The 68,730-nt window shown below is 56.3% G+C and overlaps 3 protein-coding genes across 3 annotated transcripts; 1 reads left to right on the top strand and 2 right to left on the bottom strand.

The window, feature by feature from the left end:
- Positions 1–17,340: 17,340 nt before the first annotated feature.
- On the bottom strand, positions 17,341–21,014 carry LOC101553451 (cytochrome b-c1 complex subunit 9). Its single transcript, XM_004615535.2, has 2 exons — positions 20,813–21,014; positions 17,341–17,605 (listed from the first exon to the last, which is right to left on the bottom strand). The coding sequence occupies exons 1-2, from the start codon at positions 20,960–20,962 to the stop codon at positions 17,567–17,569; spliced, it is 189 nt and encodes a 62-aa protein (XP_004615592.1). The 5' UTR covers positions 20,963–21,014; the 3' UTR covers positions 17,341–17,566.
- Positions 21,015–21,294: 280 nt separating this feature from the next.
- Positions 21,295–54,608, top strand: ZMAT5 (zinc finger matrin-type 5). Its single transcript, XM_004615534.2, has 6 exons — positions 21,295–21,427; positions 40,897–41,033; positions 47,131–47,193; positions 49,062–49,142; positions 50,940–51,051; positions 53,911–54,608. Exons 2-6 carry the CDS (start codon positions 40,907–40,909, stop codon positions 54,038–54,040), a joined length of 513 nt encoding a protein of 170 aa, XP_004615591.1. The 5' UTR covers positions 21,295–21,427; positions 40,897–40,906; the 3' UTR covers positions 54,041–54,608.
- Positions 54,591–63,464, bottom strand: CABP7 (calcium binding protein 7). Its single transcript, XM_055147140.1, has 5 exons — positions 62,984–63,464; positions 56,684–56,827; positions 55,950–56,062; positions 55,652–55,805; positions 54,591–55,488 (listed from the first exon to the last, which is right to left on the bottom strand). The coding sequence occupies exons 1-5, from the start codon at positions 63,090–63,092 to the stop codon at positions 55,361–55,363; spliced, it is 648 nt and encodes a 215-aa protein (XP_055003115.1). The 5' UTR covers positions 63,093–63,464; the 3' UTR covers positions 54,591–55,360.
- Between the last annotated feature and the right edge of the window lie 5,266 nt (positions 63,465–68,730).

Here is a 68,730-nt window from a genome sequence, read left to right as displayed (position 1 = left end):
TTGTACACAGCTTTCCCACCGATATTAAACCCCCAAACCACTCCAATCGCAGACCCTGGGGTTTCAGGCAGCCCCTCCTCAAGCGGGAGGCTTTTCTGCTTCATCTCTGTCTGCCCTGGAGGGGGTGAGGGTGTGTGTGTGTGTGTGTGTGTAGGCAGGCTTTTCTGCTTCATCTGTCTGCCATGGAGGGTGTGTGTGTGTGTGTTTGTGTGTGTGTGTGTGTAGGTAGGCTTTTCTGCTTCAGCTCTGTCTGCCATGGAGGGGTGTGTGTGTGTGTGTGTGTGTGTGTGTGTTGGAGTTATAAAAACGGGCGCTCAGTTCTAGTTTCCCCAACTGGGCACATTGAGCATGTGTTTTTCTGCCGCATGAGCCCACCCTCAGCGTTCTTACTGCACCCGAAAGTGCTCAGCCAGCCCAAGTGGGTAATTACAGTTTTCTTCTCCCTAATGTGGTCTTCACAGAACAGCCTCGTAGGGAAGAGAACACAGCAGGATGAGGGCTGCCATTCCTGTGCATTCTGGAGCTGGTTGTTTCAGGGCCACACCCAGTGATGCTCAGGGGCTGCCACAGGCTCTGTACTCAGTGGTGCTGGGGTACCATGCAGTGCCAAGGATCAGAGCGAGACCTCCTGCATGCAGAGCCTGTGCTCAGCCCTTGAACTATCTCTCTGACCCAATTCTATTTTTTGTTGTTTTTGTTTTGTATTGGGGGACCATAACTTGCTCAGGGCTCTGTCCTGGCTCTGCACCCAGGGATCACTCCTGGCAGGGCTCAGCAGTGCCAGGGATCAAACCTGGATTGGCCACATGCAAAGCAAGTGCCCTACCCACTGTACTATCTCTTCAGGCCCCCAACTCTTCCCCCTTTTTGATCTCACAGTCAGATGTGACATAATCTGTTATGTCTGAGGACACAGGTCCTAACTCGGAATTCTGGGGCCCCAGGGTCATGACAAGTTTTGGAGATATCTCTATCTGGACTCTTCTATCTTTTGAGGAGGTAGGGGAGGACCTGGGATCACAGTAAACTGTGCTCAGGGCTTTCTCATAACTCTGCATTTAGGCATCACTCCTATCGAGACTCGGAACCATGTGGGGTGCCAGGGATGAAACCAGGGTCAGTTGTATGCGAGGCAAGTGCCGTGCATGGTGCTCTGTCTCTGACCCCATCTGGATTCTTGCCAATGGTTTTTTACTAGACATCATGACTTTGGTCCTCATAAGCAAGTTTTGTTTTGTTTTTTAATTATTAATTTTAAAAACCTTGGGGCTGGAGCGATAGCACAGTGGGTAGGGCGTTTGCTTTGCACGCAGCCAACTGGGGTTTGATTCCCAGCATCCCATATGGTTCCCCGAGCACCGCCAGGAGTGACCCCCGAGTACAGAACCAGGAGTAGCCTCTGAGCATCACCAGGTGTGGTAAAAAAAAAAAAAACAGGCCCCTCAGTGAGGGGGTGGGAGCTATGGGGCAGCATAGCTCTTGGGCCTGGTGATGTTGGGTCTCACAGAGGCGTTGGCTTCCCTCCTCTCCTCGAGCACTGACTCAAAGACCAACACCCCTTTTCCAGATGCCTGAGAATGAGGGTGGCTTATTTGGGCCTTGCTGTTCAGACCAAGGATTAGACTCTGGTGAGAGCCTTGTGGGCCTCGGTCAAGCCCTGACTTTATCTCTGAGTGAGGAGGTATCACCTCTGTGGGCTGCAATGGTCTGTGAACTGGGATGCTGGCAGGATGCAGGGCTGAGCACGCACCTTCCAAGTCCACGGTGGTGCAGTTTATGTGACCCCAAAGCCAAAAAAGAAAGAGAAGAAAATATCCAGATAAGGATATCTCTGGGCTGGAGGGATAGCACAGCGGGTAGGGCATTTGCCTTGCACGTGGCCGACCCTGGTTTGATTCCTCCGCCCAACTCAGAGAGCCCGGCAAGCTACCGAGAGTATCCCACCCGCACGGCCGAGCCCGGCAAGCTCCCCGTGGCATATTCAATATGCCAAAAACAGTAACAGCAAGTCTCACAATGGAGACGTTACTGGTGCCCGCTCGAGCAAATCGATGAGCAACGGGATGACAGTGATATGGTGATACAGTGAAGGATATCCCTATAACTCTTCAAGACCCTGGGACCCCAGAGTTTGGACATGTGTCCTCAAACATAACATTTTGGCCCCTCTCTGGGGGCCCCTGGAGGCAGATGACATGTACTTCCCACCCATTCTCCAGCCTTCTGCTCCCCATCTCTCAGCTCAACCTCTGGGCCCTCCTCCCAGAAGCCTGAGGACATGGGAGAGTCTTAGCACACAGGAGTGGGATGGAGAGAAGACAATGAGTGTTGGCCTAGTAAGGAGGTCAAGAGACCCCTGAGGGGTTGCCATGCTCAGCTACCCATGTGACAGAAAATGACCTCCCTGCAGCCTGAAAACAAAGTTAAGCCATAAGTGTGACAACATTAAGAGTGACCAAGAAACTGTCGAATCAGGATTCAAACCCAGGTGTGCCAGCTTCTGAAGGCCATGCTCTCCGGCTTTTCTGTCTCCCTATCACTTGTAAATTGACCAGAAGTCACAGTACTCTTCCTGTAGTTCTTCCTGTAGTGGAAAGGAGAACCTGGCACCTCCTTTATTCTAAACACCATACCTCTGTTGATCTAACCAATAGTTGTCATTCTGTAGGAAAGGAGCAGGGGAGGAGAGAGGAGAGTAGGGATTCAGGCCAAACACAGTTGTCCAGTCCAACTTTATCATAGTCTTCCCACCACCCCCTCCCTCCCCCTCCAAGAGAAGGGTAATCTCTTGGAGGACTCAGCACACAGGCAAAAGCTTAACAACTTGAGATAAGACATCAAATAACATCAACGCTCCAGGTGGGAAGTTGCCTCCCCCGTTGGAGGCCTGTCTGGGAGGAGGCCGAAGGCGGCTCGGCTCAGAGGAAGGAAGATGGAAGGACATGGTGAGGACTCCTTACGTGGTAAAAGGTGTGGCGACGCGATAAGGCTGCTTGAGAAGGACACGGGGAGCGAGGGCTACACGCAGTGAGAGACAGGCCGACTGTGAGACCCCCCGGGGACGCAGAGAGATTGCCTGGGACACAGTAAAGTGATGGGCCTCAGAAGGAGGGAAAGGCAGGCTGGAGCAGGGCTTGAAAGCAGCTGTGACAAGGGGGGGCGGGGAGTGGTGCTGCGGGATGATTCAGCTGTGCAGCCCCCCCGCCCCCACCCGCAGGCTCTCAGCCAGCGTTGCGTGGGTTGAATGTGCTCGCTGGGTGCTGGCTGAGGTGTGTGGACTGTGCAGGGAGCCCCGTTAGTCGACTCCCTGTTGCAAGATAACGAAACTGTCCCGAGCATAAGCCTGTGCCAAGCACGCACCAGCACCACCGCGCCTGTCTTCCCGCCACTCTGTGAGGTTTGGTCATTGTCCCCTTTTCCCGAGAAGAAACTGAGGCTCAGAGGGTCACCCCCAGCCTGATGGGGACTAGCAGAGTTTCGGGCTCAGGCATGACCCTAACCCAGGGGGGAGCACAGCTGCACCTACAGCCACCACCCCTATCCAGAGGCTTGTGAAAGGAGGTTGGAGGCGGCCGAGACCAGAGGGTTCCAGCTGCTGTTCTTGGCGGCGCAGTCCCCAGGGGGCAGGTTGGAATCCACTGGTCAGCAGCAGAGGTCATTAGCCCCTGCCTGCTGACTGGCACACACAGTGACTGTCTCTGAAAAGGTTGAAGGCCAGGGGCTGGAGTGATAGCACAGCGGGTAGGGCGTTTGCCTTGCACGCGGCCAACCCGGGTTCAAATCCCAGCATCCCATATGGTCCCCTGAGCACTGCCAGGGGTGATTCCTGAGTGCATGAGCCAGAAGTAACCCCTGTGCATTGCTAGGTGTGACCCAAAAAGCAAAAAAAAAAAAAAAAGAAAGAAAGAAAAGAAAAGGTTGAAGACCAGGCAGGAGGGAGAATTCAAGGAATGAGCTCATGCTTTGTGACACCAGCAAGAGCAGCCCGTAAGCAGTGCCCACGGGATGCAGCAGCCCCTCCGCCCCCATAAGAGACTGAAAACCACTGGTCTAGGCCCCCTGTGTCAGGAATGTAGGGGAGCGCGGTGGACGGTGCTTGAGCAGGGGCGCTGGGTGCAGGGGAGAGGGGTCTGGAATAGTCAGGGAAGGTTCTGTGCAGGTTTTTTAAGGTGGCAGGTGAGGAGCAGAGGCGGGCGGACGGCACCCCTGCATTCCTAGCCCAGCTCACGCTTCCTCTGCATTCCACCATTGCCTCATCCTGGATACCCTCGGGAGTCTGCTCTGGGCTGATCCAGTCTGTGTGTAAACCCAAGCACCGCAGACCAGGAGCCCCACTGCAAAGTGGGAAACGGGTCTCTGCCTCTTTGGTCCTGACATGGACTGGCACACAGGTGCAAAGTCTGCGGCAAAATGTCTTGAATTGGAACCTTTGGTCCTGTGCTGCCCTGGGCTAGAAACTGAACATTGAACCTCTCTGAGCCTCATTTTTCACCTGTAAAATGGGCCAGCAAGGGGCTGAAGCGATAGCACAGCAGGTAGGGCATTTGCCTGGCACGCGGCCGACCTGGGTTCGATTCCCAGCATCCCATATAGTCCCTTGAGCACCGCCAGGGGTAGTTCCTGAGTGCAGAGCCAGGAGTGACCCCTGTGCATCGCCAGGTGTGACCCAAAAAGCAAAAAAAAAAAAAGGGCCAGTGAGCAGGGTCCACCCGATGGGGCTCCAGTGTTGCTGGGTCTGGCTCAAAGCTCAATGTCCAGAGCAGGCCACTAATTTGACCTGTATGGGATTTCCCGTGGCACCAGGAGGTGCCCACCACCCTGGTCCAGTGTGTCTGTCCTTTGCGATGTGCCAGCAGCTGCCTGCCGCCGGGGGAATCTGTATTCCCCTCAGCCGCGCACGTTGCTCAGACATTTGAAATTCATTGATTTCTGTCCTTTCCTCAGAAGACTTCAAACTCATTTGTCGGAGTCCTTGTTCCTTGTTATTGGAGTACCGGCTGGTTAGGGATCGAATCTATTTCTTTTTAGGAACTTATATCATTTCCCCCACACCCCCCCTTCCCCCCGCACAGACCTTATCACAGAAGCAGTAACGGGCCTGGTGTGGCTCACACAAATAATCAAAGAGAAAAACTCCACCAATCATCCATCTTCAATAACCATCTTTAGGATTTTAGTTCCTGTCCTTCAGCATTATTATATTATATTATACTTATTTTGATTTGGGGGCCACGCCAAGCAGTGCTCAGGAACTGCTCTTGCCTTTGTGCTCAGGGGCCACTCCCCAGAGTGCTTGGGGGAGCCACACGGTGCTGGGGCTCAAACCCGGGTCCCTTGCGTGCACTGTAGGTATTCAGTCACTGAGATAGACCTCTGGCCCACCAGCACTATTTAATTTATTTATTATTGAGGGGGTCTATGCCTGGTGGTTCGGGGGGCTCCTTTAGGCTCTATGGTCAGGGGATATTCCTGGTGAAGATTAGGGGAGACACATGCAATGCCGGGGATCAAACTGGGGTAGATAAGCATCTTTAAGCCCTGTACTATCTCTCTAACCCCCTCCAGCATTATTTTAGAAAAAGAAATATACACATTGGTGTTCCACAAAAATGGACTTATGTGTTAGTATTGCCATTTTTTTTCAGTTAGTAAGACATTGCAAAGATTTTTCCATTTCTTTTGTTTATGCTTTTAAAGGGCCTAATCATGTTCTATTGTACCAAGCTTACGCCAGCTTCCCATAGCAATATATTTAGGTTTTTCTCATTATTGGCTATTAAACAATGTTGAGTAGCCTTCTGACAGAATGCCAGTCCACAGATTTTATTTTCTGAGTAGATTCTTGGAAGTAGAATTTCTGGGGCTGGAGAGAAGGTACAGAGATTAAGGTGTTTGCTTAGTACGTGGACAATCCAGTTCAATCCCCAGCACAAGTGCCCCAGACAATGAGGGTACCCCTGAGAAAACCACCAAGTATGGCCCAACCCTTCATTTGAATTTCTGGGTCAGACTTTGGGTTTTTTTTGTTGTTGTTGTTTGGGGCCACACCAGCTGTGCTCAGGGGCTACTCCTGGTTTGGTACCTGGAGGTAACACAGGTAGCAGAATGATTGAAATTCGACTATCAAATTGACCACCTCACCAGCAAAATTGAAGCATGACTATTTCTCATAGCTTTAGTGAAGTTTTTTCGGGGAGGAGTCACACTTGCCACTTCTCAAGAGCTACTCCCAGATGACGCTCAGGGATACACTTGGGCATCACTCCCAGCAACGCTCGGGATCACGTGATGCTGGAATCAGTGCAGCTGCATCCAAGGCACGTGCCTTAATTGCTGTATCATCTTCCCAGTCCTTAGAAGGTTTTTTTTTTTTTTTTTTTTTTTTTGCTTTTTTGGCATCACACCCGGCAATGCACAGGGGTTACTCCTGGCTCATGCACTCAGGAATTACCCCTGGTGGTGCTCAGGGGACCATATGGGTTGCTGGGAATCCAACCCGAGTCGGCAGTGTGCAAGGCAAACGCCCTACCCACTGTGCTATCGCCCCAGCCCCCCTAGACCTTTTTTTAACCCCTGCAAGTTTAGGAGCTGGAGAGCCAGCTCGACCTTCTGAGAACATGCCGAGGCCTGGCTTCCGTCCCTGCTCCACTTCACTCTCAGGCACCACCAGGAGCAATCGCCAAGCTCTGAACCTGAGAAACCACCGAGTCCTACCAGGTGTGTGGCCCCAAAACAAAACAAAGGACAAAATTCCTGTGAGTTTAACAACAGAAAAACACATCTAAGTATTTTTTTTTTTAGCTTTTTGGGTCACACTCAGGGATGCACAGCTTTTTGGGTCACTCCGGGCTCTACACTCAGGAATTACTCCTGGTGGTGCTCAGGGGACCATATGGAGTGCTGGAATCGAACCCGGGTTGGCAGCATGCAAGGCAAACACACTACCCCCTGTGCTATAGCTCCAGCCCCATATCTAGGTACTTCTATTTTTAGTTTATTCCATTCTTACAGAGATTTCTGCTGCTAGAACCTGAACCTAAGAAAAATGTAAAGAGGAGGAGAGGGGGTGTGACGGAAACAGATGGACCCCCAAGTATCCCTGCCAGGTAGGGAGGCTCTGGGCATGGACAGCCAACTCTCGGGTCGGCCAGAGAACAGGCCCACCCACGGCCACGCCCTCCCAAGACTTAGCCAGGGAAACAGGCCCAGGACTGGCTTCATCCTGCCCAGGACAGCCTTGGACCATCCTTGACAGAACTGGGGATGATCATAAAGGACCAGCTGGAAGCTGTGTCTGCCTCGGTATCCCAACTCCTCCTTCCGTTCTCCCCAAGCACCTGCCTTACTAAATCTGCACACTCACCCCCAAACCAGAGTCAGCCTCCCCAGGCGACTGAATCTATGACCAGCAGCAGCATCCTTGCTTCTGCTGGTACACATCTAGAATATTCCAAGGACTACAACTTTTTTGGAGCAGCCAGGACCGAACTTGGGCTTTCATCCCAGAATGTGTGGGATGTTCTGTGGCACCAGGAGGTGCCACAGGACAGTTTGAAGTCTTCTGACAAAAGGATAGAAATCAATGAATTTCAAATGTCTGAACAACACTCTCGGCTGAGGGGCATACAGATTCCCCCGGTGAGAGGCAGCTGCTGGCATGTCGCAAAGGACAGACACACTGGACCAGGGTGGTGGCACCTTCTGGTGCCACACGACATCCCAGAACTGAGTATTTTTCAGTCTTGGCAAGTCACGCTGGAGTGTTGAGGCTCCAGGAGAGCTCCTGACTGGAGTGATTAACAGGCAGAGGCCCTAAGTCTTACTCCCCTTGATACTCTTCCAAGATAACAACCTTGGGGCTGGAGCGATAACACAGTGTGTGGGGCGTTTGCCTTGCACTCGACCGACCTGGGTTCAATTCCCAGCATTCCACATGGTCCCCTGAGCACCACCAGGAGTAATTCCTGAGTGCAGAGCCAGGAGTTACCCCTGTGTACCGCTGGGTGTGACCCCCCCCAAAAAAAAAGAAAACAACCTCTCTGGGGCCTGAGAGATAATACAGTGGGTAAGGCACTTGTCTTACACTGGACCAACCTGGGTTTGATACTCAACATTCCATATGGTCTCCCAGCTCCACCAGGAGTGAACACTTATCCCTGAGCACGGAGTCAGGAGTAAGGCCTGAGCACAGTCCGGTGTGACCCCAAAACAAGTACCACAACATCTTCAGAAAGAGCAAGAATCATTTCTGCCCTCATACAACCTTATGGTGGGTATTTGACAGATGAAGAAACAGATTCAAATGAGTCAGAGAGAGAAGGACAGACATAGAATGACTGCACTCATTTGTGGAATATAAAGTAAAGAATATAAGGGAGACTAACACCCAAGGATAGTAGAGATAAGGGCCAGGAGGATCGCTTCATGGCTGGGAAGCTGGCCTCACATGCGGGGCGGGGAGGGGGAAAGGCAGCTGGGATAAAGAAGGGACCACTATGTAAATGATGGTTGGAGGGCACGCTCAGGATGAGAGATGTGTGCTGAAAGTAGACTACAAACCAAACGTGATGGCCACTTAGTACCTGTACTGTAAACCATGACAACCAAAAGGAGAGAGAAAGAGGAAATGTGCCTGCCACAGAGGTCGCGGGGCATGGGGTGGGATGGTGGGAGGGATACTGAGAACATTGGTGGTGGAGAATGGGCACTGGTGGAGGCATGGGTACTTGATTATTGTATGACTGAAACATAATCACAAAAGTTTATGTCTGTAACTGTATCTCACGGTAACTCATTAAATAAACTGTAGCACTGTCGTCTAGTTCATCTTTTTGCTCGAGTGGGCACCAGTAACGTCTCCATTGTGAGACTTGTTACTGTTTTTGGCATATTGAATACACCATGGGTAGCTGTGCCATGCGGGCGGGTTACTCTCGGTAGGGACAGAGGAATTGAATCCAGGTCAGCTGCATGCAAGGCAAATGCCCTACCCACTGTGCTAAATAAATAAATAAAAATAAAAATAATTTTTTAAAAAAGAAAAGAAACTGATTCAAGTAACTTGTAACCTCTGTTTATCACAGTGGTGGGGCTGAAATTCTTTTTTCTTTTTTTTTTGGCTTTATGGGTCACACCCGGTGATGCTCAGGGGTTACTCCTGGCTCATGCACTCAGGAATTACTCCTGGCTGTGCTCATGGGACCATATGGGATGCTGGGAATCGAACTCAGGTTGGCCACGTGTAAGGCAAACGCTCTACCCACTGTGCTATCACTCCAGCTTGGATTGATAGGCTGAGATTCTAACCCAGATTGGTCCATTCTAAAATCTGGGGCTAAGGATGTGACTCAGTGGTAATGTTGCATCATGCATGGGGACCTGGGTTCCATCTCCAGTACCACAAAAACTAAATGAGATAAATTAAATCAAAGCTCTTTGTATTTCCCTAGAGCTATTCAATAGGAAGAAGAATACCTCTTGGTCCAAGTGACAGTACAGTGAGTAAGGCAATTACCTTACACGTTGTTTTTTTTTTCTTTTTGGGTCACACCCAGCGATGCTCAGGGGTTACTCCTGGCTTTGCACTCAGGAATTACTCCTGGCAGTGCTTGGGGGACCATATGGGATGCCGGGGATCGAACCCGGGTCAGCCGCGTGCAAGGCAAACGCCCTACCCGCTGTGCTATTGCTCCGGCCCCTACCTTGCACGTTGTTGACCTGGGTTTGATCCCAAGCACCCCATATGGTCCCCTAAATCCCATCAGCATAGGCCAGGAATAAGCCCTGGACACTGCTGGGTGTGGCCCCTCCCCTAAAAGCAAATATTTATTTAATAGCTATCATCACACTTCCCTCCAAAACTATGGTTCCCAGGGCCAGAACGATAGTACAGCAGGTAGGGTGTTTGCCTTGCACCCAGGTTCAATCCCTGGCACCCCATATGGTTCCCCAAGCATTACCAAGAGAAATTCCTCAGTGCAGAACCAGAAATAACCTCGAAGCATCACCTAGTATGGAAAAAAATTAAAATAAGAAATCTATGGCTCCGATCCCAGAGTACTGCCAGCTCTGTTACCAAGAAAGCCTGTTGCTAATCTTTTCATCATTGTTGATCTGATTTGGTGTTTATTGCTAAAACATGCTAAAACTTCATGTTGGGGCCATTTGTATTTCTTCTCTTAATTGCCTATTGATGCCATTGGCTATAACTTTTGTTGAGCTATCATCTCCCTATTGAATCAGAAGACTGTATCATATATTAGTGAGGAAGCAATATATCACATATATTGCTGTCTTGAGTGGATATTTTCTCCCAGCTGAAATATGGGGTATTTTTTGCTTTCATTTTATTTATTTACTTACAAAGTTGTTCATTATGATTTTTTACAGACATATGGAATACATAATATTCCAACACCAATCCCACCACCATTCCACCTTTCCACCACCATTATTTCCAGTTTTCCCAACCACCCTTTAAGCCGGCCCATATAATTTGTTTTATTAATTTGCTAAAAGAATGATCAATAATTTGTTTTATTAATTTGCTAAAAGAATGATCAAAGACTGTTTCCTTAGAAGAAAGTGAAGATTATTGTATCTCACCGTGGAGCTATTAAGTCCTTGTACAAGAGATTTCTAGGATGTTTTGAAACATGGTTTTAAGTGACTGCATAATATTTCATCTTAATTGTAATTCCTGTTTTGGATTTTACCGATTTTAATTTTTCCTCAGTTATAAATAACACCTTAATTAATTATCTGTTTTGTTTTGGAGCCACATTCAACTGTGCTCAAGGCTTATTCTTGGCTCAGGAGTTACTCCTAGAAATGCTCAGGGGACCATATGCAGTGTTAGAGATAGAACCTTGGTTAGCTGCATGCAAGGCAAGGCCAGTGCCTTACCCCTGTACTATCTCTCTGGTCCCCAATGAATCTTTGGGTGGGGGAAGGTAATGCACATTTTATTTTATTTTGTTTTGTTTTTTGCAGAGGTGGGAACTGAATACAGGTCTTATGAATCAAATCCCTGGCTCTTATGCAACATGTCTGTTTGTTTCGGGGCCACATCCAGAAAGTGCTCAGGGATTACTCCTGGCTCTGTACTCAGGGATCATTCCTGGCAGTGCTCAGAGGACTATACAAGGTGCTGGGAATTGAATCTGGGTCAGCTGCGTGCAATGTAAGTGCCTCACCTGCTGTGCTATCTCACCAGCTCCTCATGCACATTTTTAAAGGAAAATTGGTCAGATGTGGGACTTGATGGGCCAAATGAAACATGGTATATTAATACATATGTTCAAACTACCCAATAGGAAGATGGTGCCACTTCACATTCTCTTGCCATAGAACATGAATGCAGTTTGCTAGGTCCTCAACAAGCTTAGATAATATCAGTTTATCTTTTTCATTTAATTTTGGGCCTCCCAGGCAGAGGCTTCAGAGCCTTAGGGGACATTCTGGTGATTTTTTGGGCCACCTGGCCTGAGGTGAAGGCCAGGGTCCAAGGCTGCAGTATGCTGGGGATTGCTGAGGCCACTCCAGGAATGCACTGACCTGGGTTCAATTCCTGCCACCCCACCTGGTCCTCTGAGCTCAGGGAGTGATCCCTAAGCTCAGGGCTGGCTATAAGCCCTAAGGGGTGCACCCAGGAATGCTTGGGGAGCCATGTGGTGTCGGGCGAGTCCAGTACGTTGATTCTATCTCCCAGCTCCTCTTCGATTTGGTTTAGTTTTTTTTTTTTTTTTTTGGGGGGGGGTCACGCTTAGAGATGGACAGGAGTTACTCCTGGCTCTGCACTCAGGAATTACTCCTGGCGGTGCTTGGGGGACCCTATGGGATGCTGGGAATCAAACCCAGGTCGGCTGTGAGAAAAGCAAATGCCCTACCCGCTGTGCTTTCGCTCCAGCCCCTTGGTTTGGTTTTGAGGCCACACCTGGTTGTTCTCAGAAGCTTCTCCTTGAGGGTTTCTCCTGGCTGCGCTCAGAGGACCATGTGGTACCAGGGATCAGACCCAAGCCTCCAGCCTGCAAAGCCTGTGCACAGCCCGCTGATCACTCCTTTGGCCTCATAATACCAGGCTTTAGCTGTGGGATTTGGTAGGTATATTCATTTTCTAGGGCTGCCATGAGATTATTGCAAACTGATGACAACAGTTCAGCGGCTATAAGCAGAATAGAAATCTGTTCTCTCAACATTCTGGATACCAAAGCTCGAAAATCAATGTTAGCAGGGCCACACTGCAAGCATTTTTTGTTTTTGAGCTTTGCTGGGTCAGTGACAGCATAATTCCAGTCTCTGTCTTTGTCTTCCTCTGGTCTCCTCCTCGAGTCTTCACACGACCTTCCCTTCTCTGGCAGGCTTTTAGAGTGCAGGTTGCCCACTTGGCTGAGTTGTGCAGGGGGTCTCACACTTGAGGGCTCTACTACATTCACAAGCCCTTCTTTTTTTTTTCTTTTTGGGTCACACCTGGCGATGCTCAGGGGTTACTCCTGGTTCTGCACTCAGGAATTATCCCTGGCGGTGTTCGGGGGACCATATGGGATGCTGGGATGCAGGTCAGCCGCGTGCAAGGCAAACGCCCTACCCGCTGTGCTATCACTCCAGCCCCTCACAAGCCCTTCTTAAAAGTACAACAGTTCTAGGACAGAAGAGATCGGACGGGGTGAAGGTGCTGACCTTGCATGCCGCTGATCTTGGTTCAATCCCCAGTACTGCAATGTTCTCAGGGTATCACCAGTTGTAATCATGGGGCCCAGGTACTGTGGCAGAGAGTGGCCAAGTACTCCTTGGCACCATAGGCTCTGAGCAGCTCCGCTTCTTCTGGCCAAAAATTGCTGGTAGGACCCCTGAGCCCCTAAAAGGAAAAACTGTATACCACTATGGGATGACTTTATCTGGGGGATGGGGGGGGCCCTCCCAAGCAGTGCTCAGGAGGTGCGAGTGCCCCACCAATGATTTTTCAGCCAACCAGGCCATGGCAGAGGTTCAACATCAGGGCCCAAGGATGCTCAGGCCCTGCAGTGCCAGGGGTCATTGGGGCCATTCCCATAGTACTGTGGGTCACCGGGCCAGTCCCGCAATGCAGAGGTCCCAGGTCACTTCCACAGTGCCAAAGGTCACTGGGTCACTCCTACAATGTCAGGGGTCACCAGGTCAATCCTACAGTGCTAGAAGCCCCCCAGAACTGCACCAAATAAGCTCAGGGGTCACATGGTGCCAGGAATTGTACCCGTATCAAGCGTGTGCTCCAACCACTGTACTATCTCTCACCCAGTGATGACTTCCTCTTCATTCAATCAGTTTCTGTTTGCTTGTTTGCTTGTAGGCCACACCAGTGGTGCTCAGGAATCACTCCTGGAAGTCTCAGGGGACAGTATGGGGTGCCAAGGATCAAATCCTGATCAAATGTATGCAAGTCAAGTGCCCTACTTGCTGCACTATTGTTGCGATATCAATTTAACTAATTTCATCTGCAAAGACCCTCTATCCAGGGAAGGTCATGTTTTAAAGTTCCTGAGGACATGAATTGGGGAAAGGACAATCTTCAATCCCGCACAACAGATCAGGCAGGGTTCTAGTTCTCATGGTCTCATGGTCAGCTCTTCACACACACACACACACACACACACACACACATACACACACATTCTCCCCAGAAATGCTGATAGATAATGGGGTGTCTTTACCGTAGACTGGCTGGTGGGGACTTTCTGGCAGTCTGGGCTGAGGAGACTGTGCCTCTCTTGGCAGGGGATCAGCTCATGTGACACTACTCCCATCATCCGGACTGTGGGCCATCAGTCACTCTGGGGGACTGTTTCCTGCCTTGTCACTTTTCACCAGCAAATTGTCCTATGAAATGGCCGCCTTCAAGTCCATGATGTTGCCTTTGTCTAAAATCATCCTTTAAAGTCTTGAGAACATGGGACCAAGAGATGGCATTATAGGGGTAACCTTGCCTTGCACACAGCAGACCCGAGTGTGTTCCCTGGCACCCCATATGGTCCCCTGAGCACCATCAGAAGTGATTCCTGAGCACAGAGCCAAGCAGAACCCCTTAGCATCATTAGATATAGCCCAAACATCAAAAAAGTTTTTAAAATGTTTTTAAAAGAACTGGAGCAATAGTACAGCGGGTAGGGCATTTGCCTTGCACACGGCCGACCCGGGTTCAATTCCTGGTATCCCATTTGGTCCCCCATACACTTCCAGGAGTAATTTCTGAGTGCAGAGCCAGGAGTAACCTCTGAGTATCACTGGGTGTGATTCAAAAAAGCAAAAACAAACAAAAAAATTTTTTAAAAGAAAGAATGGTTAGGAGCCAGAGTGATAGTACAGTAGGTAGGGCACTTTCCTTGCACATGGCTGACCCGTGTTCAATTCCAGGCATCCCATGTGGTCCCCTGAGCACTGCCAGAAGTGATTCCTGAATACAGAGCAGGAGTAAGGCCGGAGCACTGCCAGGTATGCCTTGTATACAGTCAACCTGTGTTCGACTCTCAGCATCCTATATGGTCCCCTGAGCACTGCCAGGAATAATTCCTGAGTGCAGAGCCAGGAGTAACTTCTGAGCATCGCTGGATGTAATCCAAAAGCAATAATAATAATAATAATAATAATAATAATAAAGAAGTCTTAGTCTCTCCTTTGCTTCCGGCCTTGATTCATGACCAGAGCTCCATGGCCTTCTGCAGATCATCGTTTCGCTGGGCTCTGGCTTCAGGAAGCTCTGGCTTGGGAAGGACACAGCCAGCCCCTGCTTGGTCTCTCCCACCTCCACGGGGGCCTCCTGATGGTCTATTCCCCTACCAGCTGTGCGGGTGATCCAGCTCTGGCTGAATCAGGATGTCGGGCGCGGCAGGAAGGTACTGATGTATCCCTTCTCTTCCAGGCCAATCACAGAGCCACCACTTTTCCCAACTCAGCACTTCCCGCTACGTCTTCTGCTGCCCCTGGCCTCGCCTCCCGGGTCCCACTCCTCCAACAAGCCCTAGGCCACCAGCTGCAGGAATTTAGCAGCAGTCTCCACACTATTTTTCTCTTTGTCTCTGGGTCACATCTTATGGCCCTTGGAGGCTCCTTCCGGTGCAGTGCTTGGGGGTTGCTCCTGGCAGTGCTGGGGGACTCTGCGGGCTAAGGATTGAACCCAGCACTTTGGCATGCACAGCATGTGCTCCAGCCCTTTGAGCTCTCGCCCAGGACCCCTCCCAGCTTTTCTTTTCCATTCCTGCCTGCCTCGGATGGAATTGAATAGCTTCACAGCTCCCAGCATGATGATTTATAACAGAGCTTTTTGCTTTCTTAATTTTCCAGTAGCTATTCACTATGATTCTGTCTAAGACTAGGTTATTTATTGTGGCTCACCAAGTTCTTTTTTTTTTTTTCTTTTTGGGTCACACCCAGCGATGCACAGGGGTTACTCCTGGCTCGCTCAGGAATTACTCCCTGGCGGTGCTCGGGGGACCATATGGGATGCTGGGAATCGAACCCGGATCGGCCGAGTGCAAGGCAAACGCCCTACCTGCTGTGCTATCACTCCAGCCCCTGTGACTCACCAAGTTCTAAGTGACCTGATTTTACCCTTTACCTATCAGCTATCTGGGCTTTTTTTTTTTTTTTTAAGGTTCTGGGGCCATGGCTGGGCTCAAGGCTTATGTCTGGTTTTGTGCTCAGGTGTTACTCCTGGTGCTGCTCAGGGGACCATAGGTGGTGCTGGAGATCAAACCCAGGTTGGCTGTGCACAAGGCGAGCTCCTCAGGGGACTACATACTACATAGTGTCCGAGATTGAACCTGGGCCAGCTGCATACAAGGCAAGTGCCTTATCCCCTGTACTATCTCCCCAATCTTCATCCAGACTTTCTGTTTGCTCAAATACACCAGATTCTCTTCACTTAGTGCTATTCTCTTTGGTTTTGTTGTTGTAGCCTTGGGCCACACCCAGTGGTGCTCAGGGCTCACTCCTAACTCTGCACTTAGGGATCACTTCTGGAAGGCTTGGGGGTAGGGGGGTTGGCATATGGAACACTGGGGAATGAACCTAAGTGGGCTGTGTGCAAAGCAAGCAACTTACGTGTTGTATGTACTACCTCTCCGGCCCCAGTGCTATTCATTTGGGAGTGGGGGGGTCGGGGTTGGGGGTTGGACAGGGCAGTTCTAGGGATTAAACCCAGTCTTGCCTCTACTTTTAAACCTGCTTTCTCTGCTTTGCCTCCAACATCTAGTGTCAGTGATTCATCCTTAACACCTGCAAATCCCAGCTCAAATGTTAACCTTTTAGAGACCTCCCACGGCCACCCTGCCACTCCTGGTTATTCTGCTTGCACTGGGTCAAACTCGTTTGTGTGTGCTCATTCAGGCGTTCATGCTGTGTTATTATTTACCATGTACCAACCACCTGGCAATGCCTCGCATGGTGGCACCAGTTTTTGTTTTGGGGGCCATCCCCAGCAGTGCTCAGGGACTCTTCCTGGCTGTGCTCAGGAAGGACCCCTGGTGGAATATTATGTGATACCGAGGATTGAACAGGGACTGGCTTCATGCAAATACCTTCACCCCAGCACTATCCTTCCAGCCTTCCAGTGGCTACCTAACATTTATTGAATGACCCGAGTATGTTCCTTGAATCCCACTCTATAGGCTTCTGGCAGCATCTTCTGGCTCTCTGGGCTCGTCTACCAGCAGTGTATCCACAGGTCAGAATGTTAACTGTGGGGGCTGGAGCCATAGTACAGCTGGTAGGGCTTACTCTTGCCTCTGAGCTCAGGGATCACTGCTGGCGGGGTCTGAGGGACCATATGACATGCCTGGGATTGAACCCGGGTTAGTCACATCCAAGACAAATGCTCTACCTGCTGTATTACGAGACCAAAGTGATAGTCCAGCGGGGAGGGTGTTTGCCTTGCACATGGCCGACCCAGGTTCGATCCCAGGCATCCCATATGGTCCCACAACCACCGCCAGGAATAGTTTCATAGTGCAGAGCCTGGAGTAACCCCTGCACATCTCTGGGTGTGACCCAAAAAAGCACACACACGTACCCCAAATTACATATATGTGTGCATATCTATTACTTAATGGAAGTTAATGGCAAAATCAAAATAATAACAGAACTTACAAGTGCTTGCAGAGTCCTCTGCGATGGATGGACTTTCAATTACCTCATGGCAAGGCCAGAGATGGCACCTGCCTGGCATGCAGCTGAGCCGTTACATTCCCTGAACCACCTGGACCCCTAAGCACAGAGCCGAGAATAGTCGCTGATCACCACAGGGTGTAGCTCAAACACCACATGCCCTCCCATCCCAACTCAATCCCTCACACCACACAGAAGCCAGACTCAGGTTAGAAATTACATTTATTGGTCAATGACTACACAGATTTCAAACACTAGCAGAAGTTCAAGAGTCTGTCAGGTGAAGCCATTTCTTGCCAACAGTTAAAAGGTGGTCCGTGAGGAGTTAACTCAAGCAGCATCTTCAAGCTGAGTCTCTGGCTCTGAGCAAACAGCTGGTGGGTGGGCCTGGTCCTTCTGCTCCGTGTGGATGGAGACCTCTGAGGAGACCCTAGTTCTCATACTTGTGCTTGATGTGTTTCCACAGTTTCTGCATGTTAAAGACAAGAGGCAGACTTTCAGTTTTTCCTCTCACATTTTACTCCTACCACTGCCCCGGTCTTCAGAACAAGTGTGAGGTGAACGCGTACCATATCCTGACCGTTGTGACGAGCAGAGCGGAAACGGCACTCTGCTTGACACACAAGCTTGCCAACATCTGTGGGATGCTTGGGCCTGCTCTATCGCCCTGGGAAGGAAGTGGGAGGGGGTGATGTGGGATACAAGCTCAGGAGACCCTGTGCTCCAGACCTTTGGGCCTTTTCCCCAGACCTGGGAATGACTGTATTTTTAAAGGAAATGGGGTGGGCTGGAGTGGTCGTACACTGGGTAGACCATTTGCTTTACATGTGGTGGACCCGGATTCAATCCCTCGCATCACGTATGGTGTCCTGAGCAATGCCAAGAATGAACTGCCCCAAAGCACGCATTCCTTCCTGCTTCCCCACCGCTGGGGCTCAAACCCCGAGCCTCACACATGAAGGCGTACACGCCATTGCTGGGTCATTTATAGCGCCAGCACAAAGCATGTGACTGATTATTAAGGAGTAGAACCTGGCCAACTTCTCCACTCTATCACTCAGGTATTATTCCTGGGGTCACAAGGGCATAGTCTCCACATCAAACCCCAGAGTCCTTTTTTTTTTTTTTTAATTTCCACAGATTGCTGATTCTTGGGTAGCAATGAGCTGGATTCTCATTCTGGAAAGCTTACAAAATGGGTTGTCGATGCTAAAGTGATTAGTAACTTTCCTAGGCAAGGGAATGGCTGTAGGAATTGCTTGCAGGAGGCCAAACAATGGCAACACCATCTTCATAAGGTATAATCGCCCTGGCCACAGACAGCAGAACATCAGCAAACAGAGGTGACAGGGCGACAGAGTGAGACAACCTTGGCCTTGTTGTAAAAACCAGGAGACGGGGACAGAGAGAACAGAGCACTTACTCCTCAGCACCACAAATGGTTCAATCCCCAGCACTCACATGGTCTCCTAAGCTCCCAGGAGTGATCTCTGAACCCAGAGCCTGGAGTAAGCACAAAGTACTACAAGAGGAACCCCCTGCCTGCACCCCAAAGTTAAGTGAACCAGGGTTATCAGTATGAGATCTTCCTCAGTACACACCAGTTGAAAGCTAGAAAGGGGACAGAGAGGGCTAGAGAGCACAGCAGGGCAGGGTGTTTGCCTTGCATGTGGCTGACCTGGATTTAGGTGGTCCCCTGAGCCTGCCAGGAGTGATCCCTGAGTGCAGAGCCAGGAGGAAACCCTGCGCACTACCAGGTATGGTCCAAAAAACAAAACAAAAGCAAGCAAGCAAGGGTATAAAGCGTAGCTCGACGAGCTATCACACACGCTTGGAGACAGAAGGCCCAGGTCCAACCCCCCTGGCACTGTATGGTCGCCAGTATTGTCAGGAGTAGCCCCAAGCATAGAGGAGTGTGGTCCTAAAACCAAAATAAATGAATCTATAAAGCATGCCCAGTGCCTAGTGTACAATGAGTCTGAAAGGTGTTGTTCCTTCCCTGCACGCTTCCATTTTCTCCTAAAATATGAAATGGAGGAAGGAAGGAAGGGAAAGGGAAGGAAAAACAGACATGATCTAGGATGTTGGTTAAGGTGTGGAGGATTCATTCTTTATTTTTTTTTTTTTTTGTCTTTGGGTCACACCTGGTGATGCTCAGGGGTTACTCCTTGTGCCGTACCCAGGAATTACTTCTGATTGTGCTTGGGAACCATATGGGATGCCAGGAACAGAACCGAGGTCGGCCATGGCAAAGAAAACACCCTACCAGGACTGGAGCAATAGCACAGCGGGTAGGGCATTTGCCTTGCACGCAGCCGACCTGGGTTCGATTCCCAGCATCCCATATGGTTCCCTGAGCACTGCCAGGAGTAATTCCTGACTGCAGGGCCAGGAATAACCCCTGTGCATCGCCAGGTGTGACCCAAAAAGCAAAAAAAAAAAAAAAAAAAAAAAAAAAAAAAAAAGAAAAGAAAAGAAAAGAAAACACCCTACCCACTGTACTATTGCACCAGTCCCTCGTTCTTTTTGTAAGACACTGACCTTGCATGTCCCTGACCCAGGTTTGATCTCTGGCATCCCATATGGTCCCCCAGCCCGACCTGGAGTGATCCTTAAGTGCAAAGCCAGGAGTAAGCCCCAAGCACAACTGGATATAGCCTACCCCTCCCCCATAAAAAAATGCTACCGATGTCCTTTTTCCACTCCCTTGCTTGGGGGTTTACTTTTGGCTCTGTGCTCAGGGATCATTCCTGAAGGGCTCAGGGACATAGGAATGCCGGGATCAAACCAGGAACGGCCACGTGCAAGACAAGCGTCCTACCCATTGTCTTACTGTTCCGCCCCCAATGTCATTTTTTGAGTTTTATTACCTACCAGGCACTGTGGCATCTTGCTTGTACCTCATATAGTCCTCACACTCAGTCTGAGGTACTTATAATTATTTCATAATTACACAGATTCAAAGTGAAGCTCAGCGACTGGAAGAAACTTGCCTAACTGAATGGCAATTATTAAGTGACAGACCCCAATACACCCGTTAAGGGTTGCGTGCTCTCACCGTCCCCACTCCTACCATTACTAATCTCAAGCTCCCTGCTTGAGGGGCCGCCGTGTGAAAAGCCAGGCCACCAGGTCAAAGAAAATGTCCTTATCACCACAATCGCCCTCTCAAATCTGCCCTTGAAAACCTCAGAAGAGATCCGGAGCGGCAGAACAGAGGTAAGCCGCTTGCTTTGCACGTGGCCAATCCAGGCTCGATCCCCGGGGCCCAGACGGTCCTCTAAGCCCCGCCAGAAGTAAGCCCTGGACACTGCCAGGTATGACCCCAAAGCTCCCAAGAAAACCTCAAAAGAGGCGAGGACAGGTTCCACCCCTGGAGCCTGGCACTAGCGAGTCCTGAGTTTTCATTAAAAACTTTCGGGTTTCTGCAAATGCACAAGCGGGCGAGTGGGTGGGCGTCGGCAATGCAATGCTGCCAGGCCCGCCAAGTGCAATCAACTGACCTCATCCAACAGTTTCGGGTCCACCCTATGCCGCGGGCACGGGCAGCAGTACACAGATAGGGGCCCCCAGGGTCTGCCCCTTCCCCACAGAGGGGGAACGCGTCCCGCCCCGCCTCCACCGCCTCTGTCACCCCTCAGGAGGGCCCAAGGTCAGGGACAGCCCAGGCCCTCACCCCCTGGTTGATCTGCTCGTAGATCGCGTCCGCGCCTTGATCGAAGGCGCGTTCGAAGAACAGGGCGCCCACGGCGATGGTGAGGGCGAAGGTGGAGGTCCTGCGGAACAGCGCCGAGTACAACTTCGCGGTGATCGCCGAACCCGCCATGATTCTCCGCCGCCGGGCTCGCTCCTCCCGACAGCGCCGGGCCGGACCTTGCACCCCCCAGGGGCCGCGGCGAGCAGCGCATTGTGGGATTTGTAGTTCTTGTAACATCACGCTCACCGCTCGCTGTTTTGCCCCGCAGAAAAAACCTGATGACTCAAATCGGCGGAGGGGGGATGAAATTCTCATATGAGATAGGTCAGGGCGGCCCAAACAATATGCTAAGACGGATCGCCCAGTTTTTAAGCCTCTACAAATCCGGGCTGATTGACTACGTGGAACTACAACACCCAGAAGCCCTTGCGCTTCACTCCCCCCTCCCTCTTCCCCGCGCGCCGCGCTTTGCTTCCCAAAGGCTTCTGGGAAGGGCGGCGGACACGGGCCGGGAAGGACTACAGATCCCAGCCAGCAGCGCGCCACGCAAGGGCAAGAGGAGGAGCTCGGAGCGGTCCGGCCCGGCGGCACCAGGTACCTTCTTTGGCGGGACCCGGAGCAAGCGACCTGGTCCCTTTTCCCCGTCCCCTGCCCTGCAGGACTCTCCCGGCGCGCCGCACCGTCCGCGTTAGCGAGACCGTGAGCCCGGTGCCCTCGCGGCTCTGCGGTGCTTTCTCAGCCCCAGGTCCGGCTTCTCTGGAGTTGGTGCCGGAAGTGGAGTCTGGGGGTGCAGACTCCCTCAGCCTGACCTCGGGCGAGGAACGGTAATTAGCAGGGGTCATGCAGAGCACTGAGCCAGGAAACAGCCTCCGAGCACCGGCCAGGAAGGAGCAAGGATTTGGCAGCACCAGGGCTCTTCGTCAAATGTTTCCTGAGCCCCTCTCCTGAACTTTGTGCTGGGCACCCGGCGGGGCACCAGGCTTGGGGCACCCTGAGTGTGTGTAGATGGGGAGATGCAGTCGGGACAGTGTGGGAGGCGCCTGAGGGCGCTGCCTTAGCTGTTCTCTAGGGGGCCCGGGGTGAGGTTTAGCCGAGACCCCCGTGAATACTGGTGGGTCAGGCCTTGAGGCTCTGCACTCTGGGGGTGTTGGGAGGAAAGCAGAGCGGAGATGCGGGCTCAGCTCAGCTCCTATCTGTCTTGAAAGCCTGAGGGAGGATGTCTTATTTTTTTGTTAATTGTAGTAGGAAGGGTTTTAACTAGGGTGTAAACAGTCTAATTTATGTTTTAATATTCTGGCTGCTCCCTGGAGAGGAAAGGGAAACAGGGAAGCTACTGTGTGTCTGCAGAGGCAGAATCGTCGTCTGCAGAGGAGGAATAATAGTCGTTTAGATTAAAGGTATGGATCAGAGGGGCTGGAGCAATAGCACAGCAGGTAGGGCATTTGCCTTGCACGCGGCCAACCCGGGTTCGATTCCCAGCATCCCATATGGTCCCCTGAGCACCGCCAGGAGTAACCCCTGTGCATCTCCGGGTGTGACCCAAAAAGCAAAAATAAATAAATAAATAAAAGGTATGGATCAAAGAACCAGAGAGATGTTAAGTGAGTATTGCGCTTGCCTTGCACGCTGCAGACCCAGGTTTCATCCCCGCATCCCACATGATCCTCCAAATCCTGTCAGGAGTAAGCCCTGAGCACTACCAGGTGTGGCCCCAAGACAAAACAAAAGTAAAGAAAGGGTGTGGATTAGCAGAGTGATCAGATTTGGGATGTATTTGGGAAGGAAGGACACTTTTTTGACAGGTACGTGTCTGTTGTGCGTTAAAGAGGAACCTAGGATGACATCTGAGTTTTGTTTTCTGGTTTTCTTTCTTTTGCAGTAGCCAGGATCCAAATCAGGTCCTTGGGGCTGGAGCTATAGCACAGCGGGTAGGGCGTTTGCCTTACACACCGCCGACCCGGGTTCGATTCCCAGCATCCCAAATGGTCCCCTGAGTGCATGAGCCAGGAGTGATTCCTGAGTGCATGAGCCAGGAGTAACCCCTGTGCATTGCCAGGTGTGACCCAAAAAGAAAAAAAAACCCAAATCAGGTCCTTACAGTGTGCAAGGCAAATGTTCCGCTGCTGAGTGCCATCCCTTTGTCCTGACATCTAAGTTTTGTTCTGTTGGTTTGGTTTGAGCTTATGAGCACCTTTTCATGAGTGCAAGAACTCAATTTTGACAGGGGAGGGTTTTTTTTTTTCAGTGAGTTTGATATACTTGACAGATTCAACAATTTAAATCAGTAAAACCATTCGCCAAAGTTTTTCATGAATGCTACTTGTGAGAAATCTCAACTCACTTGACTTAATTTTTGTCTAGATGATTGTATATACTTTTGTTTCTGGGCCACACCCAGTGGTGCTAAGGGTTACTGCTTCTGAACTCAGAGATCACCCCTGGTGGTACTTGGGCACCATCTATGCCACCAGGAATGGCTGCACACAAAATAACCACCTTAATGGCTGTACTGTCTCTTCAGTCCTAAATGATTTCATTTTTACTAATTTTTGTGATGTAAGGATAGCTTTAAGTTTAAATCAGCAAAGAATTTTTTTTTTCCTTATGGAACCGAGGTCCTCATGCATATCACTCCTGAGCCACATCCCCAGCCCCTGTTACAGTGATCTTAACCTCAACTATTTGACCATGTTAAATTTGCGCTCCTCCTTAGACATCAAGCAGTGTTCCAAGGCAAATGGCCACTAGGAGTTGGAGTTGAAGTGTCTAAGCCAGGGACTAAAAACCTTTGGGATCGGGGGAGAGAGAGGGAGTTCAGTGGAGTGGAGTGCATGCTTTGCATGCAGGAGCCTCAGTTCCATACCCAATACCGCAAACCCGTCCCCAGCACCACTGGGTCTGGCACCAGAACAAACATCTTTGGGATAGGTGAGGCATGGAGAACCAGGAACTGGTTTCCACTACTGCCTCATTAAAAGCAACAGTAATGCCATGTTAGGAGGCAAGGAAAAAAGTACAATTGCTCCCCATAGGTGCTGCTTATCCTTCCTGCAGTTATTTGCTCAATAATTTCCAAGTGTCGGGGCTGGAGCGATAGCACAGCGGGTAGGGCATTTGCCTTGCACACGGCCAGCCCAGGTTCGATTCCCAGCATCCCATATGGTCCCCCGAGCACCGCCGGGAGTAATTCCTGAGTGCATGAGCCAGGAGTAACCCCTATGCATCGCCGGATGTGACCACCCCCCAAAAAAATTGCTAAGTGTCCTTAGGACAGAAACTTGGGTGCTTCTGGGAAAGAAGACATACATTATTTAGCAGCAACAAACTTGGGGAAGTTCAGAGGAGGGAGGAATCATTTTAGGGGGCACAGGTAGGGAAGATCACAGGAAATTAATATATGACTTGTTGTTGCTTTATTTACTGTCTTTATTATGGGGGGTGGGGAGTGGCAGGGTGAGGCACACCTGGAAGTGCTCATTGGCTTCTGTCTCTACTCAGTGGAAACTCCTGGCAGTTCTCAGGGGACCAGATGTGCTAGGGGTCAAACCAGGGTGGGCTGCATGTAAGATATGTACCTTAACCCCTGTACTGTCTCTTCGGCTTATAATTACTGTCTTTTAAATGATGGGGGTGGGCAGAGCAAAAGTAGAGAAAGTAGAGTAGGTAGGGTGCTTGCTTGCCTTGCATGCAGGCAACCCTGGTTCCATCCCTGGCATCCCGTACAGTTCCCCTAGTACTTCCAGGAGTGACCCCTGAGAGCAAAGCCAGCAGTAAACCCTGCTATGGCACAAAAGCAAACAAACAACAATATCAGTTTGGAGTAACAGTTTTTAAAACTAACTTTTAGGGGCCAGAGCGACAGTGGGCAGGGCATTTGCCTTGCATGCTGCTGACCCAGGTTCGATCCCCAGCATCCCATATAGTCCCCAAGTACTGCCAGGAGTGATTTCCTGAATGCAAAGCCAGGAGAAACCCCTGAGCATCACTGAGTGTGACCCAAAAAGCCAAAACAAAAACTAATCTTTGTATTGTTTTGTGGTCACACCCCTACTGCTTAGCCCTTACTCCTGGCTTTGTGCCCAGGGATCACTTCTGGTGGTGCTCAGGGGTCCTGATGTGGTTCTGAGGATCAAACTGAGTTTTGCAACATGCAAGCAGGAGCCTTAACCCCTATACTATCTCTCCAGTTGCAAAACCTGGCTTTTTGAAGTAATTGGTTTTCATTTAGAAGTTATTATTCTGTACATGTCTAGAAAAATAAGAAAAATGACCTTAATTTTTCCTTAGTTTAGTGTTTGAACTCACATCGGACAACTCCATCTCTTTAAACATTCAACACTATTTTCAGCTTAATTACATTCCCTTACGTCTTTAACTCTACTTGTAAATTTAATATATTTGATTTTCTTCTCATGTTCTTCAGATATGTAACCTAAGAAGTCCTTTTCCCCAGATTACTTAATAGAAAATCCAATAAGTTAGACTTTTTTCTTATTTATTTATTTTTTTGGGTTTTGGCCCAGGATCTAAGAACCTGCTGAGGCAAAGGCTTATAGATCCTCTTTCCCCCTTGGAGAAATGTTCTTCTAAGGCAGTAGATAATGATTGAAAAATGGGAGGTGGGGGTGGTGGAGGGGAGGAACTTGCCTCAGATCACAGACGAGTCCAGCCAGTGCTCACCCCGGTCACTCAGCCCTGGTCTGAGGCTGAGCCCTGCCACATTAGGGCCATGAGGCTCTTTGGAAGCTACGCTCTGACTAGCACAGACTCAGAGGGTGGAACTCAATGCAGGAGGCCCTGGGCTTAATCCCCAGGACCACATGCTCCCCCTCCCCAGGGGCACTGGAGAATGCAGAGACTGGAATAGCTCCTGCGCATCTCTGGTTGGAGCCCTTCCCCTCCCAAAATTACTAGCTTCTATCCTGGTGTATCCCTTTCTCTGACCATTTGCAGCGGGTAAGCCAACTGCTCTGTCAGGAGCAGCCATGTGGCGAGGTCCCTGTGGCTAGAGCCTTCTGGTACCACCCATGAGCAGACCTAACAGTGAGCCCTCCAGCCCCACTCAAATCTTAGGAAGCGGAGCCCTAGCGATCTCTTTTTTATTTGTCTATTTGGTTTTAAGGTCAACCCTGCAGTGCTCAGGGTTTACTCCCAGCTCAGTGCTCAGGGTCTGAGTGGTACTGATGCCCAAACCCAGGACTCCCAACCTGCCAAGCCTGCACTCCCACCCTCTGAGCCATCTCCCCCTGAAATCCTGACTGCAGCCTCATGAGAGGCTGAGCCAGAAGCACCCAGAGAGTTCACATGAGCTTGTCAGCATTTACTGCTGTTAAATCACCAAAACTGACAACTTTTTGGGGGTCACACTAGGCAGTGCTGGCGGCCCCTACTCCTAACTCAGTGCTCCTTAGGGGCTGCTCCTGGCATATCTTCAGGATCCGCATGGTGCCAGGGACCAAACCTAGAGCCCCCACAAGCAACACATGCAGAATATTCAGCCCTTTGAGCCACCTCTGGGCCTGAAATCTAAAACAACGTCTTTCTGAAAGGGGGTTTGGACCACCCAGTGGTGCCCAGGGCTTACTCCTGGCTCCTACTCAGGGGTCACACTCCTGGTGGTGCTCAGTATCAAACCCAACTGATCCACCTTACTTACTGAACCATCTCCAATCCCCACACACACCTTTTTTTTCTCTTTTCCGGCCTTTTAGGACACATCCAGCGATGCTAGGGGTTCTCCTGCCTCTGCACTCAGCAATCACTCCTAGAGTACTTGGGGACCATATGGGATGCCCGGGATCAAACGTGGGTTGGCCGTGTGCAAGCCAAGCGCCCTACTCACTGTACTATTTTTTTTTAATTTATTTATTTTTAATTAGAGAATCACCGTGAGGGTACAGTTACAGATTTATACACTTTTGTGCTTATACTTCCCTCATACAAAGTTTGGAACCCATCCCTTCACCAGTGCCCATTATCCATCACCCGTAAACCCAGTGTCCCTCCCACCCTCCCCAATCCCATCTCCCCCCCACCCCACCCTGCCACTGTGGCAAGGCATTCCCTTCTGTTTTCTCTCTAATTAGCTGTTGTGGTTTGCAATAAAGGTGTTGAGTGGCCGCTGTGCTCAGTCTCTAGCCCTCATTCAGCCCGCAACTCCCTTCCCCCACATGGCCTTCGACTACAATGTAGTTGGTGATCGCTTCTCTGAGTTGACCTTTCCCCGGAACGTGAGGCCAGCCTCGAAGCCATGGAGTCAACCTCCTGGTACTTATTTCTACAGTTCTTGAGTGTTAGTCTCCCACTCTGTTATTCTATATACCATAGATGAGTGCAATCTTTCTATGTCTGTCTCTCTCTTTCTGACTCATTTCACTCAGCATGAAACTTTTCATGCCCATCCACTTGACTACAAAATTCTTGACCTCCTTTTTTCTAACAGCTGCATAGTATTCCATTGTATAGATGTACCAGAGTTTCCTCAACCAGTCATCCGTTCTGGGGCATTCGGGTTTTTTCCAGATTCTGGCTATTGTAAACACTCACTGTACTATTATTCCAGCTCCACTTTTTCTTTTTTAAGGAGAACAGAAATACACACACATACATATGCACATGCACACACAAGTACAAGGAGACAGAATATTTACTGTGGTTGCGTCTGGGTAGGAGGATTATCTGTAGCAGGTGTAGGAAGGTTGAAAACCATGAGTCTAGGACTTCGGTTGTAACTGCCCGTCCGTGCGCTGGTTGGTATATGCAGAACAGGTGCCGAGCTGCAGGTATAAAAAGGTGGAAGAAGGGGGCTGGAGCAATAGTACAGCAGGTAGGGCGTTTGCCTTGCATGCGGCCGACCCGGGTTCGATTCCCAGCATCCCATATGGTCCCTTGAGCACTGCCAGGAGTGATTCCTGAGTATAGAGCCAGGAGTCAGCCCTGAGCATTGTCGGGTGTGACCCAAAACCCCCCCCCCCAAAAAAAAAGGAGGAAGAAGGCTGATCTTAGGATCTGTGCATATGTATATTTCTGTTTTTCTGAATTTCTACATTTAGTATGTTTTGTTTTAAAACTGGAGGGAGGGGGCTGGAGTGATAGCTCAGCGGGTAGGGCGTTTGCCTTGCACGCGGCCAACCTGGGTTCAATTCCCAGCATTCCATATGGTCCCCCAGAACTTCCAGGAGTAATTCCTGCGTGCAGAGCCAGGAGTAACCCCTGTACATCGCCGGGCGTGACCCAAAAAGCAAAACAAAACAAAACAAAAAAAACCCAAAAACTGTAGGGAAAATTCCTTTTAAAAAAAAGTGGGGGAGGAGAGAACTCGGTGAGATGAGTGCACGGGGTGCAATCAGGAAGCCTGGGTTGAATCCCAGCCCCAGGGCCAGAGAGAAGCTACAGAAGGAAGCTGGATGCCTTGCAAGTGGCTGATCCTGGTTCAGTCCCGGGCACTTGCAGCTAGCCCCCCGAGGGCCCCACTGCCCAGTGCAGTCCACGTCACTTCACGGTCCCCAGGCACAGAGCTGGGAACAGCCCCAGAGCACTGTCGGGTGTGGACCAAACGCCACAAACAAGACAGGGCTTAAATTCTGTTGCTCTTTTTTTTTTTTTTTTTGAGAGAGAGAGATGTCTTGGATGGTTCCAGTGACCTGGTTCAAAGGATGACCCAATTTGTGGGGACATTAGAGTAGATATTTCCTTCAGTCCCTGGCTTCAGGCTAATCGGGCATGCCCTGATTCCAAGAAGACCTGGCCCAGTGCGGGTCAGCTGAACTTGGATCTGGGCTCCAGAGAGCTGCCGGCACAGACAATTTCTTATCAGACAGTTATAGGTCCCCTGAGGCCAGAGTTTCCAAATAGGAAAGGTAAAAATAGTCTGAGGGAGACTCCTGAACTAGTTACTCCAAGGCCGCGGTCTCTCCCTCTTCAGCCCCAACCGGGCTCCAGGTTTCCCTCCTCCCCCCTCCACCCCCCCACCCCTCACCCCTTCCCACCACCCACCACCCTCACCGCGCCTGTCAGTTTCATTCCTCTCCCTGGGACCGGCTCCTGAGTTCCAGCTGGAGCAGGCCGGGAGAGATGCAGGGGTGACGGTGCTGGCCTCAGTGCGAGCCTCAGCACCACCCACAGTGCTCCCTGAGCACAGAGCCAGGAATAAACCCTCAGCACTGCCAGGTGCGGCCCCAGGACACAAACGAAAATCCTCCTCCTCCTCCTCCCACACAGAGCAGCATCAGATAATTTCTCTTCGAGAGATGCCTGGAGAGCGTTCCCTGAGCTGGCCCACACCAGTGGTCCACATAGGGGAACCCCAGTTGGATCCCCAGTACAGCTTAGTTCCCCAGACACTGGGAGGGACCCTTCACCCCTGGGCCAGGAGCACTGCCGGATGTGGGCGCCCACCCCCTCCCAGCTGACCTCTTCCTCATGATCATCCCATGAAAGAGGAATATTACCTTCATTTTCTGCGTGAGGCTCAGAGGTTTCTCTTTTTGGGATGGCGGGGGTTCTCTCCCATGCAGGGCTTAGAGGATCTGGGGGTCACTCCCAGCAACACTCAGGCCTGAGGGCCCAGCGCTTTGACCAGCAGTGTCATGCCGGGGGCCACCGGGACTGCGCTGAACAGTGCCCCATGGGGAGGGAGAGCATGTGGTCCTGGGGATGAAAGCCGGCGCCTCCCGCATTGCGTTCCAGCCCTTTGAGCCTCTGTGCTGGTCAGAGGGTAGTTTCCCAAGAGTCACAGAGCGCGGATGCAGGCCAGAGCTGAGTGAGCAGGGTAATCTGGACTTGCCCGTGTGACGGGGCTGAGCTCCCTGCTCTGTTTTTCAGCGTCATCTACTGCCTTACACTGGCGTTCCTCCAGGGGCTGGTCTGGAGTCTGTGCCTCAGCGTGTAATGTTCGATCCTGCCAGGTGGGAGCGGGCTGGGGCCGGGGCCTCAGGCCTCTGCTGGGAGTCAGCTGGGCACTCCCCGAGGAGGACAGGCTGGGAAAGCGGGGTGAGACCCCTGATGTATCGGGCGCCTGTCAGGGCAGGCATATGGATCTTATTTTGGGGGGGCAGGTTTCATACCACACCCAGCAGTGTGGGGAGACCACGTGCTGCCCGTGACCCAGACAGGATGGCCGCGTGCATGGCGAGCGCCTTGACCCTGCACTGCATCTGCAGCCCCAGTCAAGTGGGGGTTGGGGCATTTGGGGGCCGAGGAGTTGGAGATTGGGGGTTGAACTGAACTAGACTACACGCGGCAAGTGCCGTGACCCCTGTACTGTATCTGCGGCCCCAGTCATCTGGGTCTTTTTGCCACTTGCCTTGGAGTCGGGAGTCGGGTCTGGGCGGGTGGTCTTTGGGCCGGCCCCCAAAGGCAGTGACTCGGGGCTGGAGTGATAGCACAGTGGGTAGGGCATTTGCCTTGCACGCGGCCAACCCGGGTTCGATTCCCAGCATCCCATAGGGTCCCCCGAGCACCACCAGGAGTAATTCCTGCATGCAGAGCCAGGAGTAACACCTGTGCATAGCCAGGTATGACCCAAAAAGCAAAAAGTAAATAAAAGAGCCAAAGGCAGTGGCTCTGAGACATGGCTGTGCCCCATAGCTGGGTGAAAGAGGTGACCTCTGGTGGCCCTTTGCTGTTGACTCGGGTCAGATGGGACCATAATGGGAAGAAATGACTGAGTTTAAGGGCAGCCTGAGGTGGGCACAAGGCCCACTGCCTGCAACTGTTGGCTTTTTTATTTTCTTTTTTTGGGTCACACCCAGCGATGCTCAGGGGTTACTCCTGGCTTTGCACTCAGGAATTACTCCTGGCGATGCTTGGGGGACCATATGGGATGCCGGGGATTGAACCCAGGTCGGCCGTGTGCAAGGCGAACGCCCTACCCACTGTGCTATCGCTCCGGCCCCAACTGTTGGCTTTTATTGTTGTTTTGTTTTGTTTTGTTTTCTTTTTGGGTCACACCTGGCGATGCACATGGGTTACTCCTGGCTCTCACTCAGGAATTACTTCTGGCAGTGCTCAGGGGACCGTATGGGATGCTGGGAATCGAACCTGGTCGGCTGCGTGCAAGGCAAACACCCTACCCGCTGTGCTATTGCTCCAACCCCCACAGCTATTGGGTTTCAGTGCCAACTCTACCTGAGCTGGCCAGAGGAAGGAGCCAGGCACAGAGGCAGCTCTGCTGGAACACTGGGGCGGGAGGAAAGATTTGGGGTCACCCAGTGCTCCCGTGGCTGCAGGACGGGGTGGGGCGGCAGGGGCTGGGAGGGAGGAGAGCTGAAGGGTTCCTCAGTGCTGCTGACCAGCGCCGGCCACAGGGAGGGACTTTATCCGGGACCCTTCTAGCTATGGTTTTTAGGCCGTATCAACCCACATAGTTGATCTGAGGAGCCTGTGCGGAGACAGTATGAGGATGACAGACGGACAGACAGACAAGCTAGCTCCTTAGCACAGTTTTGGGGAGTCTTTTATTGTGTATCTCGAGGCTGCTTAGGCGGGAAGGTTCTGCTTTCAGCAGATTAGCCAGTTCCGGGAAGTGGGTGAGCGGGAGATCTGTGAAATATGCTGTTACTTCTGGGAAGTGTGTATCAGATGCTCTGAGGCAGTGTCAGGAAGGGGGTGAGATGGATGTGAAATACCATGAGCCCACCTCAGCCACTTCTCGGAACTGAGCTGCGGGGTGCAGGTGGAGGATCGTGGAGCACACTCCGGGAAGGGAGGGGCTGGCCAGTTCTGGGGATGAGCAACAGGGCTGAGGGACAGTGAGGCCTGTGGGGAGCTGTGGGCCCAGTGATATAGCTTTAGCAGAACTCAGCTTGTCAGGTTTGTTTTGCTTTATGTATGTGTATGTGTGCTTGGGTTCGGCTTTGATTTGGGGTTTTTGTTGTTGTTGTTGTTGTTGTTGGATTTTTAACCCCACGATGCCCAGGAGTCTCTCCTGGCTCTGCATTCAGGAATTACTCCTGGCAGTGCTCAGGGGACTGTTTGGGCTGCCAGGGATTGAACCCAGGTTATGGCGTGCAAGGCAAACGTCCTACCCGCTGTACTATCGCTCCGGCCCTAGGGTTGGCTTTGAGCCACACCAGCAGTGCTCAGCCTTCCCCTGGCTCTGCTTAGGGCCACTCCTGGCAACGCTCTAGAGACCCCATGTGGTGCCAGGGATCAAACTTGGGCCAGCCTCACTAAGGCAAGCTCCTTCCATCCCGTACTGCCTCTCCGGCCTCTGCCAGCAGGAATGAAGTGAGGCTTCGCTCCCGGGGCTCCTACAGGCCACTCCATTCTCTCCAGCACGGTGGCGTGAGGCCCGAGCTCAGGGAGGAAGGACTGTGCCACTCGCCGAGGGCAGAGGCCCCGCACCAGCAGTGATGGGTGTGAGTTTCAGCTGGGTGTCAGGCACAACCTGAGACATGGGGCCTCTGCCCTGTGGAGCTTTAATCCTTTTTTGTTTTATTTATTTATTTTATTTATTTTGCTTACTGGGGCTACACCCAGCAGCGCCCAGGGCTTATTCTGCACTAACTCTGCACTCCTGGTGGTGCTGGGGGCGGGGATCATGTGGTGCCAGGGATTGAGCCAAGTCGGGTATGTGCAAGGCAAGCGCCTCCCCCCAGTATTCTCTCTCTCTGGCCCTATTTTTTTTTTAATTTAATTTTTTTTTTTTTGGTGCCCAAGGATCAAACCCAGGGCCTCAAATGTGCAAGACAGGTGGCTGCGGGAGACAGACTCGGGACAGATGAGTGTGTGACAATGTTCGCAGAGCTGTGAGAAATCGCATGTTCGGGGTGGAAGAGCCCATGACTGGGACTCTGGCTGCAGTTGAAAGTTGGGGACTAGGGGGGCTGGAGCGATAGCACAGTGGGGAGGGCGTTTGCCTTGCATGCGGCCAACCCACGTTCGATCCCCAGCATCCCATATGGTCCCCGAGCACCAGCACCGCCAGGAGTAACCTCTGAGCGTCGCTGGGTGTGACCCAAAAAGCAAAAATAAATAAATAAAGTTGGGGCCAGGGTGTGCTAAGCTTGGGGGTGTGGTAGCCCTAGCTGACAGGAGTACTACAGTAGTACTACTAGGAACATCCTCTGTTCTCTGAGTGCTGTGTGCGAGGCTTTTTGTTTTGAGCGGCACCGTGATTGCAGTGCTGTCAGTGATAGGGTTTCATGCATAAGGTTCCAGCACCTTCCCTCCCACCCCCCATCATTGTCTCATGAGCCTGCTGTGTTCTCTGTTCCCGCCAGGGCCTCCCTCCATGCTGCCGAGCCCCAAAGAGGGCCATGGAGCACAGCAGCGGGGGCAGCCCCACCAGCACCCCGCACTGGAGTCTGGGTACCCGCAGGGAGGTCCCACCCCCCATAACTGTCCAACCCCTCAGGGCCGCCAGCCCAGGGGTGACTTGAAGTGAAACGCACATGGCTTGCCAGGAGGGCTGTGTGGAGGTGCTGGGACCCGCCCTGATCTGCGGGGCACAGCTGGGCCAGAGCCCTGCCTCACCCAGGGCGGTGACGGGGCGGGACGGGCGGCTGAAGGCAACAGGCCCTGCTTCTGCGCGAGCCACTGGGCTCCCCTCACACCCTCCTGGGCCTCATCTGGAACGGGCCCCGCTGCCCCTCCCCGCCACCCACATTCCTTGGGTGCTGGCACCCTGTCCCTTGGCCTGGAGGGAGGGCCTCCCCAGCGGGGCCGAGGAACCCCAGAGCTCTACCCAGCAGCACTTGGGAGGCCGTGCAGTGCCAGGGATCCGAGCCAGGGTCTGTCGCTCGCCAACTACTCACGCCAGCCCTGTGTTTTTTGGTTCGGGGGCTCAAGGGCTATTTGTGGCTCCGCTCAGGAGCGACCCCGGGTGGTGCTCAGGGCGACTGTTGTGGTGCCGGCTCCCTGCCTTGCCCTTGGAGCCCCATACTGAGCCGCTGGCCAGCGATAAAGGGGCAGCAAGTACCCACGTGCCTGAGGGCCTCCTGCGGGCAGGCTCTGTGCTCTGCTTCTCAGCACCCAGGCAGCCACTGGGATTGTCCGGTCTTAGGGGAGGAAAGGAGTGAAAGGCCCCAGGCTGCCGCATCAGAAAGCTGGAGGCCCCTGGCTTGAAGCCTGGACTGTCTAGAGAGGCCAGCTCGAGCCATCTGTCGTATCACAGATGGGGAAACTGAGGCCCAGAGCGGGTGAGTCACAGCCACGGAATCACCGGCCAAGTTGCTGTTAGAATGCAGCACAGCAGAGTGCTGGCCCTGCCAGGGGAGGGGGGCATAGAAAAGGAGTGGGCAGGCAGGTGGTATGAACACTGTGAGCCTGTGGGGGGGGTAGGGAGAGGGCGGGAGAGAGACGGAGAGGATGGGAGAGAGAGAGGGGGGATGGAGAGAAAGGGAGAGAAAAGGATGGAGGGAGAGAGAAGGGAGAGGGAGAGGATGGGAGAGAGAGAAGGGAGGGGGAGAGAGAACAGAGCACCCCTTTGGGTTGGAAGGGGTTCCTGGTCGGGGAGTTGAGAAATGATTAATGAAAGACAGCTGTCGTCTGCTGGTGCCTCTGTGATTGTCGGGAACATTCCTGGGTGATGGCAGAGCCACCTGCCTGGATTCTGAGACCCGCCGGGCTGCCCCTGCTGGTGAGACCTTGACTCGGTCCCTTCACTCTGGGAGCCTGGAGCTCCTCCCGGGGCCAGACCCTGCCTCCCCGCCGCCGCTTCTGGGGATAAAGCCGTTAGCCAGGTGCAGCCCATTTCCCCCCGTTCCTTTGTTGCTGTGGCTGCGATGAGACGGGAAGGGGCTACAGACGCCCACCCAGGTGTCCGTGGAGCCCTGGGGATGCCAAACAGCAGTGCGAAGCGTGGCAGTCTGCACGTGAGCAGTACTGGGGATCAAAGTCAAGGCCTCACGCATGGAAGGCCGGTACTGAGCCACAGCCCTGCCCCCCTGCTGTGGCAGGTGCGGGTGGATTAGCAAGTGCAGGCGAGTGTTTGCCTCGTGCCGGGCAGATGTTAGTGTTGTTTGTGTTGCTGTTTCCTTCATCCTGTGAGGGCTTGGGGAGAGTACAGGAGGTGAGGCACTTATCGTGCCTGGGGCCAATGCAGATTTGATCCCTGGTACCCTCTAGGGTTCCCCAGCCTCACCAGGAGTGATCTCGTAGCATAGAGCCAGGAGTAAGCCCTGAGCACCCTGGGCGTCGCCCCCAAACCAAAACAAGCAAATGAATCCATTCGAGCGGGCCCCAAAGGCTAGCTTAGAATACCTGCCTTGCAAACTCGCGTCGTGGTGAGTTGCAGCCCATGGTGCTGCCACCTGTGCCCAGCGCTATCCCGGCGGCTCTGCTTCCTGGGATCCTTGGTGCTGCTCGCAGCTCCCGGGAGGCACGAACACCAGTAAAGGGTCTGTGAGCAGGAAGGAAGTGTGACCCCTGGCGAGCGCGTGTGGGAGCACCACAGCCATAACTGTGTCTTAGCCTCAGCTACGAGCACCGCGACCGAGTGTGTGATCCGCAGCAAGCACCCCAGCCCGGCGTGTGTGTGGCCCTCCCTCACGGCAGCAGTGTCTGCAGAGAAGGGCAGGGGCCACAGGGAGCAAGGACAAAAGTAGTCATTAAGGGCCCTGGAAGGTAACGCTGGGCTCGGCGCAGCCTTTGTGTGCAGGAGACCCGGATTCAATCCCCAATACCGCTTGGTCCCCTCGGCACTACAAGGAGTCACCCCCAGCACTGAGTACATCCCAAACACCCACCACCAGGTGTGACCCCCAAACCAGACCCAAAAGAATAGATCAATATATAAATGGTCCTCTGCGCCTCTTAAGAAAAGAATAATGCAGAGCCAGAGCGATAATACAGCAGGTAGGGAGCTTGCCTGGCACACACTCACCCAGATTCGATCCCCAGCATCAGGTATTGTCTCCTGAGCCTGCCGGGAATGATTCCTGAGTGCAGAGCCAGAGGTCAGCCCTGAGCACTGCCAGTGTGGCCCAAAAAAAAAAAAACAAAAATAATAACAATGATGATGCATTTGAAATAGCAAACTTCTGGGTCCCACTTCCCCATCTGTCAGCAGTCCAAGGCGGGGAACTGACTTGCTCAAAGGTCATGCAGCCGGCTGCCCAAAGGCCCATGTGGGTTTGCCCAGATCAGGCTGCTGTAGAAACACGGCCCCCCACCCCCATTCCATCCCTGTCTCCTGGAGGGACACCCCGTCTGCCACCCTTCCCTCCTCCCTCTCCCAAGCTGCCAGCCTCGTGATGGCTTGGTTAAGCACTCGGCCGTTAAACGTTCATCTCTTACAATTTCAATCCAATTCCTATAAGTTTATTGGCAAGACGGGGTGTATTAGAGCTGCCAAATTTAATTTATCAAGTCCGTGTGTCTGGGCGGCAGCCTCTCAGCAGTAATGGGAGAAGAGCAGTTTTATACGTTTTCATCGTGAATGACTGTTCCTGCTCCCGTTACAGCCCTTGACTTAATGACAGTCGTGCCTGTCGCCACCGGGGCCCTTCCTCAGCAGCCTGCGTGGCCGCCTGCACGGGCCAGGAGCTGCTCACTCCGTCACATCCTCCCCGGATGTATTTCCCACTCCTCTGCTCAGTCCTTGTCTGCTCCGTCCTGGCAATCAGGGGCTTTTGTCGCATGCCTGCCTGCTCCTACCTCTGGGCCCTGAGGAAATCGGGTTCTTCCTCTGGGCCGCAGCTGTCTGCTCTGTGAAACTCTTAGCCTGGCTTCTCCCAGACGAATGTCCTGTGTAAAATTAGCACACCACGGCTCAGGTAGGCAGGCTCTAGGCTCGGGAGTGGCACAGGCGGTGCCAGGGATTGAACTGGGCTCCACTGCATGTGACACATGCGCCTTACCACCCATCCGAGGAACAAGGGGGGGGGAAAGACAGGACTTTTTTTTTTCTCTGAGAATAAGAATAAATGGGGGTCTGTAGTGATAGCACAGTGGGTAGGGCATTTGCCTTGCACATGGCCAACCCGGGTTCGAAACCCAGCATCCTATATGGTCCCTTGAGCACTACCAGGGATAATTCCTGAGTGCATGAGCCAGGAATGACTCCTGTGCATTGCCAGATGTGACCCAAAAAGCAAAAAAAAAAAAAAAAAAGAATAAATGGACTGCCACAGGGCCAGACCTGACAGATAGCCATCTTGAATTTGAATATCAGTCTCCGTCAACTTCCTCCAGGCTGCAGAGCACCCAGTAGACCTTAGGCTTAACAACAAGGTAAAAATAAGGGGGGGCGGGGGCTGAAGTGATAGCACAGCGGGTAGGGTGTTTGCCTTGCACATGACTGACCCAGGTTTGATTCCCAGCATCCCATATGGTCCCCCAAGCACCGCCAGGAGTAGGTCCTGAGTGCAAAGCCAGGAGTAACCCCTGTGCCTCGCTGGGTGTGACCCAAAAAGAAAAAACAAAAGAGGGAGCTTGGGTTGGAGCGATAGCACAGCGGGTAGGGCGTTTGCCTTGCACTCGGCCGACCCGGGTTGGATTCCCAGCATCCCATATCGTCCTCTAAGAACCGCCAGGGGTGATTCCTGAGTGCAGAGCTAGGAGTAACCCCTGTGCATTGCCAGGTGTGACCCAAAAAGAAAAAAAAAAAACAGACCAAACAAAAAAAGGGAGCGAGGGAAGCCAGAGCCATGGTACAGCGTTCGCCTTACATGTGGCCGACCCAGGAGTGATCCCCGACACCCCACATGGTCCCCTCCATCCCTCCAGGAGTGATCCCTGAGTGCAGCGCCATGAGTAAGCCCTAAATACCACAAAACAACCCCCCAAAACTAAGTATGCCCAGACTTAATAGTAAGATGAAAAGTATGCCCACTCACCTCTCTGGTCACAGTGGCATGAAATGCATGAAATGTGGACATGGTTTCTCCTCAGAGGCTCTGGGACTCTGGGAGCCTCCTGCCAGGGACCTTTCCTAGTTGTTTCCTCCATTTCCATCCCCCTACCCCCATCCTCCATCCCCCCAACCCCCACCCCCTGCCCATACACACACACTTTTTGTTTTGGTTTTAGCCATGCCTGTCAGTGCTCAGGGCTTACTCCTGGCTCTGTGCTCAGGAATCACTTCTTGTGGGATTCAGGGGACCATATGGGATGCCGGGGATTGAACCTGGGTGGGCCGTGTGCAAGGCAAGCGCCCTGCCCGCTCCGGCCCCGCCATCTCCCTTTAAATAGAATCGTGTGGGTCTGATCAACTCAGCTCCAACTCAGCTCCAACTCTTGTCTCTTTCCTCAGAAACCGGAGACAGTGAACCTGCCTGATGCAGCACTGTCTCTCTGGCCTGGGACTGTGGGTCTGAAGGGTTTTAAGACCCTGAAGCCTTCTTATTTCCTGCTGTGATTAGCTGGGGTCCTGTTGCCTGAGATTGGTCTCATGGGGAGGCTCTGAACATTTCTGCCAGAGTCCTTTAGCTTCTCAGCCTTGGGCTTGAGTGTGGCAGGGGGCAGGGTTAGGGACCTGGGTTTCCCTGGTGCTCACCAGCTGTGTGACCTTGGGCAAGTCACTCCCCCTCTTTGAACTTCATCCATCACTCTAGGAAAATGGGAAGCTGCTCCTTGATTCAGCAGTTAACTCGGTTGCCGCCTCTGCATCACCCACCAGCTTTGGTGCCGAGGCTTCAGCAATAAACCATGAATATCCCAGCCCTGCAGAGATTTATAATTCTACTGTGGGGGGGAAAGACCGTAAAACGTGACAGATCACTTATTTCTTCGAGGATGATCAAAACGAAGCCGGGGACTGGGAAATCTTAGTGGCGGTTTCTACAGTGTGAAGCAAAGGGGGTCCCAGTAGATTATGGGATCTGGGACCCAATAGTGGAGCTGCGAGCCAGGAGTGGAGTGAGTGAGTGTGGCAGCTCCCAGGGTGGGGGGAGAGGGGGGCAGCGGGGGCCAACACGGGAGCTGTGGGTGTGAGAGCAAGGGGGTCTGGGTGGCCAGCAGAGGGAACAGGAGAGAGGGTCAGCGGTGGCAGAGGGAGACTGGCCGGAGGGTTCGAGGTGGTGATTTTCCAGCCGGGTTCCGAGTGAGAGCTCCCTGGGAGACTACTTTCTCGGCCACAGTGGATGGTATTCGTGGGGGTCACTCGTGGCAGTGCTGGGATCAAACCCAGGTTTCCTGAGTGCAAAGCAAGTTCTCTCCATCTTTGAGCCATCTTCCAGGCCCCTCTCCAGGAGACTTTATTTGTGGGGGACAGAGTTTAATTCACACTCTGTGGTGCTCAGGGATCATCTCGATGGCACATGCAACTATATGTTCAAGATCAAGTACGTTCCAAGCAACAGGGCTGGAGCGATAGCACAGCAGGTAGGGCGTTTGCCTTGCACACGGCTGACCCGGGTTGGATTCCCAGCATCCCATATGGTCCCCCAAGCACTGCCAGGAGTAATTCCTGAGTGCATGCGCCAGGAGTAACCCCTTTGCAACACCGGATGTTCCAAAAAGAAAAAAAAAACCAGTACTTTCCAGACAAGTGCCTTACTACCTGTCTGATTCCTGGGGACTTTATGAAACTGACGCCTGGGCCTTTATGTAAAAAAAGAAAAGGACCAGCAGGGCTCTGTCTCTCCCGCTGCCCTTGTTCGGTAGTCTCACGCCGCTTCCCCACCCCGGGGGAGGTTGATGGTGATGATGAGGCAGGCGAAGGAAGGAAGAAGGCCAAATTGGTTGCTTGATCAGTTTATTTCGTTCTCTCTCTCTCTGCTTCTCTCCCGGTTCTTGATCTCTCTCTGGATCTTCCTCTATTCCCCTTTCTGCCCCACTCGCTCTCACTTCTTTCACCTTGTGCTCTGCTTATGTGTGTGTTACTGTGCTCTCTTCTGTCTGTCTCTCTGTGTCTGTCTCTCTGTCTCTTTGTCTCCTTCTGTCTTCTTCTTTCTCCTATCAGTGCCCCACAGTCTCCGTTTATATAGCAAATTACATAGGGCAGTAGCACAAAGGTGGGTTTAACATCAACAAATCAACAAAGAAGGGTAAGACCATTTCTTGAGGAGATTAACAAAATCTCATCTAAGGAAATCTCATCTAAGGAGATCCACTCAAGGGTGTGATTCCAAACAAGGGTGTGTCAGGGTGTGAGCTAGTAATCTACTTAAATAGTTACAGTAAATCTACTTCTAATGTTTCTAGCAATGTCATTCTGTATGAGCACAGTAAGAGATATAACCTTAAAGTTTGGTTCTTCCTGAGGACATTCACTATATAATCCAGACCACAGTCCTCAGGTCAGGTTAGTCTTCTTAACCCCAGCAGGATCCTAATCTTGTCGTTACCTTTGGATCATGGCAGCATTTGTCCATGACCATGCTCTCAACTTATAGTTGAGTATTCTGGCACTTTGGCCTGGCTCCTTTCGATGCCAGGGTAGCTCAGAGCTTGCCCTGGGTCCATTCTGTCCCTTGTCGGGACCCTGCTTTTGGGGTGTTAGGAACTAAGGGCAACTGAGTTGAGAAAGCAGATGCTCAGGAGTAAATATTATTGGAGTCAATCAACTCCCAAGTTACAAACATAATATTAACTGTCTTCCTGTGTCCATACAGAAAGGACATTGCTCTAAGGTAAACTAAGTTCCCTGCGGCAAGGCTAAAAGGACAAACCCCATGTTCTCCTACAGGCCTTAACCCACTAAGGCTCCCTTCAGTGGAGACTGGACATCCGCATCCTTAAAGGACCCACCTGGAGGGGCCTGGTGACGGCTCCTGCCTTCCAAGCATGAGGCCGAGAGTGATCTCTGGCAACACCTCATGTTCTGTAGTTGCAGACCTGGCAGTTGTACCCGCCAGGGCCCAGCCAGGTGTGTTCGACCCTGCTGAGCATCACGGCCAGGCATGCGGACAGCAGGGCCAATGCCACGGCCACGCGTGCACACAGCAGGGCTAGTCAGTGTCCAGTGCAGCATCAGCGCGGCAGTGAGGGGAGGGGAAGGAGCAGAGGGAGGATCTCTGTGAGCAAGGCTCTCACCCGGCGTCCCGCATGAACGGGCCACTGAGAAGTCTCGCTGAAGGGGGCCTGCCGGTGGGACCCCGGTCGCCTTCCGCAGGCCCAGCCCCGTGGGGAGCTTTGGTCACCTCCACCCCCTGACCCCGCGCTCTGTGTCATCTCAGGCAGGCAGCCATGGGGAAGCGTTACTTCTGTGACTACTGCGACCGCTCCTTCCAGGACAACCTCCACAACCGAAAGAAGCACTTGAACGGGCTGCAGCACCTCAAGGCCAAGAAGGTCTGGTACGACATGTTTCGAGGTGAGTGTCTGCGGGGCCGCTTTGGGCAGGGAGCAGGAGGGCCCTTGGGTCAGCAGGCTTCTCTCCCCAGCAGTCCTGGCAGTGCTGAGGAGGTGGGGCCTTCCGTGTGCAAGGCCTGTTCTCTTCCTGGATCCACATTCGCGGCTCCTTTTTTGGTTTGTAGTTTTGTTTGGTGTGATTTTAGAGGTTTACGCAGTGCTGCTTCGGAGCTATTCCCAGCGTGGTGCTTCTCATGGGCAGTGCTCAGGGGTCACGCCTGGCAGTGCTGGGGACCCAGATGGTGCCAGGGATCAAACCTGAGGCTCTGTCGCCCAAAGCATGTGCTCCAGCCTTGAGTCATCTTAGCCACCTCTCATTTTTAATTTTTTTTTTTTTTTTTGCTTTTTTCGCACCCATCGGTACTCAGGGGCTACTCCCGGCTCAGTGCTCAGAGGTGTGCACGATGCCAGAGATGGAGCCTGGAGCTTCTGTATGCAAGGCATGTGTTCCAGCCCGCCGTATTACTCATGGGGGGGTGAGGTTTGGGTCACACCTGGTGGCACTCAGGGCTTATTCCCAGCTCTGCACTCAAGGATCAATCCTGGGGCTGGAACGATAGTATAGCAGATAGGGCGTTTACCTTGCATGTGGCTGACCCAGGTTTGATTCCCAGCATCCCATATGGTCCCTTGAGCACAGCTAGGAGTAATTCCTGAGTGCAGAGCCAGGAGTAACCCCTGTGCATCGCTGGGTGTGACACACACACAAGAAAGGGTCAGTCCTGACAGAGCTTGGGGGACTATGTGAGGTGCCGGGGATCAAACCCAGGTTGGTCATGTGCAAGGCAAGCGCCTTACCTCCTGCCCTATCTCTCGGGCCCCCAGCAGTCTGGATCCAAGTCAGTTCTCCAGGACTTGTGCCAGGCCCTGGGATTCCATGGCCCGTCAGAGGGAACATTTGAGCCAGCATCCAAAGCGCAGGGGACAAGCCAGCCACGGCACCCTGGACAGTGGGTGCACAGATGCCAGCCACACAGAAGCAAAGCGCCCAGAGCAGACGGGTAGGGCAGGGGTGGCCCTGGCAGGAGCAGGGAAGGGGGTGGAGAGGGGAGGCTGGCTCCAGGGCAGGGCTGTCAGCAGCAGCCTGTGGAAGCCACAGTAAGGAGGTCAGTGGTCTCGTGGGCCGCTGCAGCCTTGCAGGGGTTTCGGCGGCGGCAGCAGCAGCGGGTGACAGCCATGACTGACTGCCCCAGGAGCCTTGGGGTACTGTAAACGGCTGGTGAGTGACGGGCTGGACAGCTGAATAACTGAGCTGCTTACAGGAGGCTCTTCGGGAAAAGCTGCTCTGAGCGGAGGAGCTGAGGTTGCCTGGCACGTAAGGGCACTCACAGAAGGGACCTGCCCCCACCCAACTCGCTAGACACCGTAGAGCTATGCAGAGCGGGGGGGCCCCCCCGCCTGTCCCCACCTCTGGGAAGGAGTGGACACTGGGCGGCCAGGAGGGCGGACCAGCAGCAGCTGAATGAGACCAGGCAGGGTCCACTGCTCGAGCATCTGAAACAGGAGCCCTGAAGGAAGGAGGGACAGATCTGGGCCCAGGAGAGCAGGAGCTTAGGGCTGCATGCCGGGTGCCCAGCTTGGACCCTCAGTGTTGCCTGGCCACCTCCACACTGCCCGGCGGGACCCCAAAGCACAGAGCCCTTGTCTTACCCCTCTGCCAAAAAAATAAATAAAATAAAGAAGGAAAAAAGGGCAGTGAGCAGCCAAGAAGGGAGTAGTGGGAAAGAGTTTTGGGGTGTGAGAAGGACCAGCGGGGGGAAGGGCGTGGGGCAGTGCTGGGGACCCGCTCCCTGTCTGGGCCTCTGCAGCCCCTTTGCTTCTCTCCTGAGACTCTGAGGCAGGAACTTAGCTCCTGGAGCCGGATCCCCACCCTGCCCCACCCCAAGGCCCCTGTTTTTTCCTTTTTTTTTTTTTTTCTCTTTTTGGGTCACACCCAGCAATGCTCAAGGGTTATTCCTGGTGGTGCTCGAGGGACCATATGGACCATATGGGATGCCAGGGATTGAACTTGCGGCATGTAAGGTCAGCGCTCTTCCCTCTGTACTGTTGCTCTGGCCACACCCCAAGGCCTTTAAACAAACACTGACCCCACCCAGCCCCAGCCCCAGATCTGGGGGAGGGGGGTCTAGATCTTTTTTTTTTCTTTTTTTTTTTTTTCTTTTTGGGTCACACCTGGTGATGCACAGGGGTTACTCCTGGCTCTGCACTCAGGAATTACCCCTGGCTGTGCTCAGGGGACCATATGGGATGCTGGGATTTGAACCCGCGTGCAAGGCAAACGCCCTACCCGCTGTGCTATCTCTCCAGCCCCCAGGTCTAGATCTTTTTAAATCTCTCCCCATTTCAGATGAAGATCTTGGGTGAGGGAAGGGCTCTCCAGCCACATGAAGCAGGTGGGCGTGACTGACTGTGAAAGGCAGGAGGCGGGCGGAGGCCACTCAGCAGCAGAGGGACTCCCTGGAGCCTAGGATGCCCGGTCCCGGTGCCCAGATCCATGTGGCGGGGGGATTGGGGGGCTGTGACATGGCCTAGAGCTCTCCTTGGGATTTCACCTTAGTCCCGATTCTCACCTCACGCAGCCAGGTCCCACGGGGCGCTGATCGACAGCGGCAAAGCTGAACTCGGGGACTCAGAGGGCGGAGAGATCCTTTGCGTGCCGGTGGCCCGGGTTGATCCCCTGCACCGCGTGGTCCCCCAGGATTCCCAGAGTTCTTTCTCATTCCTGTCCACGTTCGCTCTGTAAAATAGCTCGGCAAAGAAGGCAATGGCAGTGGGGTGAGGGAGCAGGGGTCCTCTCTCAGAGGGGGTATCGTTGAAGGCCAGAGCAGTAACTCGCCTTGCCTGGGGTCCTTCTGCTCCCAGGAAGGCTGTCCCAGGCCTCCATCTTACCCAGCTCAGCCCAGACTTGGGTCAAGCGCGGGGTACCCCAGCCTGGCCGAGGGTGTGGCACCTGTTCTTCCAGCTTCCGGCCCCAGAGGCTGGCTGTTCCCTCCGCCTTGGCCAGGACAAGAAGGGAGCAAGGCTCCCCAGCCAGCAGCCCCTGGGCCTCGGGACCACAGTGCAGCAGTCACCTGAATTTTATCCCATCATGAGTCACAGCTACAGTGCCCACCCCCCCAGGGGTGGGATGGGGACTCGGCCATCTGTGAGTGACTCTACAGGTGTCAGAGGCTTGGCCTTGGGCGCCTGAATTCTTGGGCTCATTCATGCAGCCAACACTAGGCCGACACTGAGCACTTCATGGGTCCTCAGCCCCCAGGCAGGCTCTGAAGCCTTTTTTTCTTTTTTTTTTCCCCCCTCCTTTATTTTGGGAGACATGGGAGGGTTGATTTGTTCTTTTTTTTTTTTCTTTTTGGGTCACACCTGGTGATGCACAGGGGTTACTCCTGGCTTTGCACCAGGAATTACTCCTGGCGGTGCTCAGGGGACCATATGGGATGCTGGGAATCGAACCCAGGTTGCCCGCATGCACTATCGCTCCAGCCCCTGATTTGTTCTTTTGGGGTCACAGCCAGAATACTCAAGGGTGATCCTAACTCTGCTCTCCAGAATGACTCCTAGCAGTGGTAATTACTCCTTGAACCCGAAGCCTTAAAAGAGAAGGACAGTGTCCTCAGGCCCGTCCAGCCTCCCCCTTCCTTCTGAACTCAGCCACACGGGCTGCTACAGGCCCCGGCGCCCTCGGGGTCTGTGTCCTTGCCGTCTCCCCTCACCTCTGCCCAGTCCTCCTCTGTGGGGACTCAACTCAAGCAGCAAATCCTGGATGTCCTCCCCAACCCCGGGCCTGGGTCAGGTCATCTGGCCGCACGCTGTTTACCCCACTTAGCTCCACATGGATTAGTGTGGCTGCCGGACCGGAAGGCAGGACCAGGTCTCACTTGTACTCCACTAAATCCTCATTCTGGCCAGGTGCCTGGCACCCGGGACGTGTTCGGTAAATGTTTGTTGGATGATTGTCCAAATGAACGAGCAAACAGACACGGGGCACCAGGGCAGCTGTTGATGAGGGAGCTGAAGCGGGAAGGGCCCGAGGGTCACCTCACATGGAGCACGGGCAGCTGGGGGCAGGGTCCCAGGCTGAGGCTCCTCGGTGCTGGGGGGCACTGGGGAGCTTTGCGTAGCTCTCCTGCCCACCCGCTCAGCTGAATTGAAACAGACCTGAAGGAGATGGGCTGGAGCAGAGGCACAGAGAAATAGAATAGGGTTAAAGCCGTGAGCTGGAGAGAGAGTCCAGTGGTTAGCACGCTTGCCTTGCACACAGCCGACCCCGGCTCCATCCCCAGCACTCCATAGGGTCCCTCAGGATTGATCCCTGAGCGCAGAGCACCACCAGCTATGGCCCCCAAACCCAATCAAAACAACAAAAAGCTCCAGGGTCCTTTGGATGAGGGTGATCTGGACGACATAGAAAGGGCTGTGGCCGGTCAGCCTGGCAGAGGTCCTCACGCTGCCTATCCCTTTTGTATTCCTCCGGGCCACCCTGAGTTGAGGGCTCATGTAACCTTTTGTTTGTTTTTGAGCCACCCGAGTGATGCTTCGGGCAGGTGGCCTGCAGGAGAGGGCCTGCACGCAGCCCTGGCCACACTCCCTGGCCCTATGGTTTTGGGGTTTTTTTGGTTTTTTTTTTTTTTTTGGGTGGGGGGGTCACACCCAGCGATGCTCAGGGGTTACTCCTGGCTCATTCACTCAGGAATTACTCCTGGTGGTGCTCAGGGGACCATATGGGATGCTGGGAATCAAACCCGGGTCGGCCGCATGCAAGGCAAACGCCCTGCCTTCTGTGCTATTGCTCCAGCCCAGGCCCTGTGGTTTTGGAGGGGCTTCCTCCGTGCCGCGCTGGGCCTGTGCGTGCCGGACATGTGCTCTAGACCTTTGGGCAGCCCGAAAAATGCACTTTGGCAGTTCCTTTTTCTTTTCTTTTTGTTTTTTGGGTATTTTGGGCGGGGGCCGGGGGGGGGGGTGCAACACCTGGTAGTGCTCAGGGCTTATTCCTGGCCCTGCACTGAGGAAAAGCATATGGGATGCTAAGCCTTACTGCTACACTATAGCTCCGGCCCCCTACAAGTTGTTTCTTTTTTAACCAACTCTTGAAGAGGTTTAGCCCCCCCTCCCCCCCAGGAAGGGAGGTGCCAGTAGGGCTGGTTACCCACCAAGAGATGTTTAGCCCCGTGGGAACAGGCAGGCGCTTTAGACTCACATGCCAGGGTTCACGCCTGGCATGGCCACTCGCTGGTGATGTGTTGTTCTGGGTGCGTCGTTGCCCCTGCTCCTACCCGCCTCTCTGCAGAATGGAGGTGAGAGGGTGGTGAGGCAGCCATGGGGCCAGAGCCCCGTGGGTTGAGAGCCCAGCCCAGTTCTCAGCCTGTCCCCCCGGTGGGGAGCGTGATCCCACCTCGAAGCTGATTTTGTTGTCACTTTCACAGGAATCTCCTTCTAGCCTTTTGTTTGTTTGCTTTTTATTACATTTATATTTTTTCTTTTCCTTTCTGCTTTTTATTTTGAAGCAATTATCAACCCACAGGAAGTCAGTGTGACAGTACAGGGAAGTCTGGTGGTGCCAGGATTTTGTTGTTTGTTTCACGTTCCTCAGGGTCTGGGACGTGATTCAAGTGGCAGAGCATCTGGGCTTGGGTGGGATCCCTGGAACTGCTGGTCTCCCCCACCCCCAGGATCCCCACCGCATGTGGCCCCCGGGCCTCTGAGCAGCAGCTCAGGTCATTCCCGTGCCGTCGGAGTTGTCAGGAGGGACGGGTGGGGGAGATGGGTCGGAGGGCTGGAGCACAGGCTTTCCCTGCCCCAGCCCCAAGCGAGGTCCCAGCCCCGCCCTCCCCCAGCAGTGGTCAGGGGCAGTTCCTGGCTTTGTGCTCAGGGGATTATAGCTGGGGTTGGCGGCAAGCATGCACGGCACCTGCCTTGACCCCGTTGTATCTCTCTGGTCCCATCCTGGAGAACCTGTGACCTGGTTCTTGGATGGGGAGCACCTTCTTCTCCCCCAGATCTCAGTGACGGGAGGTGCCCGTGCACAGCGCACGTCTGAAGCCGTGTCCTCTTTCTTGCAGATGCAGCTGCCATCTTGCTGGACGAGCAGAACAAGAGGCCATGCAGGAAGTTCCTGCTGACGGGTGAGGCACTTCTCTCGGCTCTGCAGAGCCCGCCCTGCCCGCTGGCCCCCACCCCCAGCCTGCAGGGCCCACCCTGCACACCAGGCATCCCCCTTCGGCCTGCAGATCCTGCCCTGCACACCCGTCCCCTCACCCCACCCCCAGCCTGCAGAGCCTGCCCTGTGCACCGCCAGCCTGCTTTGTGACCTTGGTGCATGAGTCTAATGGTCTCAGTGGGGGTCATGGGGCTCCCTTGGGCCCCCAGGATATTCTAAGGGCATCCCCAGTGAAAATCATGTGCCTGGAGGTGTCACAGTATGGAAATAGGTGGCCAGTCGGTAGGACGGGGGCCACAAGAAGAAAACAAGGTTGAGAGGCGGCACAGTTGGGAACTGGTTGAGGAGGTACAGTAGCCGGCGGCTGCTTTGCTTCAGGAGCTCTGGCTTAGGGTTCCCAGCTGGTCCTCGGCTGTTTGCACCTAGGACCTGGCAGGTTGGTTTGGTTTGGTTTTAGCTTGTTCAGGGCAAGCCCCAGGAGAGTGCAATAAGCCTGGGAGATTCTAATGGTTGAAAATAGATGGACTCAGGGGGCCGGAGCGATAACACAGTGGGAAGGGCATTTGCCTTGCACATGGCCAACTTGGGTTGGATCCCCAGCATCCCATATAATCTGCCAAAAAAAAAAAAAAAAAGACAATAGATGGACTCATTCCCTGGAGGAGCCGAAGCACCCTGCAGGGCTGGAGATGGCAACAGGTCTGGTGGTGCTGAGATGGGTCCAAATTAGGGTAACAGGCGCTGATCGGCCTGCACTGGACCCAGTGAGTAGCGTTCAAAGAGAGGAAGGCCAGGACCATTAGGGCCAGAGTCACGGCTGAGCCTGGTTCCATCTTGGGCACTGTGTATGGCTCCTGAGCACGGGCAGGAGTAACCCTTAAGCACAGACCCAGAACCAGGAGTGAGCCCTGAGCACCACCAGGAGTATCCCCATCCTCACCCCCTGGGAAAAAAAGAGGGAGAGAAGAGAGAAAAGCCTGAGTCAGTGAAGAAACCCAAGGCAGATGGAAGCAGGAAGGAGAATGAGACAAAGCCGGGAGGATGGTCTGGGCCCTCAGTGCCAACCTAGGGGGCCTGGGGACTCCCCAGGTGGCCTGAGCATCCCGGGAGTCATGGCAACGAGGAAAGCCATGATCAGTAACAGGACAGCGAGGCCACGGAGCCGTGGGAGGAGGCACTACTGACAGCCGGGGGGGCCTGGGCTCCCCTCATGGTGCCACTACTGTCCCCAGGATGGACACCCACAGAGCGCCTCGGGAGGCCTCTCTGGGCCCCGGGGATAGTACATGGAGGCAGATGCTTGCCTCGTGCCTGCTAGCCCCTGTTCCATCCTGGTGTTCGGATGGAGTGCCTGATCCCTGCGTTTCGAGGGGTGTGTGAGGCCCCGTGGCAGGTACTCAGAAGCGTCCTGCACTTCGGAACCTCCTCGCCGATTGCTCGGGGAGGAGCTGAACTGCAGGGTGGGCGCATGCGCAGTGGCCCGATTTGGCAGGGAAGCCCGGCCCCGGGGAGTGCCCACAGTCGGCGCCAGTCGGCGAGAGGTGCCTCGACCAACCCCGTCCCCAAAGACATCAGTGGGTGCTGACCACATCGGTGGGTACCGACCCCCAGAGCAGAAAGCTGGGGAGCAGCTGTGGCGAGCCCTGGCGGGCCCCTCGGGCTGCTGTAGCTGCCCAGACCCTGAAGCCAGAGCCAAGCTGGTTTCCTTCCCGGCGTGGGATTGCTACTCTTGAGGCCATGAAAGCCGTGCCCCTAAACTAGACCCCGCCTCCGTGCCCCTCAGCCCTCTGCCCCCCACCACCCAATAGCCCATACCCCTGCGTTCCCTTCCAGGCCAGTGCGACTTTGGCTCCAACTGCAGATTCTCCCACATGTCCGAGCGCGACCTGCAGCAGCTAAGCATCCAGGTGGAGGGTGAGTGAGGCGGGACCTGCGGGGCAGGTGGGGGGGCACTGGGAAGGGGGTGCTGGGCGGGGCCTGGAGAGGGTCCTGGACCCAGCTGCCCTCAGTTGGGGGGAGGGGGGAGGGGCAGAAGGAGGGAGGTGTAGGGCTGGGGCGCATGTGTCCAGAATTGTCCCCAGACTGCCCGTGGTAGCTTTGCTCACCCTGTGTCCCCTGCTGGGTGTAAAGTGACATTGGGGGCTGGGGACTGTAACCTAGCATGTGTGAGGCCCTGGGGTCCCTCCCCTACACGGTAGATAAACACAGAAGTCAGTGACACGTGGTTTCCTGCCCAGGAGCCCTGGGGCTGCACCTCAGCCCCGCTGGCCCCTGTGGCCAGCCTGGCATACCTGCTCCATCAGGGTCATGTCAAGTCCCCTCCTTGGTACCTCGACTGTTGGGTCAGTCTGGGTCAGGCGGGCCCCTTCAGTGGGATTCCAGGGAGGCACCATCTCCCCTGCCTTTGGGAGCCCCCCTCCAGTTAGAGAACAGGGGGTTTGGGGGACAGGGAGCTAGTTCAGAGGATTGAGCCCAGGCCTGAGCACAGAGCTGGGAGTAGTCCCTGAGCACCACCAGGTATGGCCCCAAAACCAAAAAGAGAGAGAAAGAAAATGAACAGGGAGACTCCCACTTAAATGGTCTCTCAGACATCTCATGCAGTGGGACAAATGGAGAAACTGAGGAAGGTCCTCACCACGTGAGCCCCGAGCCAGTTAGAAGCTGCCTCAGTCATCTGCGGGGTACAGTGCTCCCCTTCCCCCCGGGGCTCAGGCAGCCAGTGAATGTCTGGGTCACACCCACCCCCATGCTCCTCTAACCCTGTGGGCTTTGTCCTTTCTGTGGTGCCCACCTGCCACCCTGGCACATGCCCAGGTTTCTTTCTAGGAGCTCAAGGAAGTGTAGCCCCCCGGGGTCAGGCCCACAGCGAGATTGCATCGTCCTCCCCTGAGGCCCAGGGCAGGGAGGGCTCGGGCCAGGGGCCTGGAGCTGGAGGCCGTGAGACAGAAAGAGAGCAGGACACTAGGCCAGCCCGGCCCTGGCACATGGCTCAGCCATGTGGAGGCGTGCCCTGACATGTCGTCCGTGCCCACTGGGGAAGCAGCAGCGGGGGTCGCGTATGTGGCGCTCGCCCACGGGTAGGGAACGCCTCGGCCCAGCTGTCTGGCTCTCTCTAGCCTCGGCCCCCTTCTGAGACTTCTAGAAAAGGTGGCGCCCCTGTCTCTCTCCCACCAGCTGGGACTCCAGTGCTCAGATCCGGGGCCAAGATTTGCTGGGGTGGGGACGGAGCTGGCGAGCGCAGCTCCTTGCTGGTGGGGGCCAGAGACCCGGCTTGTGGCGAGGCCAGATTGAAACACGGCTCGGCCTGTTCTCTTCTGCAGCCCACACCGCCACCAAGAAACAGCCGGGGGCACCGGGAGGCCGGGAGGGGACCACCAGAGAGAGAGGATAGCGGGTAGGATGCTTGCCTTGTATGCAGCTGACCGGGGTTCAAGTCCCAGCACCCCGTATGGTCCCCCAGCCCCACTAGGAGTGACCTTAAGTGTAGGCTAGGAGTAACCCCTGGGCATCGCCAGGTGTGGCCCCTCAAACCAGACAAGTGTGGGGGGGGGGGGTCAGCCAGGGTTTTGGACCATTTCCAGGGAAAGTAGAAAGGCCGTGGATGGGGAGAGCGTAGCTTGTGGTAGGGACAGACCCGAGACTCTGCCCACCCCCCGGGTTCCTGCTGCAGGGGTGAACCTGCCCCTCACTGGCCTGTCCCTGTCTACACAGAGGAAAGGCGGGCCAGGGAGTGGCCACAGGAGGCCGCTGAGCCCCCGGAGGGCACTCTGGAGGACTGGCTGGAGAAGAGAGCCAAGCGGCTGAGCTCAGCGCCAAGCAGCAGGTACCCCCCCGCCGCCCTTTGCTCGTCCTCGGGGGCAGGGTCCCTGCCATCCTTCCCCCTTGCTCAGACGCACCCCTCAGCACTCGGGCCTCCCCCGCACCCCTGAGCACGCAGCGTTGGAAAGAGGCTGCTTATATCTGGGGGGCTCTGCTGGGAGTTCCCCGGGAGCTCGCCCCCGGCCCCTCTGGTACTTTCTGGATGCTCATTTCCTCCCCGGGGCACCTGGTGCACCGGGCTGCTGACCCCCTGGGGCCACAGACACTCAGCGGTCAGCCTGACCTACACTCGCCCCTGTAAAATGGGGGCCTGCAGGCCCCACGGACACCCCAGCCTGGTGCGCTGTGCTGTTCCCCTGAGTGACCGACCCCGAGGAGCTGGGATGGCACAGTAATCCGCTGGCGCTGACGTGGTGTCTGTCCCCGCCTGCCACTGTTGGCTCTTCAGCTTGTCACTTGATCCCCTTAATCTCCCCTCGCCCCTCTCCGCACCAGCGCTAACTACTGTTCCGCCTGGAAGCGCTTTCTTTCCAGGGCACTGGCGAAAGCGCCTCCTGCCCTTGGATCTGGAGCACACCTGCCACAGGAGAAGCCACGAACAGGGCCCACCTGTGTGCCTCAGTGTCCCCATCTGCTCTGCGCAGACCCCGGTGCCTGTGTCCCAGGAACACCTAGTATCTTAGAGCCCCCCTGCCGTGGGGCTGGGGGTGGGGGGCCCGTCCTCCAGGCGGGAGTGTTGAGCTAGCCCTGGAATCTGCCTTCCAAGGAAGGAGTGAGGCTCCCAGGAGGAGGCTGATTAGGGTCACCCCAACTCTGCAGGGAGCCCCGGCTTGGCTAGCAGCTGGGGCTCTTCTTCCAGCCCCCTGGCACTTCCACTGCCCACCCTCCCTGCAGCTGGCAGAGCTGTCGGAACTCCCAGGGTGGTGAATCGTGAATGGGGCCAGGCATCTCCCTGCACCTACAGCAGGTGGCTTCCCTGCCCCAGAGGCTGTGCCCAGGGTGGCCCCAAGGCCTCCTTGGACTCTGAGCAATGGGCTGGGCCCCCAGAGGGCTGGGGTATGTGAAGCCCACCTGGGTTTTCCCCCTGCCCCCTCCAGCCTCTGCTCAGGCCTTTCAACCTCCACTGGGGGCCCAGGCCTTGCCCTTCTGCAGAGCACGGGGCCCGGGGCCCCTGAGCCTGCCGGCAGCTGCTAGGATCTCATCTGAAAGCTGGGCCAGCGGGAGTGGGTGGCCAGTGTTTGGCTCCATGCCAGCCCCTCCGGTGCACTCACGTGGTCATGTGACAGCTCTTTGCACCTCCATCGCTCCATGAAACGGGGCTTCTCAGGACCGATCCCTGGTTTCTCCAGGCTAGAGCAGGGAGGGCCCTGTCCGTAGGAGCACGGCGTGGCTGCTTGTCATTTCAAGTGTTCACGGGGGCCGGGGGATCCCCAGTGCCAGGCACAGCTGTGAACACTGGGAGACTGTTGGCTTCACCTCCTGGTACCCACCCTCTGAGAGTTTCCATGCCAGACGGAGGATAGACGAGCACCCAGGAAGCTCAGCAGCTGGGAGCAGCAGAGTTCAGAAGGGCAGGAAGGCTGCTCAGACCCCACGGGGCCCCCCAGTGGACCCCTGAGGACAGGACAGCCCCAGTCTGGGCGCAGAACACCCAACCCAGGGCCGTGAGCCTGTCGGGAAAGGATAGCGAGGAGCATAAAAAATGAGGCCTTGGGGTCTCAAGAGTACAGAGGGTAGGGCGCTTGCCTTGTACGCAGCCAACCAGGGTTCGATTCCCGGTATCCCATATGGTCCCAGTGAGCGATCCCTGAGTGCAGAGGCAGGAGTAACCCCTGAGCATTGCCAGATGTGGCCCAAAAACAAAAATATAAGGCCGGGGGAAGGTGCTTTCCTTGAGGCCGCAGCCTTAGTACAGAGGGGAGGATGCCTGTTTTGCATGTGGCTGACCAGGAGGCTGACCAGGGTTCAATTCCCGGCATCCCAGATGGCCCCCTGAGCCTTGCGAGGAATGATCTTTGCTTGCCGAGCCTGGAGCAAGCCCTGAGCACTGCCAGAAAGCCCTGAGCAAAACCAAAGAAAAATGTGGGGTTTTTAAAAGAGATTTTCCTCTAATTTCAGAGACTTGCATGCTTACCAATTTCAGAGGCCTTTGTGCTTATAAACTTGAGAAAAAGTGAGACCAGAGAGATGATCCCCTGATCATCAAGGTGTAGCTGACCTGAGTTTGATTCCCAACACCGAGTGTTCCCCGGGGGCCCCACAGAGGGCGACCCCTGATCACGTTGTTGGGAGTAGCCCCCCCAAAGAACCCCCCAAACACTGTGTGTGGCCCAACAGAAACCGCAGGAAGTGTGGAGAAGCGCAGCTCAGACAGAAGCACCACTGACAAGGGGCTGCGCCTTTGGGTTTTGTATGCATTTATATATGTTATATATCTTTAAACAAAAATAGTATCATGCTATATACATTATTTTATAAGCTGCTTTTCCTCCCTCCGCACTCAGCGAGCAGCACGTCGCCTCCCCTCGTCAGTGTCATCCGTCAGCCGCCTCCTCATACGCTGCGAGCCTTCTCTGCCGTGGACGTGCCCAAGTCCTGAGTCGGGCCCCACGAGGGGACACCCCGCTGTATCACGGCCCGTAGCGCGTCCCCCATCCCCCACCATCCCACCATTTCCCTGGGCTCCGATCCTAGCGGTGAGGTTGCGGGCTCAGAGAGCCTGCGGGCTTTGGAGGTGCTGCCTTCCAGAGAGATCTGTCAAGGAGTAGACCCTGCCTCCAGCCAGGGTGCTGGGGAGAAGGGGCTGGGGTCTGAGTGTCGTGTGTCCCCTCCCACCCCCATCCTCTGTCCTCTTTCTCTGCAGGGCGGAGCCCATCAGAGCCACCGTCTTCCAGTACCCTGTGGGCTGGCCACCGGTCCAGGAGCTGCCACCGTCCCTGCGGGCACCCCCACCGGGGGGGTGGCCCCTGAAGCCCAGCGTCCAGTGGGGCTAAGCCCCTGGCACCCCCCTGGCTCCCATCCGTCGAGTCACTCTGAATGAAGACTCATCCTGGGGAGCCAGGCCCCCTCCTGCCAGCCCCTCTGCTCCTGGCAGCTCTGCTCTCAGGGAATAGCTCAAGAAGTGGGGAGCACTGCCTTTGGGGGAGTCCCTTGAGAAAGTCTCCAGAGTGGTCTGGCTGCTCATGGCCCAGCCCTGTGCCCTGAGGCCCGGGCTCCGCCTCTCCTCAGAGGACGTGGGGGACGGCGAGGATGAGGGCCTCAGGGGCCGGTGGAGGCCCGGCACGGCTGGGCAAGGGAGTACCCGTGTGTCCGGGGCCATCCCCTGGGTGAGAGAGGAGCCCGAGGCCTCTGCCTGCCACCCCGGTGGCCCAGCAGAGCAGGGACCCCGCTGGCATTCCAGCCTGGAGGGCAGAGAGAGGTGAGGGGCCCAGGGGATGGGTTGGAGGCTTGGGAGAGTAGCCTGGCCGAGCTTCCTGGCACAGTGCCCGAGGAGGGTGGCACGGAGGCCCCTTGCCCAGGAGGATACCTCCCCCCACCCCACCCCACCCCGGCTGGCAGCAAGATCACAGGCTGCTCAGGTGACCAAAGGAGCCTCTCAGCTGGGCTCCGCTACCCTCACCCGGCTCACCCCAGGACTGGGTCTGGGCTGCCGAGGTCAGGGAGGGGCAGGGGCCGCCAGAGTGAGGCTGGCTCAGGTACCCCCCTCACCATGAGCTTCTGCTCTTCCTGAAATGCCCACACCCCCCAGGGATGGGGGGATCTGAGGCCCAGCCTGGGCGCCCACTGAGCCTCGGACTCCTCAGTAAGCTGGGCAGCTGCTGGGCCTTGGGGGGGTGGAATCCGAGGGCTGTGCCAGGGGGCAGGGCCAGGAACCTCAGCCTCAGGCCTCCCCCAGCCCGGCAGCTTTCCGCCCCCGCCTTTACCCCAGTCATGGGCTGGGGTGGACGGCCAGGGCCAGGGTGGGGCTAGCTGCACCCCAGGGCCACCCGCACAGCGCTCCTTGCTTTCCCAGGAGCCCCCCGACTGTGGGAAGAGTTAGTGCTACATACAGGCCTCGGGGGAGAGGGGGCGGGCACAGACAGGGCGCAGGCAGGGCTGGGGCCGTCCCCTGAGCCACCACCCGGGTCCCCTGCAGGCGGCCACGGCTCCATGCAAGGCCTGAGGGGGCTGGAGTGGGGGTTGGGGTGTCCGGACCTCCAGGCCCCGAAGTACATGGGCGGGGCCCAGGAGCCGGCCAAGGAGGAGGGCGGCAGGCAGCGGTGGGCGTGGACAGGCCCCATGCACCCCTCGCCCGGCGGGCACCCGGGCGGCGCCTACTTCATGCCGCTGCGCAGCACCTGGTTGGCCGCGATGAGCATGACGCTGATGATGAAGGCGATGGCGAAGGCGCAGATCAGGCTCTTGCGCACGCACGTCTGGCGGATCTGCTGGCTGGAGCAGGCTGGGGAGCCCGCCAGGGGCGAGATGAGCCACCTGCCCCTCCGCACCCGAACCCCACCCGGCACCCCCCTGTGGGGAGCTCAGCGACGCAAGCCGGTGGGGGGGGCAGGCCAGAGGACCCCGGTGCCTCCTCCCACCCACGGGGCAGCCCGTCAAGCACTCACTCTCCACATCCACGGGGCACTCCTCGGCCGTGCCCAGGTGGCTCTCCTCCTCCGTCATGATGATGTTCTCAATGTCCTTCATGGACAGGTGCTCGCAGAAGGTGTCATAGAGCAAGCGCTTCAGCTCGTCCACGGTCAGCTTCTGCATGTCGCACTTGGGGGGCAGGGGGCACAGTCGCCGTGTGAGCCTAGCAAGGCCCCACATTGCCCCGGGCTGGGAACCCTTCCCCCATCCTGACTCCCGGAACCCCAGCCGGCCGCCCCCAGGGAGTCCGGGTGCCAGCCAGCCCGGGCATACCTTCCAGAAGACGGTGTCAAAGTCTGTGCCGTGGAACTTCTCTGGGATCCCCGACGTAGACAGCTTGGGTCCCAGCAGGGTCACAAACTCCTCAAAGTCCACTTGGCCATCACCTAGGGCAAAAACAGGCTGGGTCAGCAGGGGGACTCTGTCCAGAACCTTCCATGGCTTCCCAGCACCCCGCAACTGCCCTGGGGGAGGGGTGTGGACCAACCCCAAAGATTTCCCATCATCTGGACAGAAAAAAAAGCTGGGGAGGGCGTTTGCCTTGCATGCAGCTGACCAGGGTTCACTCTCCAGCATCCTGTATGGTCCCCTGAGCACAGAGCCAGGAATAATCCATGAGCACTGCTGGGTATGGGTATCCCCTCCCTCCCTCAAAAAAAAAAAATACCCACCTGGCTCTAAGTGGAGGGGAGGGGCATGGAGAGGGCTCGTTACACTGGGCATCACGGTCCTGCCCAGGAGTTTTACATCAATAAAATGCTAGCTGGCAAATCAACTACACTGGTGAGTTTTATTGAGTGATGAGAGTTGGGGTGTCCGGTCTAGCCGTGTTAATTTTCCATACTCAAAAATGAAAAATCTCAGAATCTGAAGTGGAGACAGTGTCCCAGCTCTGGTGTGACCAGGCTGTTGCTCTCTGACCTTGATTCAGCAGGTGGAGGGAGCAACGGGCCCAGACCCGGGGTCCAAGCAGCCCTGGGGTGAGGGAGTGGAGGGGCGCCCCTCACCGTCCATGTCCAGCCGCTGGATGATCACCTCGAGCTCCACTTCGTTGGGCATGTAGCCGAGGGAGCGCATGGCCGTGCCCAGCTCCTGCTTGGAGATGAAGCCATTGCCGTCACGGTCAAAGACTTTGAAAGCCTCTCGGATCTCTGTGGGCAGAGCAGAGCCAATGGGACCCCAGCCCAGCCCAGCATCTCCCTCCCAGACTCCCGGCCTGAGTCCCTGCAAAGCCTGCCAGAGGCGTGGGTGGACCTGTCAGGGTCACCTTCTAGAGCCTGGGCAGGCGATGTGCCCGCTCTCAGGGCGGGGGCCAGGCGAGACCGCTGGCTCCGACTCCTGGCGTGCTCACTGTGGCCCACGTGGCTGCACCAGTGCGGGAGCTGCAGTCCCCCCTGTCCCCCCCTGCTTCCTCCCCAGCCCAGAGTCCTCCCGCCGTGGGGCCACCGTGCCCGTTACTGTAAACAGGACACTGAGGACCTCGGTAACTCTGGGGCAGGGAGCACCGTGCTGGGAGCTTGGGAACAAGCAACTCAGTGAATGGCCTCAGACTTACCCACGATGGTAAGGGTAAGACTGCACATGGCAGGGTTCTACCCAGGCGGCCAGGAAGGGTGAGCAAGCACCCCTGCCTCCCTCTCACCTCCACTCCTCCCCCTACTGCCGGCCCTTCATCCTTAGTTCCAGCCGGACCCTGGGGAGTATGCTCCTTTTGGTGGGAGGCCTCAATCCATACCCACCCTCAGTGCTCCAGCAATCTGGGGTCTCCTTGATCAGCTCAGGTGCTGGCTCGTGGCCTCCAAGGAAGCCCCCTGCCCTGGACGGGGCTCCGCAGGCAGATGCAAGCGTGTGTGCTGGCGTATTTGGAAGGACCGGAGAAAGTGCAACGGGGAAGGTGCCTGCTTCGCATGTGGCTGATCCCAGTTTGATTCTGAGCACCGCAAGATTCCCCAAATACCACTGAGTATGTCCTGCTCCCACCCCCACCATAAAAACAGAAGTGGCCCAGACTGCAGGTCACAGGCCCAAACAGACAGCAGGCCATACCTGAGTGGTCTGGGCCCCCAGACTGTCTGACTCTGGCACCCCTTGTCTGTCCCTATGCGGGGGCTCCCGGAGGAGCTCAGATGGGACCCCCAGGCCAGGCCCAGGACTTCCGGTGAAGCTGGACTCGGGACGCCAGGGCTACCCCCACCTAGAGCTTCCCTGGGAAGGGATGAGCCCCATCTCCAGATACGTGTGGGCCGTCTGCCGCCACGGAGACTATTGAGGGGTGACCTGACCCCGGGAGGCTGCGGGCAGACAGGAGGGTGACCCTGGGCCACCTGGCATGGCCTCTGCTACTCTGACCCCACACTCAAGAGTCGGACCAGCCCCTAGGACCAAGAGACATTCAGTCCTAGTGGACACCAGGGCCGTCCACCTCCGGCCGTGGAACACACAGTCTGGCATGCTCTCGCCCTTGCCACGGGGCTTCAGAGGGCATCACCCCAAACTCTTTGCCCACTCGTTGACTAGCCTGCCCAGGCGCCCATGGACCTACTTCTTCCCTCTTTCCTGCACTGACCACGGTGGCCCATGAGTCACGTGCACCAAAAGGACAGGGACCAGCCTGTCTTGCGCACACTGTGTCCCCGTTCCCTGGCACGGCAGCTGTCACTCACGAGGAAGCGGTGGCTGGATACATGATGTAATGAATGAATGACTCAGGTGAGCAGCCCTTCCCCCGCCGGGAGCCCCCTAGAAAAGAGGAGCCGAGCGGCAGTTTCTGCACAGCTGGGTTTAAGCCGGCCCTCAGCGCACTCGTGTCTGAGTTTCCCAGCCGTTCTAGAAAGGAAGGTTAAGCCTTTGCTGCCCACACAGGCTAGAGGCACTTGGGTGGGGAGGGGGACTGAAGACAGTCCCCAAGATCCCCACTTCCATCCAGGGGGGACCCGTCTCTCTGGGTCCTCCTCTGAAGAGGCCCCCTAGGAGATTAATGTGGGGTGACCCCCAACCTGGACACACACAGTGAAGCTACAATAGATGCTGCCCCGACCCCAACAACCTGCCACAGTTCCATCTGTCCCCCACATCCTGGTGCCCAGAGCCAGGACCGCTGCCGCCAGAGCCCCTCGCCTTCGGGAAGCTCAGAAGAAACCCTGGGCTGGACGGAAGATCATGAACACATGTGAATCTTGGGGCTTGTGGGCAGCTCAGGGGCCCCACGGCCCTTTCTCAGGCAGAAGGAATCTTTCCAAGACGCCTAGAAAACCCAAAGACGGCCACCTCTGTATCCATGGTCCCCGGGACTGCTCCTCACCCACACGCCTGCCTGGGGTGCCTCTCAGCCACACTGTGAGTTCTGCCCAGTCCCTCAGGAGGGCCAAGTTTAGGGGCCAGAGAGTCAGTGCTCAGCCCCCCCAAAACACACACCCCAGTGCCATTTACATCTCTCCCCGCTGTTGGCCGGTGACAGGGCTGCGGGGTGACAGAACAGCCATGCAGGCCGGGCTGAACCCGGCAGGACAAGACATCAGACCATTCCAGAAGGCAGAGCCCGGAGGGAGGGAGGCGAGTGTGGGCTGACTTCCTGGCCTGGGACGGGGCTTGGATTCCAGCTCTGCTGCCCGCAGTGGCCACTCCTGGGCAAGGCTCTTCTCTCCCCCTCTGAGCCTCAAATGCCTCATGTGTGAAGTGGGGCTGGGCCTCCCATAGTGTGGCCGAGGCCTTCTGCGGGGCTGGGGGCGGCCCCCACTTGGGTGGGCGTCTCACTCCCCCACTGGTCTGCAGTCACCAGCACCTCCCCGCAGGGCACGTTTCCCCGAAAGCCGCCGCATTCCCGCCTGGGAAGCAGGGAAACTCGCTGAGCTCCGGCTTGGCAAGGGGACTCCTGGCTTGGGAAAGGGCTGGCAGGGCCTCTGGGTTCCGGTGGACACTGTCCCCCACTTGCCACCTCGGGTCACACCCCCACTTCCCATCCTCACCCGTGGCTCTGCATCAGGGCCTAAGTTCTCAGCAGACATCCAGGGCCCCCTGGCACTGTATCGGGCAGACAGAGGCCAAAGATGGGGTGCAGAGGCTGGAGGGCACTGGGGGGCTGCTCCTGTCCTCAGCTGCAGTGGTCGCATTGGCCCCACACCCTGACACTTGGGCCGCCCTAAGTTTGTGGCCAGTGCAGCAGCGGCTGTGTGGAGGCGGGGGGCAGGAAAAGGGGGATCCTCCCTGCACCAGGTCCGCAACACTCCCAACACAGGCTCCACTCTGCCTGGCAGGCCAAGTGCCCCCCCGGGAGGCCTGCCCGGAGGTGCCCGGCTCCTCCCTTCTCTCTCCGGGTGAGGGTTGCCCATTCTCGGGGGCTCAAGTTCACTGTGGTCTCTCTCTGAGGCTAGACCGAAAGCCTCTGTGGGTTCTGGGGGTCTCTGCAGATAACAGACAGGGACGAAGATATTCTGGGTGCACCGCCTGCTCCCGTGGGGGCTAGCTACAGCTGCCAGCCCCCAGGCCCTGCTATTCAGGACCCCAAGCCCCCTTGCCCAGGCCTTTCAGACCCTTCCCACCCAGCCCACCCCCCAACCCCCATAGCCTGTTTCGGGGGCATTTGTCCTTCCAATCCCCAGAGGTTCCTAAATTTCTTTGACCCCCTCCTTTCCAGAAAAAAAAAATCCCCTTGGAGATCAACCTCATTAGACGAACAAACAGCACTCCCCCCAACTGCCCCCGAGGCAACTACCGATCCCCTGTATCCTGGATCACCCACTTGGGGGGAACTGTGCTCAACCCCTCTGCCTGAAGGTCCCCTGCCCAGACACCACTGCCATCTCCTGCACCCCGACTGCGGGCCAGACCCCGGGCTGAGTTTTCCCAGCAGCCCCGGAGGGTACATGTCCAACGCCTGCCACAGATGGGGAAACCGAGGCCAGAGGTTAAGGGATGACCCAAGGTCACGCGCCGGTGAAGGGTACAGACTCGAACCCAGCGCTGCCTGGCAGGGGGCCCTGCACCTGAACCCCAGCATTCCACCCCCGTCCCCCGTGAGCACCCCCCCTCCCGGCTTTCTGCGGCAGACACGCACATACGGTCTGCAGCACGCCAGCCCCGGGGCCCAGTGTTTCTTCCTGGCCCCCTCCCAGCAGCTGGACGGGTCCTCCCACGATGGCCCAGCACCCAGAGCACGAAGGGGCACTGTGGAGGCAGAGGGGCGGAGGGGACTCTGTGCTCAGGATGGTCACCCTGTCCTCCTAGCTATGGCTCCGGGGACGGCCTCCAGGCTGCCTGCGGGCAGGGGCCACCACTAAAGGGTTGGTCACAGCATCTTCAGGGCCTGCTCTGTAGCTGCCCAAGAGCCGGTGGGTGATCTGGGGCCTCGCCAGTGTCTGCTGGCCCCACAGTCCGTCTGCCCTGCCCGGCCCCCCGAGGGCCCTGCCCTTCATATGCCCCCTGTGCCCCAGGCTACTCTGCTCCTCAGGGCCCCGGGGGAGGGTCCCCGAGGGGAGCATGCAGGGTGAGTGCTTCAGGGTGGCTGGTGACAAACACTGCTGGGCTCTTGCCAGCAAGTCTGCTGGGCAGTCTGAGGAGAGCTGGACGCCTCCTCACCCCTGCCCAGTGGCCACTCGCCCCTGCGTCCTGGCCTCGTCTTGGCCGCTCCCCTTCCTGGGGAGCTGCATCTGGGAAGGAGGGAGCCGAGGGAGCTGGCCAGGCATGGCTGCAAGGCGGGGGGTGCTGGGAGCATGAGGAGGGGATGAGGTGGAACATGGGGGGCCGGGGGTGGGGGCTCATGGATGTCCCGGAAGAAGGGAGGGATGGGGGCCTAGGTGGGGGGACGGTTAGGGGTGCACTGGACAGAGGAGACCAGGGGGAGGGAGTGAATCTCTGCCCCACCCTACCCTCTTGCCCTCCTTTCCACTCCCTGCTTTTCTGGCCCTAAATAAGGCTCTGATTTCCAGGTAGGGCCCTGAAATACGGGGCTCAAGGCCAGAGCCCCAAGAGAGGCAGCAGCCGGTACCAAGCACACCCCACGCACAGACCCGGTCTCGACTCTCCCAGCTTGCAGGGGCCTGGGGGTTGGGGACCTGGTGCCAAGCAAGGGGCTCAGAGCTGGTGGCGCAGTGGGATGGGGGCGGGGGGCAGTTGCTTTCTCCCTCCTGATCTTCCCTGGGCCCCTGAGAATTCCCCAAGCTGGGCTGCCTCCCTTCCCCCAACGGCTCGCAACATCAGTGCCCACGCCACAACCTCACTGAGCTGGTGTGTCAGCGGCACCCCCAGAGCGCACTACCTGCCAGAGACCCCGAGACCCAAGACACCCCAAGAGAGGCCCAGCCCCTGGGTGAGCTCAGCTCCTCCTCACCAACCACCCCCCCCAACAGATCCTGAAGGACCAAGACTTCCGTCAGCCCAGAAACGTCCCCCCCTCAACACTGCACTCCATATGGGGCCCCAAGACGTCTGCGGGGGGTAGTGAAAGCCTGAGCACCTGCCCCCACGTAGGCGGGAAAGCGCACCCAGGCCCCCGGGATCTCGCTGCTCCCCAGAATCCACCCAGGGACCCCCAGCCCCTGCCCCCTGCTCGGATCCCCGCCAAGCCGGCCGCCTTGCGGTCCCCGTGCACCCCGAGAGGTGGAGGCGCCGGGGGAGGGGGTCATCGACCTGGTCGCTCTGCCTTTCCCTTCCAGGCTGGGTTATCGCGACCAAGCCACCCAATCCGGCCACTTGTTGTCGCCACCACCGCCCGGGCCGCCTTCCCGGCACTCCGGGCTGGGGGTCCCCGCAGGACTGAGGGGAAGGAACTGGGGGTTGGGGGTGGGGTGGCCAGAAGAGGTCGGGGGCGCCCATCCGCCCCGCAGGAGCCGGCCAGTCGCCCTCTCCCCTTCGCCGGCTGCCCGAGCAGATTGGATTTTCCAAGCCACACGAGCGGAATGTCAATGCGAGCGCAGAGCCGCGGGCGGCCACCGCGGAGGGGATCCGGCTGCGGGTGCTCCGGCCGGGGCGGGCGCGCGGGGCGGCCGCTCGGACCCCCGGCCCCGGCCCGCCGCCTTGCCGCACCGTCACCGCGGACTGCGCGGCCCCGTGACCCCGCTGCGGGGCCCGGCAAGTTTCCGCAGCGCAGGGGACCGCGCGGGCCGGGCCCCCCCTCCCCTCGGCCGGCGCGACCCCCCTCCGCGGCGCCCAGCGCGGGGAGCGCCTCCTGCCTCCCCGCGCCGCGGCTGGCCCGAGCGCCCCCGAGCGCCCGCACCTGCGGCCGCCCCCCAGCCCTCTGCGCCCCTGGCCCGCGCTTCACCTGGGCGCGCAGGTAGGAGGGTCGGGCGCGGGGGGCCCGGCCGGGCACTCACCCTCCAGCTCGTCCTCGGGGATGTCCACCGGGCGCTGCTCCGACAGCAGGTTGGGCACGGTGTAGATGCCCCGGTACATCAACGCCGCCGTCACCGGGTGGAACGGCATCTTGGAGGCTCCGCGCCCGCCCGCCCGCCGCAAACTTTGAGGTCGGGGCTCATGGGCCGCCGGCGGCCCCGGGGGCGGCGGGAGCGGGCGGGGCGCGCGGCGGCGGAGGGCGGCGAGGCGGGGGGCGCCCCTCCGGGGGCCTAGCGCCCCGGGGCCCGGGGCCGCGGGTCCATGCCGCCCCCTCCCCGCTCGGGCTCCGCTCGGGGGCGGCGCCGCGCGGGCCTCTCCGCTCGGGCCGCCTCGCGCTGCGCCCGCCGCGCCCGCTCCTCGGTGCCCCTCGCGCTGCGCGCAGCTCGCCGCCCGCCTTGCCCGCTCGCCGGCGCGGCCGCCCGGCCCGCCGCTCCGGCTCTCGCCGCCTCCCCGGCTCGCTCGCTCGCTTCTGTGCCGCGCTGGCTGCGCTCCCCGCCTCCCCCGTCCGCCCGCCCCCTCTGCGCTCCCTCCCCCCCGCGCGCCCCTGCCCGCCGCTGGCCCCTGCGTGGCCACCCCGCGCCGGCCAGGGGCTCCTTCTCCCCTTCGTCCCCCCGCCCGGCCCCGCGGGATCCCCTTGCCCCAGGCAGCCGATCGCTCGCCTCCCCTCCTCCCAATCACCAAGTCCGCAGCAGCCACCAGGACCAACGTGGGGGTTGGGTGGGGGCCCTTCCTTCCTGTCCCCTTGGCCTGCACCTACCCCACCCCCGCCAGAAGGAGCCCCGAGGCCGGGAACTGACAACCTGAGACCTGACAGCGAGAAGCGAGGACGATTCCCAGGGTTTGGGTCCTCACGGAGAATCATAGTCTCTCCACTGGAAAAAGCTCCCAGGTGGGGAAACTGAGGCTGAGAGAGAAGGGCATTGAGCAAGGTCATGGGGCACCAATGCGGGCAGACACAGATCTGGATGGCTCCCTTTTTCTTTGACTGGCTTTGCTCCCCCGACTTTAGACAACAGCTACATGCACACAGGCAGCTCCCCCAAATCCTGGCCTCCGCCACAGAGCATGCAGCAGAGGGGACAGCACCCCCACCCCAGGTTCATCTCCCGGCTCCCAGAGACTGTGAGGGGCAGAGGTGCTGCGGCGGGGGTTCCAGAAGCCGATGATTTACCCACTGCAGATCGTGGCCCCGAAGTACATGTGTGTGGTAGTTGGGGAGCAGGTGTTTGGGGGAGCTGCCTGTGTGCATGTAGCTGTTGTCGCCAGGCTGTGTGTGTGCGCGCAGATGGACAAGCACCCGCAGGCGCAGGGACCTGTGTGCAACGTGGTCAGGAACAGGCAGGGTGGGGAGGTCAGACCCATGTGCGCAGGCTGGAAAATAGTACGGCAGGAAGGGCATCTGCCATGCACACACCGCGGGCCCAGGTTCAATCCCCGGCATCCTACTAGGAGTAATTCTTGAGCACAGAGCCAGAAGTAACTCCTGAGCATCACTAGGTGTATCCCCCCCTCAAAAAAAAAAAAATACACGTGTAGGCAAAGGCCTCGAACAGGTGTGTGTGTCCAGACGTGCATGCTTATTTCCGGGGAGAGTGTCCCTCTGACCTCACTGTGGCCGCAGCCCCAGCTCTGCCTCCCGGGCCCTGCTGGAACCACTTGCCTGCACCCTTTGGGCCAATCAGCCCAGAGCCCCAGCAGCACGGCTCATGGCCCTGCCCAGCCCTGCCCTTCTCAAGCTGATTACAGTTTTTGCCTTGTGGCTGCATTTGTTGCTGATTAATCCCAGCCCTATCTTGGGCCCGGGGAGAGAGACCTGGGGAGAGAGGCTAACCCTGACCCCGCCGGGCCAGGCCCCGGGCACCACGGGAGGCACACAGGGCTCAGGAGACAGCTCCCAGGAGCACCCCCAACTAGCAGCAGAGGAGCTAAGAAATCCCCCAGTTTGGGGCCTGTCTCTTCCGTGGGCTAGGGCATGCCTGCTGGGCTGGGAGTGTGAGAGGCTCAGAAAAGCCTCCTCCAGGGAGCCCTCCTCCTCGCCTGTCCCCTCTCATGTTCCACATAGGGCAGCGGCGCTGAGCTCCTGGTGTACCCCAAGAAGGGGGAAGGAAGAAGCCCAGAGCCAAGGGCCAAGGCACACTCCTCAACCTCCTGAGCGCCCCGACTTCCCCCTGGGCAGAGGGCGCCCGTGCTGAGGCAGGGCTGCAGCTCTGAGAGGCGCCTGCCAGTGCGGCCCACCCCCTCTTGGGAGCCTCCTATTAGCATCAAAATCCCCCTGGAGAAATATGAATTAATAATAATTATAGCTGCTACGTATTGATTGCAAGGGAGCCGCAGCAGCTCAGTGCTCACGGGGGTGGGGGGAGCGCGGGGGTGGGGGCGGCTGCTGCGCTGTCCTAAGGCCCCTGGTGCTAACTCAGGAGCTGCGGAGGGGGGGAGGTACAGGGGGAGCAGGAGCCTTCGAGGTGCTGGAGGGAGACCTCACTCTTGGCCCCTCCCTGGTGTGCTGGCACCTGCCCGTTACCCAGCTGGGCAGTGCACAAAGGGAGGGACAGAAGCCCCTCCTGAGGCTGCACAGGCAAGCACCGAGAACGTCCAGGCCCCCAGGGTCTGTGAGGAGTGACAGCCCAGGGGTCCCTGGGGACCGGGACCTTCCATCGCACCTCGGTTTGGGTCTGTGACCAAGGGATTGGGGTTGCACCCCATGATCAGGCAGCCCCCCCGGGGGCCATTGCAATTGGACCCCCAAGGGCTGCTGGCCTAAGAGGCTGATGACCCCTGCTTGGTGGCCCTAGACACCCCGGGTTTCTCATATTCTCATTCTCTTGCGCCAGGCCATGGCCCCTGAGCTAGCTCTGAGTCCAGAGGTTTCCCTGCGCCCTGGCTGCACACACCTCCTCTTCCCTACAGGCCAGGTGCCTGGGCCACAGGTCACCTCAGAATCCCCAAACTCCTAAGGCTGAGTGGCCTTGCCTGCTCCTCTTGGACGGGGACCCCCTGCCCAGGGAACTAACGAAGCGGGGCTGTGTCTGGAGGCTTGGATTCAAACCCAAGACAGGAGCTGCTGGAAGGGGTTTCCCAGTGCCAGGCTAGGCTGCAGCGACCCTTCCTGCTCCCCCCTGAGTTGCAGGAATCTGCCGCCTTGGGGAGCAGCTGTCTGTCTGCCTCCATGATCCTCTGCCGCTGTGTCCTGGGGCAGGAGGGGGTCACAGGGCAGGGGGGGGTGTTCCGGGGACAGGCCAGGGGTCCCAGTCTGTGAGCAAGTCAAGTGGGAGTTAGAGGCCGGAGCGGCACTGCCCGGACCCCAGAGCAAGGGCCAGGGGGCTGAAGATGGACAAGGCTGCAGCTGACTGCGCCGGCTGAAGGGCAGTCACAGGGGACAGGGACCGTTATTACAGAGGAAGGACATGACAGCAGCACTTGACAAGCTTCTGGCCCTTGCACGGGGGAGGCAGTGCTGGGAGCCCGCAGCGCTCTGCACGGAGAACCTGGCGCTGGCCAGGTGATGCCTGTTGGTCACCTCTTCCGGGCTCTGCTCGCTCCCAGGGGACCCGGACACGGCCACAAGCCCGCAGCAACAGTACCGAGAATGCTCAGTGCCTGGAACTCGGTGTCTCTCCCTGTGAGTCCGGAGAGCTCCAGGAGGAGGAGGCAGGGTGGACAAGAGCTCTCCGGCGTGAGGACCATCCTCCGCTCAGGAGGGCAGGGTCTGGAACTGTCTGCACCCGCCCCCCTTGGCTCCCCCTGCCTGGTGCAGGGCTGGGCTGGGCTGGGGGAGGGGCAGATGATTATCCGCCAAATGAATGAATGACAGGATGGACGGATGAATGAAGGAGAAGCCCCCGCCGCCTCACCCGATGCACTGCAGCCCTCTCCTCCCCTCTGCATGCCACGGGGGAGCAGATGGCATGATTGCAGGGTGTGAATTATGTCTGTCACTCCCCCAGCTGGAGAAGGTGCTGCCGCCATCACACTTCTCTCCCCTGGGTGCCGCCAGGAGACTCATGGGACCCTCCCAAGAGAGATCACCACACACCTTGCACGCTAATCCTCGGCTCAGGGTGCTGGAGACACAGAGAAGCAACACTCTTGGGACTGAGTCTCCACCAAATGTCAGGGAAAGATGCCGGGACCCCCCCTGAGCAGCGGCCGGGGCCTCCCTCTCCAAAGCAGCATGCTGGGGCCACAGACACAGCACAGGGGAAGGCTCCAGCCCTGATTCCATCCCAGGCACCGCATCTGCTCCTCTGAGCACCTCCAGGAGTGACCCCTGAACACAGTGTCAGGAGTGATCCCTGAGCACTGTCGGATGTGGCCTCAAAACTGAAACTTAAGTAAAACCAAAGGAAACTCCAACAAGACCAGCAGGCTCCCCACCCTCAGCCCACATGCTCTCCCTCCTCTCTTCCCCGAGCCCAGCCACCACGGTCAGGACCAAGGATAGTTCCCGGAGGATTTCTCAGCGTTGGAACACTTCAGAGAAAGCGGTGGAGTAATTTTAAAGAGCCCCACAAGAAAATGAATGAACCCCCTGAACAGTGGAGGGGATTCAAACTGAAGGAGGTCAAGGACCTTGACCTTTTGAAGTTCAAGGTCATTCCAGGATCACTGACCACCGACCTGTCTGAGCTTTCTGAGGGAGGAAGGAGGGCCTGGGGCAGGGGTGGGAGACAAGGGGGCACTTGCCTTGCTTCCTTAGTAGGGACAATATTGCTCTAAGAGTTCACTAAGGGCAGTGTCTGGAGGTGAATAAAATATTCATTGTCTGGGAAAATTTTCACAGTCACTTGATGAATCATAGAATTTATAGAATAGCAGGACAGCCCCGGCCAGGAAGCGGGGTGGGCCAGAACCCAGAGGTCCTAAGTACCCTGTCCTCTGAGGCACCCCCTAGGCCCTCGGGTGCCCAGTACGCAGGTGTCAGGAAGACAGAACAGGAGAGGGAAACGGTGAAAGGATCGGAGTCTTGACCGTGTTTTGCTTATTGTGATGAAGTGACTTGGTGATGAAGACAGGGCTGCACAGGGGTCCGGAGGGCTGGGAGGGAGCCTGCCTGCTGTGCCGGCCTCTATCCTGCCTCAGTTTCCCTCTAAGAAATGGGGTCCAGCTGCTGCCCTCCAGCTGGGCTTGATGCCAGAATGTGCTGGAATGATGGAGGCGAGGTAGCGGGTGAAACTCTTGCTGGCACACACAGGGCCAAAAGCTGGGCCCTTCTGGCTTCCCTCCCCGCACCCCAGTCTCCACTGTGCCCAGGAATGATCTGGAAGAAAGGGAATAGAGGGCCCGAGGGAGAGAAGCTTTTATTTTTATTTTTATTATTATTATTATTGCTTTTTGTGTCACACACAGCAGTGCACAGGGGTTACTCCTGGCTCTGCACTCAGGAATCACTCCTGGCAGTGCTGGGGGACCATATGGGATGCTGGGAATCGAACCTGGGTTGGCCGCGTGCAAGGCAAACGCCCTACCCACTGTGCTATTGCTCAAGCCCCCAAGAGAAGCTTTTAGAATTCGGCAGGGTTAGGTGGCAGTCACTGTGGGCGGCAGGCCGGGCAGCGCCCCTGGGCAGCACCCCGGGGGGAGCACCCAGACCTTCTGTGTACCACCCCCTCCAGTGCAGTGTCTGCTCCCAGCAGGTTGGGCTGGGCCTGGATGAAAAGTTATTGACGGGGGGTGCAGGGCATATCAGAGGGTAATCAAGACTCCTGGCTCATGCTCAGGGGTCACTCAT

Source organism: Sorex araneus, chromosome 9, assembly GCF_027595985.1.
Source record: "Sorex araneus isolate mSorAra2 chromosome 9, mSorAra2.pri, whole genome shotgun sequence".
Classification (NCBI taxonomy): domain Eukaryota; kingdom Metazoa; phylum Chordata; class Mammalia; order Eulipotyphla; family Soricidae; genus Sorex; species Sorex araneus.
This window is presented reverse-complemented; position numbering and strand designations above follow the sequence as displayed.

What these genes read in the sequence shown, in the direction of transcription:
- LOC101553451 (XM_004615535.2), bottom strand. Translation starts at nt 20,962, where the DNA reads ATGGCGGGTTCGGCGATCACCGCGAAGTTGTACTCGGCGCTGTTCCGC. An exon ending in ACGAGCAGATCAACCAGGGG is followed by an intron (nt 17,606 to 20,812) that starts GTGAGGGCCTGG and finishes TTTAACATGCAG; the next exon opens with AAACTGTGGAAACACATCAA.
- ZMAT5 (XM_004615534.2), top strand. Translation starts at nt 40,907, where the DNA reads ATGGGGAAGCGTTACTTCTGTGACTACTGCGACCGCTCCTTCCAGGAC. An exon ending in CTGGTACGACATGTTTCGAG is followed by an intron (nt 41,034 to 47,130) that starts GTGAGTGTCTGC and finishes TCTTTCTTGCAG; the next exon opens with ATGCAGCTGCCATCTTGCTG. An exon ending in GCTAAGCATCCAGGTGGAGG is followed by an intron (nt 49,143 to 50,939) that starts GTGAGTGAGGCG and finishes CTGTCTACACAG; the next exon opens with AGGAAAGGCGGGCCAGGGAG.
- CABP7 (XM_055147140.1), bottom strand. Translation starts at nt 63,092, where the DNA reads ATGCCGTTCCACCCGGTGACGGCGGCGTTGATGTACCGGGGCATCTAC. An exon ending in CCAGCGGCTGGACATGGACG is followed by an intron (nt 56,063 to 56,683) that starts GTGAGGGGCGCC and finishes TTTTTGCCCTAG; the next exon opens with GTGATGGCCAAGTGGACTTT. An exon ending in GTGCCCCGTGGATGTGGAGA is followed by an intron (nt 55,489 to 55,651) that starts GTGAGTGCTTGA and finishes CGGGCTCCCCAG; the next exon opens with CCTGCTCCAGCCAGCAGATC.